The sequence below is a fragment of the Balaenoptera acutorostrata genome, chromosome 2 (genome assembly GCF_949987535.1).
Source record: "Balaenoptera acutorostrata chromosome 2, mBalAcu1.1, whole genome shotgun sequence".
Taxonomy (NCBI): domain Eukaryota; kingdom Metazoa; phylum Chordata; class Mammalia; order Artiodactyla; family Balaenopteridae; genus Balaenoptera; species Balaenoptera acutorostrata.
This window is the reverse complement of record NC_080065.1, coordinates 61012049-61076732: the sequence shown is the minus strand read 5'-3', so window position 1 is coordinate 61076732 and position 64684 is coordinate 61012049. Positions and strand designations below refer to the sequence as shown.

The 64684-nt window shown below is 38.9% G+C and overlaps 2 protein-coding genes across 3 annotated transcripts; one reads left to right on the top strand and one right to left on the bottom strand.

The window, feature by feature from the left end:
* Positions 1 to 4017: 4017 nt before the first annotated feature.
* On the bottom strand, positions 4018 to 22808 carry UTP15 (UTP15 small subunit processome component). Of its 2 annotated transcripts, XM_007175933.2 has the most exons (13): positions 22546 to 22808; positions 18973 to 19141; positions 16952 to 17044; positions 16654 to 16838; positions 15341 to 15519; positions 13959 to 14084; positions 12234 to 12369; positions 10151 to 10235; positions 9163 to 9312; positions 7687 to 7788; positions 6020 to 6153; positions 5790 to 5848; positions 4018 to 5319 (listed from the first exon to the last, which is right to left on the bottom strand). In XM_007175933.2, exons 2-13 carry the CDS (start codon positions 19060 to 19062, stop codon positions 5099 to 5101), a joined length of 1560 nt encoding a protein of 519 aa, XP_007175995.2. In that variant the 5' UTR covers positions 19063 to 19141; positions 22546 to 22808; the 3' UTR covers positions 4018 to 5098. The 2 variants fall into 2 exon arrangements, with proteins under 2 accessions (XP_007175995.2, XP_007175996.1); XM_007175934.2 differs by lacking the exons at positions 15341 to 15519; positions 16952 to 17044; positions 18973 to 19141; positions 22546 to 22808 and having other exon boundaries at positions 16654 to 16759.
* A 22-nt stretch (positions 22809 to 22830) lies between these two features.
* On the top strand, positions 22831 to 33465 carry ANKRA2 (ankyrin repeat family A member 2). The gene is made up of 9 exons (XM_007175931.3): positions 22831 to 23302; positions 25736 to 26128; positions 26759 to 26917; positions 28615 to 28680; positions 30699 to 30796; positions 31303 to 31428; positions 31718 to 31784; positions 32290 to 32370; positions 32944 to 33465. The coding sequence occupies exons 2-9, from the start codon at positions 25840 to 25842 to the stop codon at positions 32997 to 32999; spliced, it is 942 nt and encodes a 313-aa protein (XP_007175993.1). The 5' UTR covers positions 22831 to 23302; positions 25736 to 25839; the 3' UTR covers positions 33000 to 33465.
* Positions 33466 to 64684: the final 31219 nt, after the last annotated feature.

Below are 64684 nucleotides of genomic sequence, written 5' to 3'. Positions count from 1 at the left end.
CAAAAACAGTTAATTTTGATAGAGATAGTACCAAGTCCAGAGTTGTTGTGAAGATTAAATAAATTAGTATATGTATATTGGTGAGAACAGTGACTTAGTAAGTATATTATTAGTATCAACCATTATTATTATTCTTGTCCATAATTTTCCAGTTTTGATCACCCTTATACTTATTGTTAAAGCAGAATTATACAAGGTCCTCTTTAAAAGTTGACCAGAGTTTCCTACCATTAATAATGCACTGACTTGCACTATCTTAAATAACTTGTAATGCACTCACAAGGTAATAAGTAAATAAAACCACTAGGTTACGTGTAAGTTTATGGGTAATAATGTCATGGTAGAAAATCATGTATATGAGCTCATAATATTCTCCTAGAAATTATAGAATAAGGAAGTTCATATATGCTACTATCAACAAATTTCACTGCAACTGGCTGTTTCGTTTTCTCAATTCTTTGTTATCACTTAGACCTCTTCCCACTGAAAGATAAGAATGAGTTAGGCACGTAGACCTCAAAGTCTTTTATTCTAAGGGGACAACAGTAAAGGAAAAAATCTGACTACTGCTTCCCACTTGTTTCCTATGAGGAAACTGCTTTTGACTTGAGTTGTTTCGGTTTTTGGTTTTTTTTTAATTGGTAACACGTTGTCAAGCCTCTATCTGTTAGTGCACCTGAAACTAATATAATGTCAATTATATCTCAGTTAAGAAAAAACCTTGAAAAAAATCTTATATATGAGAGGGACTTCCCTGGTGGCACAGTAGTTAAGAATCCGCCTGCCAATGCAGGGGACACGGGTTTGAGCCCTGGTCTGGGAAGATCCCACGTGCCTTGGAGCAACTAAGCCCATGTGCCACAACTACTGAGCCTGTGCTCTAGAGCCCATGAGCCACAACTACTGAGCCTGTGTGCCACAACTACTGAAGCCCGTGCACTCTAGAGCCCGTGCTCCACAACAAGAGAAGCCACCACAATGAGAAGCCCACAATCCACAATGAAGAGTAACCCCTGCTCGACACAACTAGAGAAAGTCTGCACGCAGCAACGAAGACCCAATGCAACCAAAAATAAATAAAAATAAAAAAATTTTAAAAATCTTATGAGTTCAGTGTTTTATAGTAATGTTTATAGAAAAATTACCAACCCTCATTAAATTAACACAGTTCACATTTTCAACCTTTTGGCCGATACAGCCATCACACAGTCACAGCTAATGTAGTTAATTTGAATAAAGGAAAGTCTGCATTAATATATGTGTTTAAACACATAATTCTGCTTAAAATTTCTACTATAACACTAATGATCCAATGGGCACTCACATCTTGTTTTCATGAATAAGGGGTTACTGTCTTATTTGTACCTAATGCAAATCATACCATTTACTTTCAAAATGCTTGTAAGCAGTCTCTCTCAAATCAGTTACACCCCTTATTTAATAGTGTATGCAATTAATTTATTTTAAAAACATCCTTTATACTAGTATAATAGAAAACTTCAACTCAACCCTTAAATGATCCAAATGATGTTAATAATCAGAGAAGCTAAGAAAAAGTTCCCAAATAGTGCAGGGCAAGTAGATTTTCCATAATCACAAACATGTGAAAAACACAGTAAAGCAGGTAAGACACTTTCGTATATCATTGCATTTATCCTCACAACAATCCTGCAAGGGAAGTGATATTAGCCCCATTTAACAGATATGGAAGCTGAGGCCCAGGGCAGCTGGGACTTACCCAGGAACACATAGCTCATGTTCTTTCCATTATTCTACAATGTTGAAAAGTTTAATCTTTAATTCAAAATGGTCGTTGGTTAGATTTTATTTCCGTATTTCTGGCTAGCATCTAATAATAATTATCAATGACTTTTGAACCCACTGTGTCAACATTAAAATAACCAAATATCTCGGTTGTTTTGTGAGAGCACTCACCTTATGACTTAGCAACACCAAACTGATTCAGAGAAAGGGCTGTGGAAAAAGCGGGTTTCTCATGGTTTTTGAAGTAGTACTGCCACCTCGTGGACTAATGGTGAGCTACAGTCCGCTTTAAGCCCATGGCATTAACCTCATGTGGGCCTTAGTGCTGCTGGTAATGCTACTTCCTTTCCTAGTCCATCCATTCCCCCAACAATAATAGTGAACAGAAATATTCTAGGTTACTTTTACAGGTATTAACTCAATTCTCACAAGCACCTTTTGTGATTTTGTCTGATTAACAGATGAAGAAAATGAAATACAAAATGGTAAAATAACTTGACCAAAGGCACACAGCTAGCGACTGGCTGAGCCAAGATTCAAACCCAGGCAGAGGGCTCCAGAGTGTGAGCCCTTGACCTCCCTAGGAGTATTTATTTTCTGTTCTCTCCTCAAACTTTCTAACCTCTGAACTCCTCCTTCTCCAACCTGTTTCAGTTGGTTGTTTTTTCCCATAAAGGAACTTAGTAAAGAACTTTCACAAACCCCCAGCACCACAGCTATACACCTAATTACATCTGTGCCGTTATCTTCTGCCTTCCCTCTTGAACTATGCCCAAACTATTCATTTGCTGTGTAAGCCAACCATTCCATTTGGGCACTCAGCCCCACGCCCCCTTCCAAGGACACTGCTCCGGCAATTGGCCCCCTCTCTCTACTCTAATCTTCAGTTTCCCCCTCTCTATAGAAGGATTATCCCCACCAGCATACAGTCTGTCATTCCATTCAATAAACTACTATATTTTAATAATCATTTTAAATGGGGCTTTTAATTAATGTTTGATAGTTGATTTAAGTTGAACAGACTAAATTTCTTTAAACAATCCCATTTACAACCCAAAGTCCTTTAAACAGTTTAATAGCATTTATACTTTTAAGATATTTTCTTGTCAATAGCACTTCAAATGCTTGACCCAACAAGCAAAATCTTCCCAAGTACTTAACTCTTATAAATATAATAAATTAAATGTACAGTGACTAAGTTCTCTGACATATTTCAGTATTTCTGCAGGCTTTGTAAGATCTTAAAATACATTTCAACTAAAATTTACAAGTCTAAAAATCTGTTAGGCATCTTAAGTTGGAAATGAAGGCCAGTGTTACATACTGTAATATGCCAATTATGTTCCAATACTACTTCAAATAGCAAATACTACAGTTTTTCCCAATGACTATAAAAGACTATTCGTGAACTTAACACTGAAGTATTGATGGCTATGGGAATTGTTTCCTAACCTTTTTGAAAATTTGTAATCGTTACCTATCTCATCTAAAAACGGCAGCACTCTGTGAAGTTCTGTTAAAGGGAATGAGTGGTTTGGGCCCCAGCAGGCAGGCCAGTTCAGGGTGCTGGCATGAGGAACTCAAGCTTGGGGGTATTCAAGGGTGAATTAACTACTGTAGTAAATTCAATGATAAATGAGAATACCAACCTTGGATGGTTGTGGTGAGAATCAAATAAAATAATGTATGGGAAAACCCTTGTCACATGTGACAGTTGATGGCAGCTAGTTTTTTGGTAGAATTTCAACCTTTCATTCTTACTATTGATAGTATCCAATCTATCAGCATATTTATGAAGTTAAATTTTTTAAACAGCTTTAAATTGATTTAAATAAATTAACCCTTCTTAACATGAAGACACAGTTTCTAACCTTGACTAATCTCATAATTACTCAGGGGAGCAAACTCCTGGTTTCTTATAAGCCACTGGGCTTCATGATTGCTTAAATCAATTCATGAAGGGGAAACCAGACCCTCTGTTTGAGCATATGTCCTTATCAGAACATAGGAATATTTTTTTCTGCTTTAAAAAAATATATCTTAATTCACAGAACTGAAATTTTAAGAGGAGACTGCAATTACAAAATTCCTTTAACTAAGAATTCTTCTGGCCTAAGACATTTCCTTACAGATAATTAACTACTTAAGGAACTGGGGGAAGGTGGAAAAGGTAGCAAGTGTAAAATCAGTGTGCTAGGAATCAGTAGCCAGTGACTATCCATCAGGAATTGATACATCTCAGAAAGCCAAGAAGAAAATATGAATTTCTTTATAAAAAAATGTGATTTACATTGAACTTTTTTTAAAAAACACAAGTATTTTCCAAAACAAGCTACTCTGGTTTGGGGTTCTGAAACACAAAATGATGTTAAGAATAGAGGAAAAAAAAAAAAAACCTAAACACAGATCAAATGGTTTTCAGAGGTAGGTAGCTACAAGATAAGCTCCAAATATATCAATATGTATAAAAAACGCTGAAAGGCTACTAATCACAAGAGACATGGCAAATGTTATCATTCCGCTGACCTGAAGCAAGTTGAAAAGCTGGTAGAAAGGCTGCATATTCGGGGAAGAGGAAAAACATGGTCTGTAAGGCCTACCTGCAGACCTTGTCCTGAGAAGCACAGTCAAGATTACAGAAAGAAAAAGAAACAGGGGCTAGTGAGCACAGTTTTTAGTATTCAAATCTGCCTCATCACACTCTCTGAATACAGGTCAAACTAGGGTCAATTATTCAGAGTTGGCCACTAATTTGCCACACTTGGAACAGATACAGTCCAATCACCAGCTAGGTGGAACATGTGACCTGGGATAAGTGATGACATCAAGGAGAGGGAGGCAAACTCAGCTGGGGCTTGGGAATCCCAAGTGCACCGATTAGACTGAAGAAAGAATTTATTTGTCGTTGCCATTTGTTTTGTTGTTGTTGTTTTTCCAGGATAGAAGGGAAAAATAAAGCCCTGTTCTTTTGGCAGGATTCCTAGTTGAAACTGTCTCCAGAGTTCTGAATGCTTGGAGACGGTTGAAATAGTTGCTGAAACAGAACTCTGCTGTATTAAAATTGTCAACTTGTCCAAGATGGACATACACTATGACCAAAACAACTGAGAAGATCTTCCAGCTGAAGATGCCATGAGATAATTTAAAACAGCACATGGAAAATCATGTTTAAAAACAGGTTCTTATTTTCCAAGCATAGTTATTCCAGTCTCTTCCATAAAATTGCTTCTGTAAATAGTTTTTTTAAATGTATCAAAGAGATTCTCTTCCCAGTAGTTAACAGCATCAAATCTATTCCAAGTTAGGAGTTCTTATGTGTCCTGTTAAGCGCACACTATGATTCAATCTTCTTGTTCTCTAGAAATCCATCAGATGTATTTTGCTGCAACAAAGAAGTGCTTCCTTTCCTTGTCATGGTAGCAAAAAGCATATCCATCATCCCCAAGGTTTCTAGTAGTTCTCTTTGGTAATCAATCTCTTTTTCTACAAGTCCTTGAAGTAACAAAAACTTTTTATCAACTACAGGTGACTGACCAATCACAGGTAGATATATATCTAGAAAGAGAGAGAGGAAACACATTTACTAGAAACATCTTTCTAAACAATACATGAACAGCAATATTTAGAAAAAGTACAAAAATATTAAATATAAAAGACATTGAAAAATCTGTACTTATTTTACATAAAGTAAACAATCCATCTGAAAAACGTATTTCAAAAAGAAATAATTAAAGAAAGTACAGTGTTGAGGTTCTGACTTATTTTCATTTTCCCATTAAAAATTAGTCATGGTCATTGGAGGTATTTAAGGAAAAAACTTTTTAAATTATAATAACCCTGGTGCCAGCAACTGAAAGCCAATCCATTGTAAACATTTTACTCCCACTTTAAAATGCACTGATTTACTACTATTGTTTGTTTTCTCCATGATAAAGACAAGGTATATCAATCTATTTGATTTCATTATTTGACATCTCTACTTCTGCAAGTATGCTACAATTTTTCAGGTTTTAACAACTACTTACCAATAATTATTTCGGCAGCATTAATCAAAACAGGGGCAAATCTTGGCTGGGACAGATTCCTACAAAGCAAAAATTCTGTTTACTGAAACCTGCAAACTTTAAAAAAAAAAATCCTTAAAATAGATTTACTATACTGTTCTGTCAGTTCTTTACAAAGCTCAAACTAAAAGTAAATTTGGAGATAAAATTTCAGATGCAAAATACATGCACTTCATAGACATAAAACATACCTTATCAAAAAATTAAGAACACGACTGATTTCCTTTTCATCTCGACCTGCAAGGGCATTTGCAAGGACTCCTCTTCGATTTAGCTCCTTTATGATGGAAACTGTAATCTCAGGCGTCTTTATTGCACAACTGGGCTAGAAAATTTTTCAGAGTCAACATGAGCAGACAAGACAGTACAAGAAAAAAATCATAGTCTTGGAACTCACTAACAATTACCAAATTTAAACAGGTTTTTCTCTTCCCAGTTTTGAGTCATGGTAATGGACAAGGCAAGAAACAAAATGATTCTTTTAAAAATAAGCTCCTTGTAGATACATCAATTGTAACAAATGCACCACTCTGGTGGGGATGTTGATAAGGGGGGAGGCTATGCATGTGTGAGGCAGGTAGTATATGGGAACTCTCTGTACCTTCCCCTCAACTGTGCTGTGAACCTAGAACTGCTCTAAAAAAAAGTCTTAATAAAAATTACACACACAATCTGTAGTGAGGTGGATGGACCCAGAGTCTGTCATACAGAGTGAAGAAAGTCAGAAAGAGAAAAACAAATACCATATGCTAACACCTATATACGGAATCTAAAAAAAAATGGCTCTGAAGAACCTAGGGGCAGGACAGGAATAAAGACGCAGACATAGAGAATGGACTTGAGGACACAGGTAGGGGGAAGGGTAAGCTGGGACAAAGTGAGAGAGTGGCATGGACATATATACATTACCAAATGTAAAATAGATAGCTAGTGGGAAGCAACCGCATAGCACAGGGAGATCAGCTCAGTGCTTTGTGACCACCTAGAGGGGTGGGACAGGGAGGGTGGGAGGGAGACGCAAGAGGGAGGAGATATGGGGATATATGTATATGTATAGCTGATTCACTTTGTTATAAAGCAGAAACTAACACACCATTGTAAAGCAATTATACTCCAATAAAGATGTTAAAAAAATAAATAAATAAAATAAAATAAAATTGATTACCATCCAGCCCTTATTAAAACTCAGTTGACAAAACTGGTATTTGAGAGAAGAAATCTATGGACCAAGATAACCATCATTGCTCTAAATTGGTTTTTAGCTCTATCCTATTTTAAGTGAATTCTTACTTGAATTGTATTTGGTTACCTATTTGCTGAAATGACACTACAGAAGTTGTGGGCATTTATTATTATGTCTTTGGTTTTTACAGAGGGTTAATACATAATCCTATGCTTGAGAATATTTCTGCATCTTCTAATGACATAAAGACTATCGCATGATTCCTATATTTTCCTTAGTGTTCCAACTAAAAACAACTCATGATAAATTTCTCTGTACTATAGTGTGAAAAAAAACTTTGTGTATTTTTTCTAAAATATAGATATATATGTTTCCTTTATCTGATAATAACAATTATGAAATTCAATCCATTATCCTTTTTACCTTGCTTCTAGGAAATTGGAATATACATTTATGTTCAACTCTAGTATATATTCATAGCCTAAGTTTCTGCATCTTTCTATAGTATGGGTATTCATATTCAATATGATTTTAGCAACCTATTTATATGTGTGTCACAAATTACATCCACTTTTTTGAAGCAGAAAGAGTATAAATAAATTAAAATTAAAATTAAAAACACACACACACACACACACACACACACACACACACACACACACATTCCTCACTCACCTCAAGGACTCTGTCAAGTGCCTTAGAGATCCGGAAGTTTTTCAGATCCCTGTCATACAATTCTAGGTGTTTCTTTGATGGCCTGTTGATCAAAATGTCATCCTGCATTGAAAAGTAAATTTACAGAGAAAAATCAAATATCCATTTAGAGCTTCATTCAAAATAAACTTCTTCATAGTGGTATTTTTTCATAGTTCTGTGGTGTCCTTGAACTGTATCAAAAAAAATGGTCAGAGCTTCCCTGGTGGCGCAGTGGTTGAGAATCTGCCTGCCAATGCAGGGGACACGGGTTCGAGCCCTGGTCTGGGAGGATCCCACATGCCGCGGAGCAACTGGGCCCGTGAGCCACAACTACTGAGCCTGCGCATCTGGGAGCCTGTGCTCCGCAGCAAGAGAGGCCCTGATAGTGAGAGGCCCGCGCACCGCGATGAAGAGTGGCCCCTGCTTGCCGCAACTAGAGAAAGCCCTCGCACAGAAACGAAGACCCAACACAGCTAAAAATAAATAAATAAATTAAAAAAAAAAAAAAAAAAGGTCGTAAGCTCATGTTGTCGATTAAATGAAAATGGAATAATCTGCCACATCACTGTGTTCTTAGTGTCCTATGATCTTAACTTACGATACATACACAATACTTCCGTTCTGGGCAAACATTACTCACTGCAATTCTCTTTAAATAGCAAGCAGTGATTCAGTAGAAAGAGAAAACAAGAATCAGAGAAACTGCCATCTAGTCCCAGTAAAGAAATTCTGGATCAACACAACTTCCTTATATCTCCATCTTCTCCATCTTCAGATGCCAAATGGAGATATTATTGGCTCTACTCTTTTTCAGGGTTGTTTACAAGATCAAATCAGACAGTGTGTGAAAGACACTGTTCTGAGCACCATAGCATTGTTATGATTCAGGGCATTAAGAAGTACAGTTCTGGGGCTTCCCTGGTGGCGCAGTGGTTGGGAGTCTGCCTGCCAGTGCAGGGGACGCGGGTTCGGGCCCTGGTCTGGGAGGATCCCATGTGCCGCGGAGCGGCTGGGCCCGTGAGCCACAATTGCTGAGCATGCGCGTCTGGAGCCTGTGCTCCGCAACAAGAGAGGCCGTGACAGCAAGAGGCCTGCGCACCGCGATGAAGAGTGGCCCCCGCTTGCCACAGCTGGAGAGAGCCCTAGCACAGAAACGAAGACCCAACACAGCCATAGATAAAGAAATAAAATAAATAAATAAAGCATGACACAAATTAAGCAATGTGAATACCATCAAGCTTTAAAAAAAAAAAAAAAAAAAGTACAGTTCTTATTTCCCATTACTTATTAATTTAATGTCCCCAATCTAGCAATGTGGAGATAAATCTGAGGTAGAGAAAAGCAAAATGAAGCTAAATGCCATGTGAACTACACTTTTCAGTAATGTGCAGGGATGAAGTTGGATACTCTAACAAATTTCACCTTTAAAAAAAATTACACAAAATATATAAATACCTGTTGTTTCATATAATTTTTTCCTTTAATAAAAGTTCGATATGCAGGCCTTCTTCTCCTGGGAAGAGAATCCTTCTTTGCTTCAGATTTCCGATGTTTAACACTCAGTATTCCATTGGTCATTCCTACAACTATTGTCTCATCTTCATGCTAACATCAATTAGAAAAATAAGTTAGTATATTCCTAACTCATAATTCATCTTACTTTTTCTTCAAAATACCATTTATAATGTGTTTGCCACTTATCCATACTTTCAACAAGAGTTCCATTCAGATATAGATACTCTAACAAAAAGTTAGAATAAAATCATTTTTTTCCTCCAAGATACTATTATATTGACAGAACTTTTAATTATACTTGGAAATTATCACTGGCAGTTTGTATAATAATACACAGTTAATGGCATCTTAAGAAACTTTCAAAATAATTTTTTTTCCCACATCCTCTTCCTAGAAAAAGAATAATGTGGTAGCATGACTTTCCACAATTTTGTAAAGAAAATATTTTGTAATAACTTTTCCCCTCCCAATTTCTATATAATGTATTCAAATCTATTCCTCCTCAATGGCTCATGAAACTTGACAATGAACATTCCAGAAGGAGCAGTTAACAAAGAAAAGGAGACATTTCATTGTGTTACCCCTATTCTCCTTTTTTTTTTTTTGCTCAGAGAGCCAACTTGACTTTCTGGAGTATTTAACCCTTGGGGTAAATGTACTGAAGAGAGATTTATCTGCTTTCCAGGTCCTGTCCTAGTGTTAACAATGCCTACAATACTGTAGTTGGTTTCAAGCTATGCAGTGAGTGGGACCTAAATCTGAATTCATGCCTAGTTACTGAGACAAGTTACATGTTCTAGCAATTATCTAATGTGGTGAGAAGAAAATAATACTTATTCAAATACAAAGATAAACCCTGATATTCCATTTTAGTTTCATTTAACAGGCAAGGTTAGTGAAAGCTTTAAAAAGAGCTAAAAGTACTTACTGCAAGTGCAAGACTCAAAATTGAAGCTGCATAATCAAAACTGTGGACTACTTTGTAGGAAGTTGTGCTATATACTTTCACCTTCCTAATGAAAAAGAAAGCTTTGTCACAAATCATCTTGGAAATGAGCATAAAAGGTAAAATTTCTATTTTTTGAAACTCAGTATATGAATATTAAAACTTATACAACAATGAAGAAAAAATGATTAATAATATTAGTTACAAACTAATCCATCACTGGATCTCTTTTAAAAATGAACTGTTTATTGTTATGTTTGCATAAAGACTTCAACCAGCCACCAGAAGGCTAGACCACTGTCTCCTGAAAATGAAACTTGAAAGTAAAGAAAAAGCATCATGAATGTTCATCGGAAAGAGCAGGGTTTCTCAACTTCATTCAGCATTATCGACATTTCGGGCAGGATAATTCTTTGTAATGGTGGCTGTTCTGTGCACCGCAAGATGTTTAGCAGAATCCTTGGCCTCTACTCACTGCATACCAACAGCACTCCACCCCCAAGTTGTGACAACAACCAAAAATGTCCGCAGATAGTGCCAAATAGCCCCCTGGAGGACAAAAAACACTCTGGGTTGAGAACTACTATGAATAGAGCCAACTTACACCTAGATTTTGAGGGACACATCTAAAAATCAAGTCCCAAATTGCCTAGTAACACCATTGCAGAGAATTTGCTATATATTTACATAGTAAGTTCCTCTGTATTAGAAATATTTTCTAGCTTTTAAAATATGTATACTTTTTAATAAACATGCTGAAAAACCAAGGTTTTCCATATCAGTGAAAAAGGGAAATATGGAAATAAAATGACCAACAACAGATAAATGTAAGTAAATTCTAGAACTGGGCCATCATTCTAGCCACATATGGCTAATGAGCACTTAAAATGTGGTCAGTGAAAAGGAAGGGAATTTTTTATTTTACTTAATTTTAATCAACTTAAATTTAAATTTTAAAACTGAGGCAGTATAAAATATTTTTCTGTTAAACACAAGTATATTTCACTTTAACTGTAAAGTATTACTACTGTATTAAGGGCATGTATTCGATGCTGAACTTGCTTCTAGTCTATCATTAATAATTTTTACATTGAATACATATTGAAATAATATTTTAGAGTAAATAAAATATATTATTAATTTTACCTAGTACCTTTTAGCTTTTTTTTTTTTTAATTTTGATTTTAGAGTATTTTATATTTTTATTTATTTATTTATTTATTTGGATGGACATAGTGGTTCTTTTATTTATTTATTTATTTATTTATTTTTGGCTGCACTGGGTCTTCGTTTCTGTGCAAGGGCTTTCTCTAGTTGTGGCAAGCGGGGGCCACCCTTCATCGCGGTGCGCGGGCCCCTCACTATCGTGGCCTCTCCTGTTGCAGAGCACAGGCTCCAGACGCGCAGGCTCAGGAGTTGTGGCCCACGGGCCCAGCCGCTCCGCGGCATGTGGGATCCTCCCAGACCAGGGCCCGAACCCGCGTCCCCCGCACTAGCAGGCAGACCCTCAACCACTGCGCCACCAGGGAAGCCCGTACCTTTTAGCTTTTAAACATGACTGGTAAAACACTTAAAATTACATATGTAGCTCACATTATATTTCTATTGTACAGCACTGTTCTAGAACATTAATTAATGAAACACTAATACCTACTGAAAATAGTAATATTTAGAAATATGTATTTCTATACATTACTGTATAGAAATTTTTACATGAAGTTTTAAATTTTAAAGAATACAAGCTAGAATATATATACACATACTCATTATAAATATTTCAAAATATACAAACATACAATGATTTTAAAAGAAAACTACAGAATAATAGAAATTATTTTAAAAGATTAACGTTCACATGGTTCAGTAAATTACCTCAAGGGAGAAAATAAGTTTGCTATATGTAAATGAAATGTCAAAACTATTTTCAACTCAATAGATTTTTTTTCATGGAAATCATTTGGTAGAATATTTATTCTATCACAAATACTGCAGAAATAACTCATTTCCTCAAGCAGTAAACATGTGTACATTAAGAATGATCCAGAAAGAAAATTAAAATGCTAACCTATCCAGTGAGCCAGAAAGTAACCTCTGTCCAGAGCTGCTCAGACATAAGCACGTCACAGTTTTATGATGATTTTTCAAAGACACTAGCAACTGTCCTCCTTTTAGCATGTCCCAGACTTTAACATAACGACCTCCTATAAAAAGAAATAATCATTAGTTTGATTATGAAAAGATCTGAAAAGCACTCTTCACTGGACACTCCACAGCACGGAGTGGAGGGATTCCAGAGCCAGACTGCCTGGATTCAGTGCTGGGTCTACTATTTACCAGGTACGTGGCTGGTAACAGTTCCTACCTCACAAAAACCTGTTATGATGATTAAATAATTTCATATTTGTAAAGTACACAGAACTACCTGGCAAAATAAGAAGTATAATCAAGAAAGATTTTATTTTAACAAAATTAAAATCATTCTTCAAAAGGAATTCTGTATAACCATGGAAAAGAATAACATAGATTTCATTTCCTAAAAATTCTGTGAATCCCAACAAAACTGAAAAACTCTATAACTTTTACTCTAAGAATTGGAACCATCTTTAAAGGCAATTTAATCCAGGGGTTTAGAAAGAATTTTTTTATTACGGCATCTTTTCTTTCAATGAAATATTAAGCAAAAGTCTAGTAGGTAAAATGGAAAAAGAGGCTGGGGGGCTGGGGGTGGGAGGTGACGAAGTTCTTACTTATCCTGACTATGTAAAAGGACCTGGAACCCAATTTACAGTCCCTGTCTCCCCACATGAGAGAGATCACAGTTTGAAACCACTGATCTAGCCCAACCTCTCATTTTCAAGGTCTATATTGGTTAAAGGATTGCCCAAGGCCACACAATTAGCTACTGACATGACGGAGATTAGCATACAGGCATCCACTCTCCCTGTTCAACTTGTATGTACCTCCATTTCTCAAAATAACAGCAAGAAAAATAGGTAACTCTGACAATATTATCAACTTACTTTGAAATCAAATAGGTACTGGGGAAAAGAGTATAAAACAGGATAACCTCTATTTGGATTTTAGAATTAAGCAAAAAACAAAACAAAACAAAGCTACACACTACCTATGTATTCTTCTAATGTCAACAAATTAATTTTGACTTAACAAATGAAAAAAGACAATTTACTTCTTCCATTATAATTTTTTAAATGCACCTCAGTTCCAACTTGATAATAAATGTATCAAGGTCCCTTTGACTCCACATTATCTTCTCTTCCAGCACTATTAGCTATTTGCTGGGTAAGGCCATTTCAATCAAGAGTCACATAAAAAGAGACAAGCCTGATTCTAGATCTCAAAGGACCTGTGTTTTCAAAAGCTGCCACAGATCTCTTACATAAGAACAACAGCAGGAGTACGACCTGGATTTTTAGATTAAGTGCACGATGAAGGCTCTCAAGTTCTGAGATTTCAGATCTGCCACTTACCACTTTGTCTTGGACAAATTACTTAAAACTTTTATTTATTTTCTTTTGCAAAATAGAGGGAAAACTATCTTGTAGGCTCACCTAGGGGACTGGAGATAATACGTTTATAATAGCACAGTGCCTGGCTCATATTAGCTACTCAATAAATGAAAATTGCTTGCCTGTCCCACTTATCAACTGTCTGAGCAAAAACTGAGACATGCATTTCACGTGCACACTGATAAATTATAAAGAGTAACTAATAAAGAAATATCTGACTCAAGACGAACAATATTGGTGAAAGCAATTTTTAGAAGAAATACCTGCTGATACCAGAAGACCTCCAGAGGGAAAAAGCAGGACACTCTCCACTGGCTGCCCATGCTCAACAGAGATAACACTCTGGTTTGTTCGTGCATCAAACATCTTCACAGTGTGATCATATGACCCTAAAATGTCAATTTTTATACTATGTGAGTTTCACTACTCAAAATAACAAAAATTATACGTGTGTGTGTGCATAATCAAACATAAACATAAACTTTAAAGGGAGAAGAAGCATAGATGAAATTTTAAAAAGACATATATATATACTCATGAAGACACAGTACTTCCAAACTCTCTGGTACCACTGACTGTTTCTGAAGCACTAACCTACACAGAATCTTAAATGATTCCTATCTGCAGACTACTGTCACTACTGAGTCGCCTGGGAATCTTTGCACAGGCACCCATTAAGACTGAACTGCATTATCTCTGTTTCTTGGCTGCTGGAGAACCTGTGAAAACCAGAGTACAGATGTTTCCAAACACATCTGGAGGATGATAAGAACAATCCCCAGGGACTTCCCTGGTGGTGCAGTGGTTAAGAATCCGCCTGCCAATGCAGGGGACACGGGTTCAATCTCTGGTCCAGGAAGATCCCACATGCCATGGAGCAACTAAGCCCATGCACCACAACTACTGAGCCTGCACTCTAGAGCCCGCAAGCCACTACTGAGCCTGTGTGCCACAACTACTGAAGCCCGCATGCCTAGTGCCTGTGCTCTGCAACAAGAGAGGCCACCGCAGTGAGAAGCCCGCGCACCGCAACGAAGAGTAGCCCCCGCTCACCACAACTAGAGAAAGCCGGCCCGCAGCAACGAAGACCCAACGCAGCCAAAAAACAAAAAACAAAACAAAAAAAAACCTTGCCTTAAGTCTGAGTCATAAACTTAAAATAAAAAAGCTTATTTCATAAAAAAAAAAAAATCCCCAATAGAAAAAGAAAATAAAACAATTGGATAAACAGAGACATATTTTTTTATACAACTTTTAAAAACTCCTCTATCCCAGGGTAAGCTGGGACGAAGTGAGAGAGTGGCATGGACATATATACACTACCAAATGTAAAACAGCTAGTGGGAAGCAGCTGCATAGCACAGGGAGATCAGCTCGGTGCTTTGTGACCACCTAGAGGGGTGGGATAGGGAGGGTGGCAGGGAGACGCAAGAGGGAGGAGAAATGGGAATATATGAATATGTATAGCTGATTCACTTTGTTATACAGCAGAAGCTAACACACCATTATAGAGCAATTATACTCCAATAAAGATGTTTAAAAAACAAAAAACAAAACTCCTCTATCTCAAAAGAGTTCCAAAGCAATATTAAAGTATATCAATAAAATTACCAACTTCAGGAGGGAAGAAAAAGATTTCACCAACCTGTTACAAAGAGATCTGGGTTCAGTTTGCTAGCACATCCACACCTCACATAATCAAAATGTTCTTTGAATGTCAGAATTTCTTTGGAGTTTGGAATATCCCATAATTTAACTGTATAATCATCAGCCCCAGAGACCACATGATATTTGTCAGCTGTAAAATCTACTGTATGAACTGCTCTGAAAGATCAAGGATCAGTATATTAAAAAGTAAGGAAAAATTATTTCTGGCACCTTCTGACATCAAACACCCCTCTTCCCAAAATAACAAAAAAAGCAGCTCAGTTTCAGTGAGTAATTGTAAGGAGAAATCATGAGAGAATAAGAAAATCTTTAAAACAGGTATTTGTCCCCAAGCCAATTTAAAATTTATATACCCCTAGTACTATGAAGTTAATAAGAATATTAAACAGTAGCCTTAAAATTATATTTTCTAATAAGTTAACATTTCTACTTAGCACCTCAACAGAAAGTAAATGTTCTAAATGTTGGCACAAAGGTACTTCAATTTGAAAAATATCAAAATGGGTAGTTCTTAAAAAATTCTAAGGACACTTGCTACTAAGTAGGATCATATTAAGTGAACTTGTTATATTTAAAATGTTTCACTGATGGACTAAGACCATCCTGATAATATAAAAAACACTTTTGAGATTTAAAATCAAGAGCAAATTTCAACAACGACATTGGTAATCCTGAAAGATATAAAACTGTCCTTGGCCATTTAATTTATAAAGGGGCAAAACACCAAATCCAAGCAGAAAAAATCCACCTTCCAACTTGATTTCAAAATAACAACCTCTAATATAGTCCAAGCCTTTAGAGTTCTCATTCATAGTTGTGAGGTTGCCTTTAGATCAGCAGTTTATAACCTCAATGGGGTCACAGAACTCACTGAGAAGTTAACGAAAGCTACAGGACATCTCCATAGATAACCACACATTTCCTAAAATGTCACATACAATTCTAGGAAATTCATAAGCCCCATCAAACTGGACCATAGGACTGAACCAAGTTAAGCACTGTCTTAGAACAACCAGAAAATAAAGTCCATGACGGTACATAATCTTCACAGAACTCTGTTTTTTTCAAAGCCTGTAAAACCAGTAGAGCTTACAATAATACAAAACAAAAACACATAAAAACCAACTATCTGTAACTGTATGGTGACAGATGTTAACTCAATTTATCATGGTGATCATTCCACAATATATACAAATAGTGAATCATTATGTTGTACACCTGAAACTAATATAACGTATGTTAATTATAGCTCAATAAAAAATAAATTAAAACAAAACAACTGTCTCTTACTTAGTATGGCCTTCAAACTGCCTGAGGGGAGCCCTCCCACTTATATCAAAAAGCTGAATGCCACCATCTTCACTGCCAGCCACAAGCAGTCTACCATCCTGCCGAAAAGTAGCGCAGTAAGCTGTGTCTTTAAATCTTGAAAAGGTTTTTATAGGTTCTTGGGAGTATCGGCCATAAATGTGAATCTACAAGAAGATAAAAAACACAGTATTAAAAAAAACAAACAGTATTTTACTAGATGGCTCAAGACCAGTAGTAAATATAAACTACATAAAAGAAAAACAAAAATTATATTTACCCTTGAAGAAGCTGTGACAGCATAATTATACGGAGGCTGTGGAGAAAAGTCTACTTTTGACACTGCACCAAACTCCTTGATCTGAACAGGGGTCTTAATGAAAAATAATAGTGTATTAACAAAGTTACAACTGGTAAGACATATTTAAGCATATAATTTCTTATTGACAATTTCTTTTTGTTCTTAGTAACTAGGTTGTATTTAATAGAGAAGTATGAAGAAAGCAAAAAAGATCCAAATCCCATCACCTAGGCAATCTCTGTGGCCATTAAAGTAAATAAATATATGGTTGAAAAGCCACACCCCACTTTTTCTCTTTAGCTGTGGAGTTTTCTGTGATTATTACCGGGAAAAAGTTATGCCTAAACCAGCATATATTTAACCATGTATTTTTTTTTTTTAATTTTTTTTTAATTAATTAATTAATTTATTTATGGCTGTGTTGGGTCTTCGTTTCTGTGCGAGGGCTTTCTCTAGTTGTGGCAAGCGGGGGCCACTCTTCATCGCGGTGCGCGGGCCTCTCACTGTCGCGGCCTCTCCCGTTGCAGAGCACAGGCTCCAGACGCGCAGGCTCAGTAGTTGTGGCTCACGGGCCTAGCCGCTCCGCGGCATGTGGGATCTTCCCGGACCGGGGCACGAACCCGTGTCCCCTGCATTGGCAGGCGGACTCCCAACCACTGCGCCACCAGGGAAGCCCCTAACCATGTATTTTTTAACTGGCACAAAGATCATACCACACAGGTTGCTCTGCACTTTGCCTTTTTTTCACTTAACACCTTAGCTAGTAACTTTGCATAAGAGCAACAGCTTTATCATCCATTATAAGATTCATCATCATTTAATTTACCAGTTCACTACTAACAAACAGGTTTTTCTGAGATTTCTTTTTTTTTATAAATTTATTTATTTATTTATTTTTGGCTGCGTTGGGTCTTCGTTGCTGCACGCGGGCTTTCTCTAGTTGCGGCGAGCGGGGGCTACTCTTCGTTGAGGTGCATGGGCTTCTCATTGCGGTGGCCTCTCTTGTTGCGGAGCATGGGCTCTAGGCGTGTGGGCTTCAGTAGTTGTGGCTCATGGGCTCTAGAGCATAGCCTCAGTAGTTGTAGCGCACGGGCTTAGTGCTCCGTGGCATGTGGGATCTTCCCGGACCAGGGCTCGAACCTGTGTCCCCTGCATTGGCAGGCGGATTCTTAACCACTGCGCCACCAGGGAAGTCCCTGAGATTTCTAATATTACAAATAACACTTCAATGAACATCTTTATACACAAATTCTGGAGAGTATATTCATTGAGTAAGTTCCAAGTTGTGGAACTTACAAGATGAAAAGGTATTTTTATCATAATAGGTAATGCCAGAATTGCCCTCCATAAAGTCTGCACCAATTTCCCTCCCTCAAGTAGCAACGATGATCAAAATTTTTCATTTGTGCCAATATAAGATGAAAAAGTATCCAAATTATTATCCAATAATTTTATTATCCAATAAATTATTATCCAAAATCCAATTATTGTTTTAATTTGCACTTCTTCAATTATGAGTGAAGCTGAAGCTCTTTTAATATATTTATTGGTCACTTAAACTTCTTTTTCTATAACCTTCCCAATCCCAATCTTTTTCCATTTTTCTGTTTAGTTGTTCAGCTTTTTAAAAAAAATCATTTGTTAGCCTTTACATATATTCTAGAAGAATTAATTTTGCATCTCTTCTTCCTTAGATTAAGAAAAATGAAAAAAAACCCCTTCTTTCATGAGATTCAAATTCTAAAATTTAATTCATTTGGCATTGATTAATCATCCATTCTGTGCTAGATACTTGTATGATTAAAGTGATTAAGAAATATGGATTTTTATATAACTCCAAGAAAAAAAATCAGATATCAAATTTTCCACCCAAACTATAAGCTGCTGATAGATTATTTTTAGTTATTAGTTCTCTATTAGCATATCCAAAGTATAACATATGCTGAAGAAATTGGCATAAATGTAAAACACCTCCCTCCCTTAATTTTGTCTATACTTACCTTATAGTTGTTCCAGTACAGTGTATCTTGGGTGATTTTTTCACCAAGTACAGGATATGTCTGGATCGCTACAGGCTTATACCCAGCCATACTTTCATATAATTGCACTGTTATCCAAGGGTAAATAGTTTGAAATTGGTGTTAGAAATAAAGCGACTCTGCCTCACGTCTAAAAAAGAAAACATTTTATAAACACATTATTATTCATAAACCTGTATATAGTTATGATTTTCACTCTGCATCTTTTCAGAAAGCTGTGTGGTAGCTTATAGATTAGTGATCAGTAACCACTTAATTTTAATACAGAAGGGACAATCTAAAGGAAGCAGGAAGAATACAGATAGGGCTACCATAGTGTACTATCTCCTCAGCTATAGGCAGAGGCTATACACAAATGTTCCCACACCTAACTGACCAACTTACAACACCTGGGAATAAATCTGGTTCGGCCATCCAGCAGCCAAAGCAGAGAGAAACACACTGGCTTAGAATGTTCACTTATTGACAACAGAAAACGTTAAGGTGAAACTGCAAATACAAATGTTCCCTGAAATTAAACTTAAAACGACATTTAACCTATAAGAACATAATCTAGTGACCTGACTTCCTGAAAGCCTAAAATTGCCAAGAAGAAAAGAAAACAAAGCTAATAGTCTAATGCAGAAGATTAAAATTAAATTTAAAAACTTAAAATAAAAATCTAATATTCTGATGTAGAAGCTTAAAATTAAGTTAATTTTTAAATTACTTTTTTTTTTTTTTTTTTTTAAGGATTTTTTTTTTTTCTTATTTATTTATTTATTTATTTATTTATTTTATTTTTGGTTGTGTTGGGTCTTCGGTTCGTGCGAGGGCTTTCTCCAGTTGCGGCAAGCGGGGGCCACTCTTCATCGCGGTGCGGGGACCGCTCTTCATCGCGGTGCGCGGGCCTTTCTCTATCGCGGCCCCTCCCGTCGCGGGGCACAGGCTCCAGACGCGCAGGCTCAGCAATTGTGGCTCACGGGCCCAGCTGCTCCGTGGCATGTGGGATCTTCCCAGACCAGGGCTCGAACCCGTGTCCCCTGCATTAGCAGGCAGATTCTCAACCACTGCGCCACCAGGGAAGCCCCAAATTAAGTTAATTTTAAAAGGTTTAAACAGTAAGAAAGAAAACAAGAATAAAGCAATTCTGAAATTAAATTCTAAATTAAAGTGACAAAATAAAAATTAATTAGAACTTTAACTGATGTGTAATTAGGCCGAAATGTCTTTCCAGAACCATTCAGTTGCAACAGAGATTCAATTATATCAGAGGAATGATTCAGTGGTGCAACTCATCTTTCCCAAAAGCCTGAAAACACCGTATCAGTAACACCAAAATAAATAGGTGTGACATATTTTAAAGGCTTTGATGAAACATGGCAGTCGATGATTTTAAAAGTTTTCTGTTCACTGAAGTACCTATAATGTGTAGGACACACTGTTTTAGGCACTGGGGTGCAATGGTGAGTGAAATAGACATGGTCAGTGCCTTCATGTACTCCAATATTCTTCATTTCAGCTGGTAACTGGCATCTGGAATCAGCCTTGACTTGTCCTTCCTTCTCACTTCTAACATACAAATAGTTAACAAGAGCTGATTTTACCTCCCAAATCTTTCTGAACTCCATCATGTCCACTCCACCTAGTTCCACTGCTCTAATTCACATCTTCTCATCTAAAGGTCTCCCTGACTCCCTTACCTACCTTCCAAATAGCCATCAGAGTTACCTAACTACCATGCAAATCTGGCTTTTGCTACAAAGCCCAACACTGCCCAGAAAAGAAGGTGCAAGCTCCTTTACATGGTATGTAAGGCCCTCTGTGATCTTGCCCTTGCTTACCTTTCCAGCTTCACCTCGTTATTCCCTTAACACACCATGCTCTTTCTTGTCTCAATGTCGTTCTTCATTTGTCCTCTATGGCAGGAATGACCTCTCTCTACCTACCTCCTATTTATCATTTAAAGTTCAACTCAAGGATCACATCCTCCAAGAAACCTCTCACTTCCTAAGCTGGGTCAGGGGCTTGTCTTCTATAATCCTGCATGACTCTGTATTTCTGTCAATGCACATAATCACACTGCATTTTTAATGACCTCTTTTTCCCATTAAATTGAACATTTCATATCTGAAAGATTAAAAACAAGTGCTCAAAGAATATTTGTGGAAGGAAAGGAAGCATTGTGCTGGGTTATATGGGAAACAAAATTAAAATCACAGGTGGTATCTATTGTAGGAACACTGCTATAGAGCACAAGTCCACGAAGTTTTTCTGTAAAAGGACAAATTATAAATACTTCAGGCTTCGCAGGCCAACAGGCAAAATGGAGGATATTATATAGTTATTTATATAGCATGAAAGAAAAACGTCCCAATTTTTTACTAAGGAAACCGCACCAAATAATTACAAGTTCAATATTTTGTTTATGAATGAAAGGAATGGGACTTTTTGGAGGAGGGGGAAAACATTTCACTTACTCTGGTTCAAAGTTAGTGTTTCCTATCATCAAATAGATTGCAAATATTCATCTATAAAAATCATTCTTGGCTCACTGAATACCCCAAAACAGACACTGGGCCAGATCTAGCCTGTGGGCCAGATCTAGCCTCTTACTACCGCAGAGCTGACCCTTGAACAACATGGGTTTGAACTGCGTGGGTCTGCTTAGAGGCAGATTTTTTTCAATAAATACTACAGTACTACAGAATTTCCGTTTTTCTGAATGCACAAGCAGAACCTAGGATGTGGAGGAACCTGGATAAGGAGGAACCACGCATACGGAGGGCCCACTGTAAGTTATCCTTCAGGGGAAGGTTGGGGCCCCTAAACCTCCCCCTCCCCCGCAATGTTCAAGGGTCAGCTGTATAGGCAAAGGAGTACATAATTCTGCCTTGAAAGAAATCGTTTAAAGCTTTAGAAGGAAAAAGTGAGGCACAGGAACAGTGGTTTGCCAGATTAAAGTGAGGAACAGCATTAGAGGCAGGGGAAGGGAAGCAAGACAGACAAAGCAAAGGCACGGATGCAAGTGATGTGAAAACGAATAGGAAGAAAATGATCAGGGAGAGGTTAGAGGCTGAGAAACTGGGACTACATGAAAAACAGGTACTACTACATCACAATGCAGAATACCAAATGTATGCTATAAGTAACGTACAGAACACGGAGCGCTCAGAAGCGATTTTTAACTCTAACTTGGCGGCTGCCAGAAAGATTCAAAGTGTGCATTTCAGCTGGGCCTTTAAGTATAACATTAAAACGAATTAACCATTTAACATGGGTGGGCACTGCAAACTGAGGGAACCTCATAAGCAAAGACAGAGATGGAGATCAGCCTAAAGGGGTGTGGCTTACTCCGGGAACTAATAACGGTGGACAGTAGGAGTGGACGTGACGTGACTGTAGAGGGGGAAAATCTAGGTCGAAGCTAAATTGCGGGGATCCTGAGTTTAGCTATTCCGCGGAGACTGGGAAACCCCAGAGGAGCATGCTAGATACCAAGGAAGGCCCGATGTTGAGTCCGGGCCACCCCCATTGGGAGCTCCCTTCACCTACCTCCGATGGGTCCGGAGGGTCCGCCGAGGCACCCCGGCCTCAAGGAGAAGTTCTTGGACTCCGCCAGCCCCCTCCCCGGACTGTGCGGTAGAACATGCGGAAGGTCACGCGGATCCTTGAAGGAGCCGCCGAAACACGCCACGAACAGAACGGCGAGTCCCGTCGCACGAAGGTGACGTGTGGCGCAGACTCCCGAGACGCACGCAGCCCTGGTGCGCAGGGGCGAGCCCAGTGGGCGGGACGATGGGGAGGAGGAGGCGTGGCCGGAGGGAGAGACACGAGGCCTGGCGCTAGGGAATCAGAGCTGTAGCCGAAGGGACGCTGTCTCTATAGTACTGGGGCAGTAAGGATCGCGCAGCGGCGGGAAAATACCTGGAAGTCCCTCCCTGCAACAACTTCACCGGTGCGGCACGTTTTTTGGCCGGAAACCGAAAGAAGAAATCGGAAGTGACGTCGCGGTCAAAACAAGCCGGGGCGTGGGGCCCTGCACTGTATCTGGCCGCAGATGGAAAGGCCCGACTCGCTGTGGGCTGTCGAAGGCGGTCGCCAGGCCTTGCGCTCCCACACGGTCGGCCTCCGGCCCCTATCCCCGGGACCAGCCCGCCGCGGTTGAGCCAGAGTTTCCGCCCTCCCTACCGGAGCCGCGCTGGGATTTTTCGGGCAGAGTTGGCGGGAGGAGAGAGAGCGGACTTCCCTCCCTGCAACAGTCTCCCCTCCAGCGGGTTCCTGTCCTGGGACGCCGGGACACCTGTGGCCTGTGAGGCATCATTCATTTTCATAGCACCTTCCTGTCCTTGTAGGACAACTCCAGGATGAGGAAGAACCGGGGGGCTCCTGTTACTAGCACCCACTGTGGATTAACCCAGTTGCCCGTTTTATTTCGTTAGGGTCTCTCTCCTGTTATCCCTGGGCTCTGACAGATTGAGGTGATCCTAGCTCTTCTTGGCCTTACCTCTTTTTCTCACCGCCTCCTCTTCTCGATCTTTTTTTTTTCCCCCTTCTTCTCTTATACTTCAAAATTATGGCTTAACCAGTCAATGTTGCTTCTCCTCGCTGGAGTGGTGCCAAGATAAGCGTTCTGTTTCCACTCCCTCCTCGCCCGAGTACATTTGCTCTTCTTCCCTCAAAGACTGGTAATTCCATTTCTAAACCCTGATTTGTAACATGGAAGATGTTTAGAATTGGAAAGAATATTAGAGATACCTATTTCAACCATCTTCATCTTATCTAATGAGTCTTAGGAAACGTATATGATTTATCTGTCCAGGGTTGCACAGCTAGTTGGTAGTGATGTTGGGAACGGAAAGCCAGATCTAATTAGCAGATGTTTGTTGAGCATCTTGCAGGGTCATTTCAGGATAGAAAAGAATACGAACCTTTGTTAAGGTTCAGATCAGAAAACATTTATGGAGTACGTGATAGAACCAAGCACTGTTTTGTGTGCAAAAATTAGTAAGAGTGGCTCCCCCCCATCCTAGAGGAGTTTTCAATTTATTAGGAGTTTAAATGGAAATTTTCAAGAGAATGATAAATGCTAAAATAAAGATATATGCGGGTGCTGAGCGAGCTCAGGGGAGTTGCACTTCACCCAACTCTGGGTAGGAGTCTGTGGGAGATGGCTCTTCCCTCAGGAAACACAGTTCATATCTTGTAATATACTTTTAAAGACCTCTGCGTTGCCCCTCAACCTCCATTTGAATCACAACTCATTTTCTGTTTTAGTCTCCTTCTTACCGTTTGCTGAAGTGTGTTGACTTTGTTACTTGTTAACTTTCTTTATGATTATTATCGTTTATTATTTCTTTAATTCTTTCTCCCTTGGAAGTTTTGGATTAGTTTAGTGCTGCTTTTTCTTTTAAGGAACAGTGTGATGGAGTCGTGAGCTCCTCTTTACTCTTCTCTGTAGTGAACATAATGATTACTTGCCCTGACTACAAAGGATTGTTATAAAGATCAATCTTGGAAGATGTTTTAAAACTGTAAAAGTGATTATCTATAAATGTATGATTTGCCAACCTTTGCTCCACTGTGGTCCTAATGCACTTTTCTCTTTTAGTTCCAATTAATTACAATTTTAAAACACCCTGCACCCTCAAAGTTTCTGAGGCAGTAAGCCCGAACATGACAAAATTTACTGGATGCTATTAATTTTCCTCCTGTCTCAGTGACTATATGTGTAAGACAATTATATGCCTTGGAGTTCTTCCTTTTTTTAGAAGCACTTTTAGGTACAATAATGAAATTTCTCTTGAAATTATATTAAGGTCCATAGGAAAGTGCCAGTGATTACCTTACTGAAAACTCATTTTAAAACAATAGTAAATGATTCAGTAACAGGTGTGCTTCTAACCTCTGTTTTGAGAGTTCGCATTTATTGAGTTCATGTCTTGACAATCTATATTTGGAAAAAAATCAATAATTCTAATTTCTTAATACTTATTACAAATATTGGGACCAAAAATTATACTTAGATTATAATGTCCTAGAGGAGCTAAAGCAAAGGAAGCCAATCCATAATCTGTACACTTTATTTTTCATAAAAACCTGTATTAAGTTGCTAACACTTGATCTGAACAAAAACTGATTAATAAGTATGTCTTCAGTTCATCATAACCAAAACTTTGTAAAGCCTTTCACTATCCAGGAATCATGGATAGTGTAGATGCTGATAGACTTGGGTACAACATGAGTTCTATCTTTTCTTAAATTCAAATTTTAACAGCATGTTAAAAAATGAACCTCAGATTAGACGTTAAAGTTCTTACATGAAAGCTTATTTTTGTTGTTAGCCTGATTTTTTAAAAATCCATTTGGCAATATTCAGGAATAGGAAAGGGGAGAAAAGGATAAGTAAAATTTGTTGGAAAAAAAAAAAATTTGTTGGGACCTAGTGATGGTGGTGAGAATGTTACCGTATTTCATTTGGTCTTTGCCAGGGTCCTGTGAGGTTACTGGTGTATACCCATTTTACAAGTGAGACTGAGGCTTAGAGAGATTGAGGAACTTGTACAGATTCACACAGCTAATAAATGGTGAAGCTTGGATTCAGACCCAGGTTTTTCTACCTCTGGAGATTGTATGCTTTCTATTATGTATAGGTGCTAATAAGAGCACTGTTTGCGTACGTGATTGAAAATGATTATTTTGTATACATTAAGTTGATATAATACTTTTAATTTTTTTCTTTCAGACGTTTTAATACCCAAATTTGAAGAATACTCTGTATGCCATTCTTATAAAACCAAGGGGAAATCATGAAGAAATGTTTTAATTATTGAAACTACAGTTGAAATCATGGCTACATCAGCAAATCTGGATATTGGAGCCCAGCTGATAGTAGAAGAGTGCCCCAGCAGTTACAGTCTAACTGGCATGCCAGACATTAAAATAGAACATCAGCTGGACTCAAATGCAGAAGAAGGATCAGCTCAGGGTGTTGCCATGGGGATGAAATTCATACTGCCTAACAGATTTGATATGAATGTCTGTTCTCGGTTTGTGAAGTCCTTAAATGAAGAAGATAGTAAAAATATTCAAGATCAAGTTAACTCTGACCTGGAGGTGGCATCTGTCCTATTTAAAGGTTGAAAGTTATGGTATAAATATCTGCATTTGTTTTGTTTTTGTTTATTTATTTTTTTATTTTTTATTTTTTTCCCTTTCTGATCATGAGATTTTGAGTTTGCGAAGAGTTTGGAAGTCATCTTTAATTATGATTTTCTAGAATCTCATAGAAACCAAAATGAAATAATTTCATGTTATATAATGTCCATAAGTACATGTTGATTTTTACTTCTTCCTTGACCTTTGTTTATTTACAAATTCTCTAATAAAGTTTATTATCATACCTTTTAAAATTATAGGAGAAAAAAATTTTGTGCCTTTTGTAAATGAATTAACTCCATGAATATGTGATTGGCATTAACTTCCAATGCTTTAATACAGTGAAATCTGTCATCATATTGTAGATTTACTTTTATAACAATCTATCGAATAAAAAAACTAATCTCTGGATAAAATTGCTCAAGATTAATATTGATTTTTTTTCTGGAACTTGTACAGATTTTTTATGGCAAAAAATAGTATCACTTGAGAACCAGTTGAAGATATTATACATCTTGTATTTCTTTTTTAATGTAAACATTGACATAGAACTTTGAAATGCTTTGTTGTTAAAATATTGTTTTAATGTGTTTAAATTAATTTTACTTAGCTGAATGCAGTATCCATACATCTCCTTCTCCGGGAATTCAAGTAAGGCATGTCTACACTCCCTCTACAACAAAGCACTTCTCACCCATAAAACAGTCAACTACTTTAACCAACAAACACAGAGGAAATGAGGTCTCAACCACACCTCTGTTAGCAAATTGTAAGTATTTCCCACTGATGTATTAAAATATTGTTATTACTAATGTAATGGTTTCAAGAGTTTGGCTTTGAAACATTATTTTCATTAAATGCATATTCTATTTTGGAAAGCTTAAGTGATGTCCTGATAGTTTTAGTAATTTAAAACTCACGTATTATTGCATATTCAAATATTTCATGTTTTATGTTTCTCTGTTGAGAACAAATACAGATTGAAATATTAATTCTTAAAACCTTCATAATTTTACTATAAAAACTGAGTTATTCTGAACTTTGTGCAAAGCAAGACACTGTGAGTGTTTTTGTGTTCTTGGAGTGCATTTTATAAACTAGATCACTGATCAACAAATGATTTGTAGTAAAAGCTGAGCAATGTCTACTATAATTTCGAATTTGAATATAATAATATGAATATGAAATCACCTCTATAAAAACTTTGAATTTACAATTTTTTTAATGTAGAATTATTCTAGAAGAAATAAAATGAAGGGTTTTCTCTGTAAACTAGAAAATATTCTATATAGTACGGGTTTCTTAATGAGAGGAAACCAGTTAGCAATTTGATGTTAGGAATTATATTTGAGAATATAACATAAATGCATCTGTATTCTAAAGCATGGTGAAATACATGTTTTTACTTTGGAAACACTGTGTCCCTCCTGATTTTGAATTGTATGCTGTAGCAGGTAAGCCAGAAAGAGTTCATGACTCTCACTCCACCTAAGAGCCACTTCTGTTTTATTTATGTAAATTTGCATATGCCTCCCAATTGCTTTCCTTTCTGTATTAAGGCCACCCAGTCATATCATCCTAAATCAAGGATCAAGTGATACTGATTTTTAAGATGAACTGTCATACAGTACCTGTTTGGCTTTGTTTTAAAATAAAGAGATTGTCTTAAAATATTCCAACCATAGAATTTTTTTTTTTTTTTTTTTTTTTTTTTTTGGCCACGCCGAGAGTCTTAATGGGATCCTAGTTCCCTGACCAGGGACTGAACCCGGGGCCCCGCAGTCAGAGCGCCGAGTCCTAACCACTGGACCACCAGTGAATTCCCCAACCATAGAATTTTTGAAAAAAACAACTAGGGATCATGTGGTTCACATACCTCATGTTAGACAAAAATCTTTAATCAGGTCTCCATGGTCACACAGCTAATTAGCCACAAATAGGTCTGTACTCAAGAATTTCCTCTCAGCTAGTTTTTAATTTACTATCTTAGTCCTCCTAAAGTTAAGGAATACCCATGGCCTCTTGAAATAATGATATTTGGGACTTAAATGAATACAGTCAATTAAAAAACAAGAGTCTTTTAGACCCAACTTCCTTATATTTCTTTATAAGTTTGGATAAAGAGATACCATTGTTAAAAATTAAGTACCTAAACCATTTCTTTAATTGATAAGATCAGTAACAATTTGCATTGTTAATAATCAAACAATTTGCATATTCACTGATAATAACACTTTGCAGATGTCAGAATTGCCTTAAACATATATGAGTCAATTCTCAGACTCTTAGATATTTAAGGTAATTCTGACATCTGCAAATGTTAGGCTATATTTTAAGTTAGATTTTTTTAAACAATAAAATGATAGTTTGTGTTTTGGAAAGGAAAATTGCTACACAGATATGAACAATGAGATGATGAAAGTGTACCTACAGATATACATGAAACTTTTTATGGTATTGTTTCAGCTTTGTCTGTTCACCAGTTGGCTGCTCAGGGAGAGATGCTCTACCTGGCTACTCGTATTGAACAAGGTACCAGCCTATTTTTTTAGATGTATTTAAAACAAATTTAATAGGATTTATCAGATTTGTTATTGTTTTCTTTTTATACAAGAAAGTATAAAGACAAAAAAAAATAGTTGCATAATCTCACCAGGCAGATAACCCAATAGATACTTTAAAAAAAATAGTAATATAAGGTATAGAAGTTAAAGCTTCCCTTGCCACCCTCGCCTTTTCTGCAGAAGCAAACATTATAAGTTTCTTATATTTTCAGAAGACTTTTCTGGAAAATATTTATACTTGGGGCTATATGTGAGAGTATAGTATGTATGTGCTTTTTTTTATTTACACAAGAGGGAAAATATACACACTGCATTGCACTTTACTTTTTTCACTTAAATTTTGAGATCTTTCCATATAAGCACATAAAGATCTATTTCATTCTTTTTAATAGGTCTGTGATTTTGCATTGTATTGTATATGCGTATACTATGTTTTTTATTTTTTAACTAGTTCCTCTGGTGGTAGTTGATTCCAGTTTGTTTCTATTAAATAACAATATTGTTGGCATTCTTTTAAAGTATATCCATAGGGTAAATTCCTACAAGTATATTTGCTGGGTCAAAAGGTATATGAATTTTTATTTTTATATACATTGCCAGATGTTTGCCCTGTCCTCACACCAGAGTTAGAGTTTCTACTTCCCCATACCCTCACTGACACAGAATATTATCAGACTTTAATCTTCGCTAATCTTATGGGTGAAAAATGGTATTTCATACTGGTTTTGTTTGCCTTTTTAAAATTATGATGTATTTGAATTTCTTTTTGTGTGAACTGCCTGTTTTATATTGATTTATATGAACTCTTACCTAAATTAAAGAAGTTCACTTTTTGTTTATGTTGAATCTAGTTTTTTCCCAGTTTGCCATTTTTCCTTTGACTTTATGATGTTTTCAAACACAGGCTTAACATTTTTAAGAGGTAAATTTATTTTTTTCCTTGTGACTTCTGAGTTTTATATCTTGCTTAGAAAAGATTTCCTATTCCAAGATTATAAATAAATTCACTCATACATTATTCTAGAAATTCTGTGGTTTCTTTTTTACATTTCAATCTTTGACCCATGTGGAATATGTTTTGGTGTAATGAGGTAAAGGTGGAGCTTTACTTTTATTTTCATTTTTCAAAAAGTTAGCCAATTGTCCCAACATTATCAGTTGAATGCAGGGCATATGATTAAAGAGTGTTTTTTTTTTTTTTAAAGAGTGTTTTTTTTTAATCATGTCATTCTTTTATAAGAAAGACTTCATATTATATTCCTATTTGTTTATAAACATTTGAAGGTTTTATTCTCAATCTACTAAATAAATTAGGGAAAAAACTGTGGACTTTATACCTGGTAGACTGAATCTAGGGAACAAAATGGGTTTTGAGGTAGAATTGCATAGAAATGTGTTTCAGATTATTCAGTCTTCATTCATATTATATTATGTTAGCAAACCACCGAAAATTTTAAGAAACTCAAAGGCAGCAGTATTGGCTAGAGAGTAAAAATAGCTTTACTAATTTGGGGCTTTTTATAATATGTATTTATGTAATGCTAAGGGCTATCGTATAACCTCATTTTTATTGTGATCCTCCCAGCTAACATACTGAGATAAGCAAGGTATTATTCTGGATATTAGAGGAATTAAATGACATGCCCAGAATCACCCTGCTAGAAAGTGACAGTCAGGATTCAAACTCTGGTCTCCTGATTCTGAGTCCAGCGTTCTGTGGACTGCCCTGTACCTAGCATTTGTTGTGTCTGGTAGTTTATACTTTAAATAATATGCTATTTGAGCTCAGCTATGTACATTGAGGCACAGTTTAATACTTTGAGACTGCAAATTGCAAAAACACACAGCACTTCAGTGAACACAAGTCAGCACAACGTGAACCTCATTGGGTAATATAGTCACCTTTTTAGAATGCCAGTATTTTCATAGCGATATTAATATGTGGTTGTTAAATTAGATCACAAAAATTGCTTTTCTTTTAAATAGAAAATGTTATCAATCACACGGACGAAGAAGGATTTACTCCTCTGATGTGGGCTGCAGCACACGGGCAAATAGCTGTGGTAGAGTTTCTACTTCAGAATGTAAGGAAAATGCCTCAGAAAATGTGTATGTACAGTTACTTAAGTTCAGTTAAGTATTTAGTAAAGTTTTTACATCTCCAGCCAGCTAGATGTAATGGTAGAGGATCCAAAAACTGTTTACATGCTCTTCATATTCTTGTGGAACTTGCATCTGATTGAGCAGGCAAGTCTAGTCGTCCATGAAGCATGGAGAGAGAAGTGAATGCCCAGGCCCCGCTAAGCACAATGGGAACAAAAGTCCTGTCAGCCCTGTAGGAGAAGCTTCTTGGAGAAGATATAATTTGGCTCCAAAGTGACAAGATAGTTAGGATTGAGGTAGAGGGAGGAAGGCAGGCCTTCAGACAACCTTGATAACAGAACGTCCAGGAGTAGAAGTTTGTGCTCTTTCTTTATTAACCTCAGAACATTACCTGACCGAAGTGTTGAACTGTAATTATATTGACAGAAGTAACAATATTCTTGTTTTCATAAACTGAAAAGTCTTTTATCTCTGTTTCCCACTGCAGGGTGCTGATCCCCAGCTTTTAGGAAAAGGTCGAGAAAGTGCACTGTCATTAGCCTGTAGTAAGGGCTACACGGATATTGTCAAAATGCTGCTGGATTGTGGAGTTGATGTAAATGAGTATGACTGGGTGAGTCTGTAATACTGATTTTTACATTACTGGAACAAACTCTAGGATTTATTTGGTTTGGGGAGACATAATAAGCTTTATTAAACCCTTGGAAGAATAATTAATTACATTAGTTAATTAAACAGCTGGGAGAAAAAGTTAATGTCCTAAACTCAATTATTCTGATTTAAGTATTCTTCACAAAATATTAAAATTACCTTAAACTACTTTTACATGCCCAATTCACAGGAGCATTAAATTATTTGAATCTTGCTCACCTTGAAAAACTAAATCACCTTTCCTTTTGCAGAATGGAGGGACGCCTTTGCTTTACGCTGTACATGGAAATCATGTGAAATGTGTAAAAATGCTCTTAGGTAAGCAGATAAAAGTGGAAATATTTAGAAAACGCCACACGAAGACATTATTTTTTACAAGCTAGCCTCAGGAGAATCCTGAACTGTTATTAAATACGTTATTCACCCCTGGAGCACCTGCTGCCCTAAGGTTGCCGTGTAAGCCGTAGCTCCATCACACAGCACGCCTGCAATCGCAGTATCTGCCCTTGTTGCTTTCCTTTTAGGGATCACATGTGAATCCTCGGCTCTCTTCTCTGTCCACAGTGTCTTTAAGCCTGAGTGCTGTCTGTAGTGGTGTATTAGTTTCAGTTGCTCTAGAGGATGCCTCTGTGTTTGAAGTGTCTTCCCTCTGACCCACCAGAGTGAATTCTATGCACTCTGTGTACTCTGTACTTTGTCAGACCATCCTGAAAATCTTCCAAATTTGCTGAAAATCTGTCCTGCTATTTGCACATGAGCCAGTGATAGACAAACATATCCATATTTTCATTTTATTTATGTAGATTTTTCTGTTTTGGTACAGAAAATGGAGCTGACCCAACAATTGAAACCGACTCTGGATACAATTCTATGGATCTAGCTGTAGCCTTGGGCTATAGAAGTGGTAAGTGGTTTAGAACTCTCAGGTTTCATTTTAGTAAAGTCCTATAATAATACAAACCAGTGGTCCAAACTGTTCTCATCACTTGCAGTTATAGAACATGCATGGTATCCTAACTCCTGACATATACTTTCAGCTGTGGGCAAAATCAATAGATTCCTACAAAGTCTAGAAATGAGTTTGTTACTATTACTTTTCACCAACCCAAATAATTAGTTGCTGGAGGATACGTGTACACCTATTTACAAGATGTGTTTAACATTTCATAGCAAACTATTTATGAAACGCTTTATAGTTGCCCTTTCTCTGTTCCTTAGAACAACCTTGTATTCTGGACTCTCCTTCAGTTTCAAAATTTAGAAACCAAGAACAGAAAACCCAGTAACTTGGACAATTACTAAAGTCAGTGACAGACTAAGTTTGAAGTATTGCATTGTAATCTTATTGCCCTCAGACTATGATTATATCCTAATTAGAAATTATTTTAGGAAAAAGTTGGTGATGTTAAGTTGAATTTGATAGTTTTTAAAATTTTGTAATCAACATGCTGTTGTCTTGATCACCTGTGTGTTCTAGTTCAACAGGTTATTGAGTCACATTTACTGAAACTGCTTCAGAACATCAAGGAGTAGACATAGTCATCAGAAAGTGTTGTCTGCCCTTCCATTTACTTTTGGCCCTTATAAATGATAGTTTTGTTTACTTATAAATTTTTACCTCAGTTGCAATATTTACTGATTTTTAGTAAGTTTTAATAAATATTCCTCTGAGTAATTCACTGGTTTATAATAAAATTAACGTTGATGCTTTTTTGTAAATGTGTTTTACTGCATATTTAAAATTATAAATGAGTGTTTTGTGGCATGTAAATTTTTATGGTACAGATAGTTATCTGTGTTTGTATCAAGTGCTGTAATTTAACATTTTCGGAAATTATTCTGCCCTATTCATCTTCACTCTTGTATTAACTCATTGACTTTATATAGAGTTTGCTATAAATCCATAGGAAAAAAGTTTGTTATTATTAAATTTAAAAATGCACAGTGTGGTTGTTTACAAAATGATATTATAAATGAATAAAGTACTTTTCTTCTGTTAGTTTGCATGCAGGTTGTTCTTTTTACATTGCATAAGATTATTAAGGTATCTCTTTGGGATTTTTAGTTTAACCCTTCTGTCCTGCCAGGATACTCCATTAGATCAAACAATATAATTAAAATAAGTTGAATGTTAATTAGTCAACAAAGACTTATTGATTGTCATTTCTAGAAGTATATTGAGAATATTTTTCCCTTGTGAATAAGTTTTCAGTAGGAAAAGCCCTCTGTGACAGAGAACTCATTTCTTCGATAAAAGTCAGATGCTCTTTAATTCCACTAAAGGAGCACTATAAACTCGTGCTACACCAACATCTGGAAGAGAGAGCCATGAGCTAGAAGTTGACATGACCACTGAGCGTGGGACTTGGGTTATTAAATCACTTCATCTGGAAAACAGGTGTGATATCAGTTATGACAGTTGGGTTGTAAGCCGCATAAACTTGATCTAGCTAATTTAAGCAAAAAGGAATTAATGGAAAGACACAGAATGGAAGGAAAAGCTGAAGAAGCAGGCAATACCAAAGGGATGAAACTAGGCCAGGGATCTCAATCAGGAAGTCATGGCCAGTCATTTTGGATGCCGCTTTGGTAATGCTTGGATCCCCTTGTTTATCATTCTGCTCGGGATTAAATTTTCCAGGAGGCAGAAATCTATTTAGCATGGGATAGAAATGCACCACTGTATGGAGTTGAGTGGAGAAGGGGATGACTGGTTAACAACCCACCGTTGCCCCCAGGCCACCTGGAAAGCAGGAGGCCTAAAGGAAAACCAAGGGAAGAAGAACACGATAGATGTTCACTCCAAAGGCAAGCTAAATCATACGTGAAAATAGTACTAATGCTTCCCCCCTTGTAAGGCATATGCTTTAAACCGATTTTACCTAAAACCATTCACCCTTCCATTTGGTTCCTTTTCTTATTGATGGCACATTATCCATGAAGTGTTTGTTACTTCCTGTTCATATTATAAAGTAACAAAATCCAATGATCCCTTTGGGCACATCACTCAGTATTGTTTGCAAGTGCTCTCCGCAACTGAACGGCAACCAAACAACCTATGCTGGGATTGACTCTAAAATAACCACTCCTAATCAGACTCAGGTCAACAACCAACAGATCTCAGAGAATATCTTGAACAAAATTCCCCTTTCCTATTCTATCAATCACCTTTTAGCCTCGGGGTCCCTGATAACAAACCCCAGAAAAATCCCTTAAGAAACAGACAAAGTTAATTAAAACAACAGGAATTATACTAATGGGCCAGTTCTGAAATTCCTGTTTTAAAAATCAAGTACCTTGGACTTCCCTACTGGTGCAGTAGTTAAAGAATCCACCTGCCAATGCAGGGGACATGGGTTTGAGCCCTGGTCTGGGAAGATCCCACATGCCATGGAGCAGCTAAGCCCGTGCGCCACTACTACTAAGCCTGCGCTCTAGAGCCTGCGAGCCATGACTAGGGAAGCCCGCTCACCTAGAGCCCGTGCTCCGCAACAAGAGAAGCCACTGCAATGAGAAGCCCTCGCACCACAACAGAAGAGTAGCCCCTGCTCACCACAACTAGAGAAAGCCCATGCGCAGCAACGAAGACCCAACGCAGCCAAAAATAAATAAATTATTTTTTAAAAAATCAAATACCTTTTAGGTAGAGTTTATTGACTGCACAAAAACTTATTTAGAGCTTATGTACCAGACACTGTGCTTGATGTGAGGATAAAATACTGAGCAAAACCAGACACAGTCCTGCTGTCAAGGCACTCACTGCCTAGTACAGTACTAGGGCTCATTACCGCCACAGAGTGAAATACACTAACAATAATTTTCAAAAAGTTTAAAAACATTATTCTATGTAAATATAAATTGAACACTTGTCAAAGATTTTATTCAACTAATTAATTGGTAAGGAAACCAGTTAGATGTTAAAACTAATTCCAAGAGTATATATTTTAGGCAATGTTAGTATAAGCTTGCTGAGTTAGACACAAATCTGATGAACATCCAACAAGGTCATAAACCGTAACCTCTGAGGCTATCTTTTCCACTGGACAGAAATTACTGGCATCTCTATAGTATAGAAATCTACAAACTAACATGTGACTTCACTAAATCCGGTACTTTTAGTCAATAGTAAGCAGTGAGTTGAACTAAGTAGTTTTCCCCAGATTAGTGGTTCTCAAATTTTAGTGTATATCAGAACGATCTGAGGGCTTGTTGAAAATACAGATTGCTGAGTCCCACCCACAGAGTTTCTGATTCAGTAAGTCTGGATTGGGACTCAAGAATTTTAATTTCTAACAAGTTTCCAGGTGATGCTGGAAATGGACTATCCTTATGTGAACTTGAATTCTTAAAATGTTTCCTAGCTAATGATTTCTGTAAGAAAAATATTTTTCTTAATACTCTAGCACACAAAATACCAGAGGAGGTTCAGTTTCTTTATCTTCTGGGATTTGAGGGAATATTTGATTCATGTAAGTGACTATCTTTATAAACCAATCTAGTTTTTTAATACCCTCCAGTGTTAGGAAGATATTTCTCTTACACAACAAGAGGTAAAGGTTCTTAATTATAGACATGCAGACACACAAACAGAGGGAGAGCTTCTAGCTTTGTCTATTAGCTACGAATCAGAAGTGAACCAGAAACAAAAACTTAGAGTTATTTTTCTTCCAGTGAGCATGTAGTTCTTAATTGATTTAAGGTTGCAAATAGACAAATGGATTTTTTTAAAAAGAGCAAAAACAAAAAAGAAAGAAGACTACTAAGTGGATTCTCTGTCATCTTCCACCCCACAGAGAACAGGTCTTCATTATACACCCATCAGAGATCACCAAATAGACCATAAGAGCAAATCCCCAATCATTGCTGACACCAATTCAGACTAACTTATTGAAGGTGTACAAGCCAGACATAAAACCAAATACGTAATATCAGTAGAAAAAGAAAAAAAAAACTAGAGAGTCAGAAAATTTAAAGTTCTGTTGCCACCCAGGATTTACTTCAGAAGCCAAGAAAAGATGTGCAGGCAAATAGATTTAATTTGTCTCCGTTGGGTTAATCCCCTCAGACATCTCAGTGGATGACCTTCAAAACTGATCAAATATAATTTTCAAAAGGTTACATGACTCATGCGAATAAAATGAACACATGACAAAGATTTAATTCAATTTATTAACCGATGATGTAACCGAAAGTGGGGTCCAGCTGCTCACCGCTCAAAAACCAATAAAGAGGCAAGGCAAGGTTGGTGGAAAGGAAAGTGTGCTTTATTTTGGATGTCGGCCTCCGGGGTGGGGGGTGGGGGTGCAGACTCCTGTCCAAAGGCAGAATCCCACCACCTACCACCAGGGGGCAAGAGCTTTTATAGACGGAGGGAGGGAGGGGGCTACATGCAGAAAGAGCCCCGACAGCTCTGACAGGCATCTTGAAATTGGTCATCGGTGGTCTGACCAGCGTCATCTTAAGTACAATTAATCTTCAGTTCCGGGGTCGGTTTGTTCCCATTTTCTTGAGGCCAATTCTTGGAATTGTGGCAGCTTATGTCATGGCTACAGTCTGGTCATCATGTAGTTGACTTCTTCCACCTGATGGGGGTTTCAGTCTCTATAAGACAGCTCACAGGATATGGCTCAGAATATTATCTATAGCCCTTGAGGAGGAAGTAAAGTCCTTGACTATGCTTAATGACTAAACTATTATTATTGGTCTCTTTTTTTTTTAACATCTTTATTGGAGTATAATTGCTTCACAATGGTGTGTTAGTTTCTGCTTTATAACAAAGTGAATCAGCTATACATATTATTGGTCTCCTTTGACTGTTTTCCTTTGTTTCTGCATTTTCTCACTTCTCTGATTAAACTTATTCTTTGGCTAAAGTTTTTTCACAGACAAAAGGCAGGCTGAGGACACGGGGTGGCGGGGGTGGGGCCGGGGAGGGGGGGGAAGGACCATAGGGTTCTGTCCCGTTTCAATGAGGAAACCAGTAAGATATGAAAACTGGCTCTAAGAGCATTTGAGAAGCTGAGCATTTTTAGCAATGTTAAGATAAGATTGCTGGATTATATACAAATCTGACTGTTGTCCAACAGGGACAGAAATTGTCATTTGGGGGATTTTTTCCACAAGACAGAAATTATTTGCTTCTCTACCAGACAGAAATATCCAAATTAACATGTAACTTCACTAAGTCTGGGACCTTGAATAAATAGTAAATGGTGAATCAAATTACATTTTCTAGGTAATCCTTGGGTGGACTTCATCTCACATGACATTGAAAAAGGATGTGTGGCCATGACCCTTTTTAGTACTTCAGTGAAAGCCAGCCTGGGAGTAAGGTAATCACCTTTGTAATGGCTCTTCTGTCATCAGCTGAGCGTAAACTAATATAAGCCTCCTAGTGTTGGTGACAACGCCTCTCTCACTTCCTCCTCCTGACTAGACCATATAATTCACTTTTCACTTTCACTTTCACTTTTTCCATGGTGAAAGAAGCTGTGAACCAGAGAGCTCAATGAAAAAGGTTAATCATTTTAATATTCTTGAACTTTCAAAAAATATTGTCAATAGCTTGAAAAAAATGTTTGTTTTTATGGAGGATGTAATGGAGGATGTTAATCACTAAACTATAAAGATTTTTAAGGTTTATAGCTTTGAATTTTCTCTAAAATCCAGTTAGCCTACTGATTTTTAGAAAACACTATGATTTCATTACCATTTCCTGTCTCTTTATCCATACCTAAAGTTGAAACTTTAAATTCTTTTGTTAGAACAAACTGGTTGTATATTAATACACTATATATTTACGTTTCATACAAGTTATATCATTGAATATTTATATTTCCAGTAGGTGGCATTGAATGCACTTCTATCTGTTAGGTGATTTCCTATGTGATAGATAAAATGTTTACAAATCTGATAGTTGTAAAGAGAATAAAAATAGAATGAAAGGCAGGACAAACTCTGGCTATTATAAAATCCTTAAAGTAAGTGTCCTTTCTCTTTAATATTCAGATTTTTTTCTGTGACAGTCCTTTTCAGATTTACATACCTTACAAGAGCTTCAAAAGTTCACCACCTTACTCCTTTGTAGTGGATACTCTTGATAAAACTCGGGATGGCAAGAGTAAGTTTTCACATTTTTTTGTTGCTTAGAAATTTTTACAATACATATAGATTGGTTTTAAAATAATAAAGATATGAAAAAGGACTGTAACATGATTGAAACTTTTTTAGGTATGTGTTTAGACAGGAGATGCAACCATTTAAGAAAAGGGGTACAGCCCACAGATATTTGTGTAAATGTTTTTTGATTAAAGTAAACTTCAAAGGTTTATGGCCTGCTGTGTAGATTTTCCTCTTCAGACAGTAAAGCCTTTTCTGAGCTGTGTAATAGGAGCTGGTGCACAAAAACGCGATCCACCTGCATTATTATCATGTCAGTGACGGGAAGCATGAAATTATTATTGGTGATCTTATGCTCTGTGGGATTGAAACTACGATTGGATACGTAATTATTACACTGAGAACAGACCCTCCCAAACTCACTGCCTGCTGAATTTTCCTCTCTGTGAAATGGAGTACAGATCACTATGATACATTTGCCCCACGTTTTATTTTTTATTCATAAATTCAGTGAAATTGTTCATTCAGATTCACTCATGTTAGTTTATGAACCTGGGAAGTATCTTAAACTTGTAGATGTTTCTGTTATTTTCCTTCTTCATATTCCCTGAGAATAGTTGGATATATTACATATCCCAGCATCACTTTGTGGAAAGTATGTTGAATACCTTCTTGGTGCTTAATTGATTTTATGTTCACCATCTCTCCTCCAAAGGGTTAAATGTTTGAAACAAGAAGTTTCCTCTAACAGTTATTCAATCCTTCGACACACATTTATTGAGCCCACACTCTGTCTGATTTGGACTGGGCCCCGGGGATGCAGTGGAGACCCACACAGACCCAGTGTCCTGCCCTGCCCTGCCCTACAGATCTTACATAGTGAATCTGCATACCGAGCGAGTGTGGCTCTGCTAAAAATCATCTCCCCTCATCCCATACATCCTGAGGACAAGTTAAAAATGTCATGTACTCAGATGAATGGATAAAGAAGATGTGGTACATATAGACAATGGGATACTACTCAGCCACAGAAAATAATGAAATAATGTCATTTGCAGCAACATGGATGCAACTAGAGATTATCATACTTAGTGAAGTAAGTCAAAAAGAGAAAGACAAACACCATATGATATCACTTATATGTGGAATCTAAAATATGACACAAATGAACCTATCTGTGAAACAGAAACAGAATCATGGCCATAGAGAACAGACTTGTGTTTGCCAAGGGGGAGAGGGTTGGGGGAGGGGTGGAGTGGGAGTTTGGAATTAGCGGATGCAAACTATTATATATAGAATGGATAAACAACAAGGTCCTAATATACAGCACAGGGAACTATATTCAATATCGTATGATAAACCATAATGGAAAAGAATATAAAGAATGTATACATATGTATAACTGAATCACTTTGCTGTACAGCAGAAATTAACACAACATTCTGAATCAACTATGCTTCAATTTAAAAAAATGTCATGTACTAACTGAAGTATGTTCAAGGCTCAAGTATGTCTATTACGGGGTTTCCCATATGCCACTTGTTCTGCTGTGTCGAAACATCAGTGCTTCTATTGACACAACAGAAACTCCTATGTCCTGAGGGGAACCAGAGGACCCAGCAATTTAGAGTGATGGAATAAAGGTCCATTCCAAGGGCAGCTGGTTCTCAATTGCCACGGTGGAATTATCTGGAGAGGTTTAGAAAACACTGAGGCTTGGGCTTCCCTGGTGGCACAGTGGTTAAGAATCCGCCTGCCAATGCAGGGGACACAAGTTTGATCCCTGGCCCGGGAAGATCCGACATGCCTCAGAGCAACTAAGCCCATGCGCCACAACTACTGAGCCTGTGCTCTAGAGCCCGTGAGCCACAGCTACTGAGCCCGCGTGCCTAGAGCCCGTGCTCCTCAGCAAGAGAAGCCACTGCAATGAGAAGCTCGTGCACCGCAATGAAGAGTAACCCCCGCTCGCCACAGCTAGAGAAAAGCCTAGCTGCAGCAACGAAGACCCAATGCAGCCAAAAATAAAAATAATTAATTAATTAAAAAAAAAAAAGAAAACACTGAGGCCTGCCCTCTGCCCCCCACCCCAGAGAGTCTGATTTATCAATCTAGGATGCCATATGAGGACATATAATAGTTTTCCAGGTGATTCTAATGTACAGTCAAGGCTGAGAACCCCTGCTCTAGGGGCGATTAGCTCCTGGCTGGTGGAACCAGCATATTCCAAACCACATCCTAACATTTGCCTCTCACATTGCCATCTTGTCTACAAAGAACCTTATGAAAGAACCTAGTTTATCCTTTCTCTCTGGCCTGTTGGTACCTGCTCTGATTTTTTTGGTAAAGATAAACATGTACCCTTTTAAGCCTATATGACAAAATAAAGAATTTTGAAACCCTAGTCTTACCTTTTGTAATTCACCTTGTTGTTCAGCAAGTTGTTAGCTGTGACTCAACATCCTTTATTAACCTGCATTTCTTAAAGACAGAGCCCACATTTGATGCCGTGTGACTATTTACTTATCTTGCTTACCTTTTGGATAAAAAGGAGTCCTGAACATCCAGGACAGCACTTTTCACCCACAAATACCAAAGAGCTTATCTTGTTATTCCTTTGTTCTAGGATTTCCTTGGAGACACGGGCGTTGACTGAAGCACTGGCCTCCAGAACCCATGCCAGCTCACAGGGGTCACAAGGCCAGGTAACGCCTCCTCCATCATGCATGCCTGTTATGAAAACCTTTTCCTCTTAGTTGGCTGTCCTGGTGTTTGCCCCTCTTCCAAGGAGACTGTCAACAAGAATTAAGTCAATTGCATGTACCCCTGTCTCAGTGAGCCCCTTCCTCAGAGGCCCCCTCAGCTGAGTCAGGAATTTAAGGAATTTAATTTAATTTAATGTCAGTATTTAAGGAAGAGCCCATCCACCTAACCAAGCCAGAGTTTGGCCTGTTCAGAAGATAAACCACTCTCTCTGCGCCATTCCAGATTCTTCTTTTAAAGATAATGTCTCCTTGCCTATGTTGATGAGATGTTATAGGGCCCTCCCCGAGAGAGCATTGTGTACTTGGTCAGTGAATTTCACGTAGCCTCCTACTTGGGGAGAAATCAAACATATCAACCACTATTGTCTTACGAGAAAGAGCCTAGCACAAATGTCAAGCTTTGTGCTGGCTGCTGGGGTCACGGTCACTGTGCCTCAATGCAATACAGATTAACTAACCACAAAGCACTGTGAGATAATAGATAACAAAAGCCATTGTCAAGCAGGAATGAACTGGAGGAAGAAAATTATTTCTGTGGCTTTAGGAAGTAAATGTCAAATCCCTAATACTTAGGCATTTTAAAACATTGATCTTTATTACTTTTCTGAATATAAAAGTAATGTATACTTCTTGTATCTGTTGTTAGGATGCTTTTAGCTATCAAATAAGACCCACCTAAGATGGCTTAAATAAATAAGTGAATGTATTTGTTCACATGAAGAGTTAGGTACACTTCAAGGTTGGTTCATAGATAGCAGCTTAACAATGCCAAGTAAGACCCAGATTCCTTCAGGCTCTGCACTCTGCTGGCCACAATTCAGCTTCATCCTAAGTCTGGTTGCCCTGGGGGTCATAGTGTGACTTCCAATAGCAGGGGCCATATGCTTCCTCGTTTCTGTCCAGTCCACTGAGAGAAAGAGGTGTCCCATACCCCCTTCCAATACAGTGAGGAAGAACTTCCCCAGAAGCTTCCAGAAAATCTCTCTTCTAGTTTTATTTCCTGCAATTGGGTCACATGCTCATTTCTGAACCAGTCATGGAGATTGAGATTACCCTAGTACCCACCAGTCATGCCCATTCAACTGAGAGTCAGAAGCTTGTGTAGCACCTGGGCTGAGTGGGGAGAAGCACTGGCCTTCCATTAAGAAGGAGAGGGCTTCCCTGGTGGCGCAGTGGTTGAGAATCCACCTGCCAATGCAGGGGACACGGGTTCGAGCCCTGGTCTGGGAGGATCCCACATGCCGCGGAGCAACTAGGCCCGTGAGCCACAATTACTGAGCCTGCGCATCTGGAGCCTGTGCTCCGCAACAAGAGAGGCCACGATAGTGAGAGGCCCGCGCACCGCGATGAAGAGTGGCCCCCGCTTGCCACAACTAGGGAAAGCCCTCGCACAGAAACGAAGACCCAACACAGCCATAAATAAATAAATAAATATTTTAAAAAAAAGAAGGAGAAAGAGGAACAAATACAATCCATATGAAATTCACTTTGGAGAGCCCTGACCAGTCACCTTAAGTAGGTAAGCAAAAGAATAATACAGAACTGAAAAGCTAACATAGAAGATAAAATGGAATGATAAAAAAAAAAATTTGATTGATTCAAAAGAGGGCAGGAAATGAGAAATATGGGAACAAAGAATAGATGGTAGACTTAAATTCAACATTAAATGTACGAGGACTAGACATTCCAAGAGACTGGACTAAGGAAACCAAGCAAGAATCACCTATTACTATTTTAAAGAAACATACTTTAAGTATAAAGATGCAGATAGATTGAAAGTAAAAAGATAGGAAAAGACACCATCAAACATCAACCAGGGCTTCCCTGGTGGCACAGTGGTTGAGAATCTGCCTGCCAATGCAGGGAACACGGGTTCGAGCCCTGGTCTGGGAAGATCCCACATGCCACAGAGCAACTAAGCCCGCGAGCCACAACTACTGAGCCCGCCTGCCTAGAGCCCGTGCTCCACAACAAGAGAGGCCACTGCAATGAGAAGCCGGTGCACCGCAACAAAGAGTAGTCCCCGCTCACCGCAACTAGAGGAAGCCCGCACGCAGCAACGAAGACCCAACGCAGCCAAAAATAAATAAATAAATAAATAAATAAATAAATAAATAAATAAATAAATAAATAAAAAATAAAATGGCTCTGCAAAACAAGAATCATTCGGTCATGTCCCAGGAGCCATTCAGTGATACCTTCTCTGTGTTTCAGCCAACGGCTTCAAGGCACCTAAAGTAGCAGTAGGTGTTTCCCAGACTCTGGCTCCTAGGAAACTTTACCTGGAGGGTGGTTGCAGGTATATTCTGAGTAACCAAGCTGGTTGGGGTTAAATCCCACTTAGTCCCTCGGGGTTCCCAGGGACTAAAGATTATGCACAAGAATGGCTCAGATACATCCACTGCCAGTCACTTGCAGTAACCAACTTTCCATAAACGTCAATACGCGGGCTTCCCTGATGGCTCAGGGGTTAAGAATCCGCCTGCCAGTGCAGGGGACACGGGTTCAAGCCCTGGTCCAGGAAGATCCCACATGCCGCGGAGCAACTAAGCCCGTGCGCCACAACTACTGAGCCTGCGCTCTGCAGCCCACAAGCCACAACTACTGAGCCTGCGCTACTGAAGCCCACTGCGCCTAGAGCCCGTGCTCCGCAACAAGAGAAGCCACCGCAGTGAGAAGCCCGTGCACCGCAAAGAAGAGTAGCCCCCGCTCGCAACAACTAGAGGAAGCCTGTACACAGCATGAAGACCAAACACAGCCAAAAATAAAATAAATAAAATATAAATTTTTTAAAAAAGTCAATATGCTTATATTGACATATGAATGACACACATATAATAGTTTCATTATAAAGGCATATTTTAATAAAGTTAACTATATACATAAACACACATAGTCTCAATTAAAATAAATATATAGGTTAAGTTTTTTGCCCTAAAAGATATAAGCAGACTAAATTATTTACAAAATAATAAAAAACCAGCCATAATTTTCATCCTGCTGAAGACGACTTTCCATGATCATGACCTAAGCAGATTTTTCACAGGCCACAGGACGCGGAGGTCAGATTTTCTGCATCTCCAGGTGCCAGGGGCACACACACTTATAATCCTCTGTCAGAGACTTAGTCAGGACCTGGGAAGGATTATTCCAAATCAGGGCCATCAAGAGGAGAAGGAGAGGGGAATCCCCAAGTGACAAAGCCACAGAAGAGTTCAGGAAAGCCTCTGTCTTCACCTGCTTTGAGGAGGGCTGGCTCTGCTCCCCACACTGTCCCTAAGTCACAAGCTTCCCTACCGCCTCAAGGGCTCATTTTGGAAACTATCTTTGGCTGCCTAAAGAGAGGGGTTCATGCTCCAGCTCAGGAAGTCCCCACATACCTGCCACATAAACGTACACCTGGGAGAAAGTTGAGGCTGCTCTTGGGTGGGCTTCCCAGCAACCTGTGCACCAAACTCGTGTCCCCCCACTGAGTAGGACTTGAATGCCATTGCCAATGGCTTAATGGCCATCCCATAAGATAATAATTTGTCATCGTTTTTAAACCTTAAAATTGGCCAAATTCTTTACAGCACACAGACTTAGATCCAATACTTTGATTTTGTTCCAAATTATTTTAAAAGTCAAAAAAATTTTAAATTGAAAAGTTTTGTTTTGACTACCTCGGGCACTTGCCAAAACACTCTCCAAGTATTTTTTTCAGCGATTCTCATTATACATTTGCAGAAAGCTTTTAATAGTTACCAAAATGCATCTGCCCATTGCCTCATTGGATTCACTCAGGAGTCCCTAGGAGCTGGAAGGATTGGTGAGTGTATCCATTTGACAATCAAGGAAACCGACACCCAAAGAGGCATGAGACTTGCACAGCTAGCAAATAGTAAAGAAGCCAGACCTCCCAAGATTGTGCTCTGTACATGCTCACAATAGAAATACACAGAGGACTGTCCCTTGGCATTTTCCAGGCTGAAACACTGAGGCACAAAAAAACCCCCAAGAAACCCACTACCTATCTTATGAGGTCTGTTATTAACTTTTTTATTTAAAAGAGAAGAAGTTGACTGTGAATAATTTTCTATCTATATTTTCCAAAAGCAAAGAGAGAGAGAGAAAATAAAGGAAGATGATCAGGACTAATGATGTACTGATGTAGGAGCCTTTTCTCTCAGCAGGTGAAAGGCAGGCAACAAGCACAGGTTCTGTGAGGCTGCACTGCCGGCTGTCACCTCCTCTGTGCAATAGTGACATTTCATCAACATTGTGTATGAATGCTGGGATTTAGTAAATCAAACTGTATTTTTTTAAAAACCAGAGTCATTATTTAAGGAGCTAATATGAACATTTTATGTAAAATGAAGAATTAGTCCTTAATATTTTTATGCAAATATACCCTATTCAACGATTCTAAAGTGCACTCTATTTTTTTCTCATTTTAACCTCTAAAATCAGCACGCCATCTGTGAAAGTAGGATGCAGTCAATGTGTCATACAATAACTGTCCACCAGGTGGCAGTCATGATGTAGTAATAGGAAATTTTCCATTGACGCACTCCAATAGGATGGAGAAATCGTCAATCTCAAAAGCACCTTAGATTTGATGAAATACGTAATGGCTTCTTTGGAGCAAGATACAACTACAACAAGTGTTTCTTTTAAATAATACTAGGACCTAGGTTATATTCTAATCCTAGTTTTAGAATTCACCAACAGAGTGAACCCATGAAACCCTAAGCACTCCAACTTCCACCCCAATAAAGGCAGAACCCTGGGTTCTGTCGACCCACACCACAACCTCTCTGTGTGACCTCAGGTGTGCTATGCACCCTCTAGGACTTTTGAGTAATAAACCTTGTCTTTTCAAAGTTCTCTGATACAACCAGTTGTTGTTGAGGTACGATTTGCAACTATAATAGGAACCGCAAGGGCAGGTCCAGCCACGACATTGGTTGGGGAATATCTGTGGGGGCCCTCACCACAAGTAGTACCTGCTGGGGTGAGTACCCCCAGGCATTCCTCCCTGATGGCATCACTCTCCACAGGCTGAGACCAGACACAAAACAACTGTGTTCTCTTAAACAGCTCACACCACTATTATAGTTGGTGGCTTCCATAGAAAATTTCAAGTACATATTTTGCACTAGGCAGATAATTATTTCCTTCTTCTCCACTCCAGCCTTCTGTCAATCTGTCCTCACTATACATTTCATAAGCACACCAGTCAGTATGATTAAAATGTCCCTAAAAAGGCAGCCAATCTTCAAAGAAGCCAATGAGACATGACCCATTTCAGGAAAAGAAAGAAAAAAAAGTTGGTTCAGAAACAACTAAAATGTCAACATGGTTTGAAAGAAACCAATCAGTAATACAGACATAAAGATGCTACGCTTGTGATTAGCTTGATTAACAAAATAATAAAGCCTGTTAGAAAAATATTAATAAAACATTCTGGTGATGAAAGCTTATCTCTGATGAGTTGGAAAAACAAAGAAAAATAACCCCGAGCCATTTCCCAATTTAGAAAGATTTTGTTTATCCTTTTTTGCTGGAGTTGGAGCCAACCATTCTGATGGTTTGGATTAGCTCTTAATATTTCTAGCCATTTGAGTATTCACATCAACGGTGCATTTCTGGGAACAGGCTATATCACCACAGAGAGCAGGCTGTGGAATGAAGCTTCTCCACACCTAGGTCACAAGCCTCCTCTCTCCTTTCACCACTTTGACCAGTGGCCTTTAGTCGAAAATGGGCAAGGAGAAGTCAGTGACCCCAGGACATCAATGCACCCAGGCGGTCCGCGCGGTGCCCATTGGTCCTCCTCCATCCCCAGGGTTTCCAAGAGCTCAGCTGCCCACTAAGTATCCAGGCTTGCAGCCAACTAACCCTCCCTGTTAGGCATCTTAGTCACTTGTTTTTTTAACTACATTGTCGAAGTTGAGGCAGTGAAACCATGACAGAGGGAGAGGAGAAGTTAGTATAAGTAAGAGGCTCGTACAATTCTTGAGACTTGCGAGAGATGAGTTCTTTTATCAGGAAACCTATTTTAGGCTTGAATAGAATTGATGTGTTCATTTATTCATTCACTTTACAAATCCATTCTCTCTCCAAACGGCTATATATAAGATTCATGCCATGGTGGAAATAATTAGAGTTTTAGAATCAAAGGGACCTGGATTCAACTCCTGACTTAACATTTTTTCTGAGCCTGTTTCCTAACCTGTAAAGTTAAAATAATCATACCATCTTTGAGGGTTTTTCTAAGGATTTCAAATAATGTATATAACATTACTGGCACATAGTAAATAATAAATCAGAGCTATAGTTATTACTATTTTATTATTATTAACGTTGCTTCTGCTAAGCAATACAAACCCCCAGTTCAATCCTCCATATTTACCTGAGGATGATTCTTCCTCTCAGTCAACTTCTTCAACCTGACAGAGAGAATTTCAGATTCCCACCAGCTTTTTGTTAACTCAGCTCAGCCATGGCAGTTCTCAGCCTCTAACAAAGACTTCTTCCCTGACCAAACCTTAATCAGGCTCCTCCTGTTACTGAGCAAGGGCTCATTGCCTGACGCACATAGAAGCCAATACCACGGCACCGGCTTTTGAGAAAAGAAAAAGCTTTATTGTGAGGTCAACTGACAAGGAGGCTGAAAGCCTAACTCAAATCCGCCTCTCTGACCCAGGGTTCGGGAGAAATTTAAGGGGTCAGGGGAATTTCAAACTTGGAAGCTGATTGGCTAGTCTCAAATCAGTCCTCATAAGCTACTGGTGCTGCTGGAAGCCAGATTTTCTCTACTGAAGGACTTCTCACGTCACATAAAGGGCTCCGGTGGAAACATTTCTATTCTTTGGTCCTGGGGTCATCCTGGAGACCTGGCTTCCTGTCTTGCACAGGTGCCATGCTGTGTCTAAAATAACTCGTCTGATTAGTCAATCAACCTATTTCAGGAGGCAAAGCCAGTTTAAGCTGGTCAATATTTTACATGCTGTTTCACTCTCAGCCCTCTTCTTAACTTGACCTTGGCCTGCTTCCTTTGACCTTGGCCTGCTGCCCTTGACCTTGGCCTGCTGGGCCCAGTCTTGGCACAATTCTTCCTAAGCCAATTTATTGAGAATCCCCCACCCTTGATAGGTAATCACCGTGGCCTGCTTTAGCAAGAGTCCCGTTCATCAAGAATCCCCCTACGCTTGATGTCTGGTTAAGTTCCTCCTGGTGACTTCTGTCCACTGGCCCCCCCTCACTCTGCTTGTTGGCCATAAATCTCCAGTTTGCCTTTGCTGTATCTGGAGTTAAGTTTAGTCTTCCCCTGTTGCAACGGTCTCAAAAGAAGTCTTCCTACCATTCTGACAAGTGTTAGAATAATTTTTCTTTCACACCCCTCATCGCTGCATGTCATTTCTGACTAGATGGTGTCACTGCCCATTGAGACAGAAAATGGCACTTGGCCTCCTCTAGAGTCAGGACGTGTCACCAGGGGGCCCAGCTGATTCCTCTGACATGGGGCCACCACTCATCCACATGCCATGGTGGACACTCATCCGCTGAAACAGAACCACAGAGCTGGTTCCACTCAGAGCCCTGGAGGAAGTGAGATGGCTCCGCTCCAGGCTCAGGCCTCCCCAGTGTGTCGAACCCCAGACCCCCGGAGAACCACACTGTTGCTCTCCACAATTGCCTTTGCCTCCCCTTGAAGGCCTGCCCTTGCCCTCTCTCAGCTAATTTCTCATTAAAATTCACGCATCCTGTTTCCCCAGTCCCTCAGAGCCTTACTGAGTGACTCACTGACAATACTATTAGGAGTGAACCGCTGATACTGATTCCAGGTTCTTCCTCTCAGAGTCACGCTTGCAGCGTATCCAGGACCTTTGATGACTCAGAATTTAAGAGCTGGCAGAGGCCTCAGCGCTCAGCAAGTCCTGTGTTTTCCTGATGATAGCATTGAGCTGAGGCCCTTGTTAAATACAAGTTACCGGGCATCTGCCCCTGGATATTCCAAATCTGGGTTGGGGCCCAGGAATGTGGGTTTTTAAGAAACACTCCAAGGAGTTCTCATCTTCAGGGAAGACTGGGAGACACTGAAATTCTACCATAACCCTGATTATTTTACAGAAGGGGAGGCTGAGGCCTGTATAGGGGTAAAGGCTCACCCAAGGCTGCCTGCTCCTCCTTGGCAGATCCAAGTTCAGGGTCAGGTTGCTGACTCCCGGTGCAATGACTGTGCCCTTCAGTCTGTAGCCTTGGCTCAGGGAAGCAGGAGGCTCAGGCTGGGAGTCTGGGCACCATGTTGGCCAGTGGGTGAGGAGTCCACTGCACCCATAATAACCCCTCTCCTAATGCCCTGTGTCATGCCTGCGGTCGAGTCTGCCTCCCATTTAAAACAGGAAATGAGCAGGCCTGTGCGAATAATGACTGCTGCTCCCTGCCCTCTTTCTGTGGATCTGTTACCTGTGCTAAGGGTCAGGAGAGCCGACTACAGTCTCTAGTGACCTTGAATTAGAGACAAGGCCCCAGTTTCTTCATATATAAAATAAGGTAACTGAACGAGATTAGGTTCTCAAAACTTTTCCCAAAAAGGAGAGTCCCCTGATGGGCCCAGGAGCTCAGTGTGGAGTTACAGTAAGAGTTGGGGCTGATGTTAGGGAAGAAGAAAGAGGAAGAAATGGAATCTGTGGGCAGTGCTCAGAGGTGAGCTGTCCTGGAGTGGGAAGGGGATAAGAGAGCTTCTTCTGGTGTAAGTTCCTCAAACCAGGTAAAGAATGGACCCCTTCACATTCTTGGGAAATTATTGCAGACCCCCAACTATCGTTTTAATTTTTATTATAATGTTATTTCCATATGTACAGCCATAAAAATGTATAAACTCCATGTTTATAGGTTACTATATCATTGCAGAACAAAAGTGAAATCAAATACCATAAAGCTAATGAAATTCAAATTTGTGATATTAATTTAATGTGATAGGTAAGTGGATGATATTGTCTTGCAGAAACTAAATTGCCAATTTGCAGTTAATAGTAGAAAAATGTTAGCTCAGATCTGGTCATATATTTGGTCTTTTTCTATATTGTGAGTTTGAAAATACAACTCCCAGGAACATCTGTTTGCACACAAAACAGAAGTATTAATGCATCCCAGCCTTTGTTTGTAATTCAGGAGGAGGAAACCTTCCACTTAACCAACATGCTGTAAGTGAGCAATGCAGATGTCACTTGATAACTCTGTAAAGTTTTCTCTTTGATTTGAAGATATTCGTCTGCATTCAATGGGCAACTAATCCAATTATTGTTGCCCTCCAGAACAGACCATTCTTCAAGACATACTGACTACTAAAATTATTGTTAATTGAATGGTTGAAAATTGATATTTTCAAAGACTGAGACCACAGTGCACATCTACTGAAAACGTAAACACGGACGTTGTGAGGTAAGTTCCTTTTTAGTCTGACATGCCCGTATTTTGTGTGTCCTGAGATGATTCAATTCTCCCACATTTCTGTGTTCAGCCTGCTGCAAAAAATCTCAGTGATAGAGTATACCAAGAAGGCAATTGGATTGCACTTGGTATAAACTCAAAGATAAACACAAATCAAAAGAGAAAAACAAGGATTCTGATGATACATGCCACTACTCAAGTGTGGTCATCCATATGATTCAGAATCTGCTTATAATAACTGTTACAGATGATCATCACTATGAAAACAAAAATTTAAATTTCTCATAGAGAATTTACAGATCCTTGAGAAATTGACGAACTCTGGGAAAAGAGAGTTTAGCGGGAAAAGTCAAACAGCTTGCCTTTGGGAGACTAAAGTCCAAGTCCAACTCTGTCAATAACTGACTCTGGAAAGTTGGGCAAGTGTTTACATCTTTAGGCATCTGCTTCCTCATCTATGAAACAGTCCTATAATCCCCCTTGCGTCACAGGTCCACTCTGAAGGTGAATGAGACAGCTTACGTGCAGGTGCTTAAACAACCCTCATCCTGCTTACAAATGGAAAACACAATCACAGTGGCAGGGCCAAGTGGCTAGAGGTTGACTTCTAAACGCTTTGAAATGCCCTGGCCAGTTATCCCTGAGTAGCAGGGGACAGATGTGAATATCTCCTGGCCCTTCTGGTCCAGGCCTCTCCTGAGCAAGTAAGGGTGGTGGTTATTGGTTAGCTTTCTGAAAGCATCTAAGAGGAGTGAGGGCCCATTCCTTGCTCTCTGCTGCCCTCTTCAGTATGAAAATTGGCCTTGCATCGGATGGGGTCTCCACAGCAAGTCAGGAAGTACCGTGCAAGCCCAAGCTTTATTGCCCTCTGGGCACCTCAGCTCAACAGTCCAGCTCCAACCCCTACTCAGGATCCCACAGCTCCAGGCTGGCCCTGGTTCACTGCAGGCTTCAGGCCCTAGGACTTGTGCAAGTTCCTCTGTTCATTTTAAATTCTGCACAATTCCTTCGCCCACCTTCTTTGTTGTTAGGGCTTAGTTAAGATGATTTTAGGGCCCAGAGACCCTATAAAGTTTCCTCATGTCTGTTGACCTGCAATGAAATGATTTCCAATTACACATGAGGCCCTGAGGTAAAAAGATATGCTCTGTTGTTCTAATTCCATTTTAATGTTTGAGGTCTATTTGAATGTCTAATTCTATTTTAATGATAAGTATTTGCATTAGCCTTTTGAACACTCTTGAGGCATGGCTCTAAATAAGCAATGAGTTCTTAAAAGCAGCTTTTTTGTTTGCCACTCACAGCCCCATTATTCTTTAGACTAAGGAAGTAATTTCCAAATGAACCACACGGGACTCACAAGAGGCTCCAATGGGTTCAGGGAAGAAAATATTAGAACTTTTATTTTTATATAGTATATTTAATTTCATTATTCTAAAGTTTCAGTCTTGGACAATATTTTACAATATACATGATATACTAGTGGACTAGTGCAGGCATAGAACTTATACATAATTTTTTTTGAGAATATTATTTTGTTTTCTTAATTTTTTTATTGAAGTATAGTTGATTTACAATGTTAGTTTCTGCTATACAGCAAAGTGATTCAGTTATACATATATATATATATACATTTTTTATATATTCTTTTCCATTACAGTTTATCATAGGATATTGAATATAGTTCTCTGTGCTATACAGTAGGACCTTGTTGTTTATATACATAAATATTTATATATTGTAGGGAAGTGCTAATTTTATTTGATTTATTTGTTTTGTTCCTGAAGGGATATACAATGATAAAAGGTTGGAGACCTCTATTCTAGAAGAGTATTTATCATCCTGGCTGGGTTTCAGAATCACTAAGGGAGCTTTTTAAAAACGTATATTATGCTCTAACCCCATCCCAGATTCAAAACCACCATCTTCAGGAGTGAAGCTTGTGATATAAGAATTTTTTTTTTAATTTTAAAATTTTATTTATTTTTTTATACAGCAGGTTCTTATTAGTCATCAATTTTATACACATCAGTGTATACATGTCAATCCCAATCTCCCAATTCAACATACCACCATCCCCACCGCCCCCCCCCCCCACAGCTTTCCCCCCTTGGTGTCCATACGTTTGTTCTCTACATCTGTGTCTCAACTTCTGCCCTGCAAACCAGTTCATCTGTACCATTTTTCTAGGTTCCACATACATGCGTTAATATACGATATTTGTTTTCCTCTTTCTGACTTACTTCACTCTGTATGACAGTCTCTAGATCCATCCACGTCTCAACAAATGACCCAACTTCGTTCCTTTTTATGGCTAAGTAATATTCCATTGTATATATGTACCACATCTTCTTTATCCATTCGTCTGTCGATGGGCATTTAGGTTGCTTCCATGACCTGGCTATTGTAAATAGTGCTGCAATGAACATTGGGGTGCGTGCGTCTATTTGAATTATGGTTTTCTCTGGTATATGCCCAGTAATGGGATTGCTGGATCATATAGTAATTCTATTTTTTAGTTTTTTAAGGAACCTCCATACTGTTCTCCATAGTGGCAGTATCAATTTACATTCCCACCAACAGTGCAAGAGTGTTCCCTTTTCTCTGCACCTTCTCCAGCATTTGTTGTTTGTAGATTTTCTGATGATGCCCATTCTAACTGGTGTGAGGTGATACCTCATTGTAGTTTTGATTTGCATTTCTCTAATACTTAGTGATGTTGAGCATCTTTTCATGTGCTTCTTGGCCATCTGTATGTCTTCTTTGGAGAAATGTCTATTTAGGTCTTCTGCCCATTTTTTGGGTTGGGTTGTTTGTTTCTTTAATAGTGAGCTGCATGAGCTGTTTATATATTTTGGAGATTAATCCTTTGTCCATTGATTCGTTTGCAAATATTTTCTCCCATTCTGAGGGTTGTCTTTTCGTCTTGTTTGTAGTTTCCTTTGCTTTGCAAAAGCTTTTAAGTTTCATTAGGTCCCATTTGTTTATTTTTGTTTTTATTTCCATTACTCTAGGAGGTGGATCAGAAAAGATCTTGCTGTGATTTATGTCAAAGAGTGTTCTTCCTACGTTTTCCTCTAAGAGTTTTATAGTGTCTGGTCTTACATTTAGGTCTCAAATCCATTTTGAGTTTATTTTTGTGTATGGTGTTAGGGAGTGTTCTAATTTCATTCTTTTACATGTAGCTGTCCAATTTTACCAGCACCACTTATTGAAGAGACTGTCTTTTCTCCATTGTATATCCTTGCCTCCTTTGTCATACATTAGTTGACCATAGGTGCGTGGGTTTACCTCTGGGCTTTCTATCCTGTTCCATTGATCTATATTTCTGTTTTTGTGCCAGTACCATATTGTCTTGATTACTATAACTTTGTAGTATAGTCTGAAATCAGGGAGTCTGATTCCTCTAGCTCCGTATTTTTCCCTCAAGACTGCTTTGGCTATTCGGGGTCTTTTGTGTCTCCATACAAATTTTAAGATTTTTGGCTCTAGTTCTGTAAAAAATGCCATTGGTAATTTGATAGGGACTGCACTGAATCTGTAAATTGCTTTGGGTAGTATAGTCATTTTCACAATATTGATTCTTCCAATCTAAGAACATGGTATATCTCTCCATCTGTTGGTATCATCTTTAATTTCTTTCATCAGTGTCTTATAGTTTTCTGCATACAGGTCTTCTGTCTCCCTAGGTAGGTTTATTCCTAGGTATTTTATTCTTTTTGTTGCAGTGGTAAATGGGAGTGTTTCCTTAATTTCTCTTTCAGATTTTTCATCATTAGTGTATAGGAATGCAAGAGATTTCTGTGCATTAATTTTGTATCCTGCAACTTTACCAAATTCATTGATTAGCTCTAGTAGTTTTCTGGTGGCATTTTTAGGATTCTCTATGTATAGTATCATGTCATCTGCAAACAGTGACAGTTTTACTTCTTCTTTTCCAATTTGTATTCCTTTTATTTCTTTTTCTTCTCTGATTGCCGTGGCTAGGACTTCCAAAACTATGTTGAATAATAGTGGTGAGAGTGGACATCCTTGTCTTGTTCCTGATCTTAGAGGAAATGCTTTCAGTTTTTCACCATTGAGAATGATGTTTGCTGTGGGTTTGTCATATATGGCCTTTTTATGTTGAAGTAGGTTCCCTCTATGCCCACTTTCTGGAGAGTTTTTGACATAAATGGGTGTTGAATTTTGTCAAAAGCTTTTTCTGCATCTATTGAGGTGATCATATGGTTTTTCTTCTTCAATTTGTTAATATGGTGTATCACATTGATTGATTTGCATATATTGAAGAATCCTTGCACCCCTGGGATAAATCCCACTTGATCATGGTGTATGATCCTTTTAATGTGTTGTTGGATTCTGTTTGCTAGTATTTTGTTGAGGATTTTTGCATCTATATTCATCAGTGATATTGGTCTGTGTGATATCTTCGTCTGGTTTTGGTATTAGGGTGATGGTGGCCTCATAGAATGAGTTTGGAATTGTTCCTTCCTCTGCAAATTTTGGAAGAATTTGAGGAGGATAGGTGTTAGCTCTTCTCTAAATGTTTGATAGAGTTCACCTGTGAAGCCATCTGGTCCTGGACTTTTGTTTGTTGGAAGATTTTTAATCACAGTTTCAATTTCATTACTTGTGATTGATCTGTTCATATTTTCTATTTCTTCCTGGTTCAGTCTTGGAAGGTTATACCTTTCTAAGAATTTGTCCATTTCTTCCAGGTTGTCCATTTTATTGGCATAGAGTTGCTTGTAGTAGTCTCTTAGGATGCTTTGTATTTCTGCAGTGTCCATTGTAACTTCTCCTTTTTCATTTCTAATTTTATTGATTTAAGTCCTCTCCCTCTTTTTCTTGATGAGTCTGGCTGATGGTTTATCAATTTTGTTTATCTTCTCAAGGAACCAGCTTTTAGTTTTATTGATCTTTGCTATTGTTTTCTTGGTTTCTATTTCATTTATTTCTGCTCTGATCTTTATGATTTCTTTCCTTCTGCTAACTTTGGGTTTTGTTTGTTCTTCTTTCTCTGGTTCCTTTAGGGGTCGGTTAGATTGTTTATTTGAGATTTTTCTTGTTTCTTGAGGTAGGCTTGTATAGCTATAAACTTCCCTCTTAGAATTGCTTTTGCTGCATCCCATAGGTTTTGGATCGTCGTGTTTTCATTGTCATTTGTCTCTAGGTATTTTTTGATTTCCTCTTTGATTTCTTCAGTGATCTCTTGGCTATTTAGTAACGTATTGTTTAGCCTCCATGTGTTTGTGTTTTTTATGTTTTTTTCCCTGTAATTCATTTCTAATCTCATAGCATTGTGGTCAGAAAAGATGCTTGATATGAGTTCAATTTTCTTAAATTTACTGAGGCTTGATTTGGGACCCAAGATGTGATCTATCCTGGAGAATGTTCCGTGCGCACTTGAGAAGAACGTGTAATCTGCTGTGTTTGGATGGAATGTCCTATAAATATCAATTAAATCTATCTGGTCTCTTGTGTCATTTAAAGCTTCTGTTTCCTTATTTATTTTCATTTTGGATGATCTGTCCATTGGTGTAAGTGAGGTGTTAAAGTCCCCCACTATTATTGTGTTACTGTTGATTTCCTCTTTTATAGCTGTTAGCAGTTGCCTTATGTATTGAGGTGCTCCTATGTTGGATGCATATATATTTATAATTGTTATGTCTTCTTCTTGGATTGATCCCTTGATCATTATGTATTGTCCTTCCTTGTCTCTTGTAACATTCTTTATTTTAAAGTCTTTTTTATCTGATATGAGTATTGCTACTCCAGCTTTCTTTTGATTTCCATTTGCATGGAATATCTTTTTCCATCCCTTCACTTTCAGTCTGTATGTGTCCCTAGGTTTGAAGGGGGTCTCCAGTAGACAGCATATATATGGGTCTTGTTTTTGTATCCATTTAGTGAGCCTGTGTCTTTTGGCTGGAGCATTTAATCCATTCACGTTTAAGGTAATTATCAATATGTATGTTCCTATGACCATCTTCTTAATTGTTTTGGGTTTGTTTTTGTAGGTCCTTTTCTTCTCTTGTGTTTCCCACTTAGAGAAGTTCCTTTAGCATTTGTTGTAGAGCTGGTTTGGTGGTGCTGAATTCTCTTAGCTTTTGCTTGTCTGTAAAGCTTTTGATTTCTCCATTGAATCTGAATGAGATCCTTGCTGGGTAGAGTAATCTTGGTTGTATGTTCTTCCCTTTCATCACTTTAAGTATATCATGCCACTCCCTTCTGGCTTGTAGAGTTTCCGCTGAGAAATCAGCTGTTAACCTTATGGGAGTTCCCTTGTATGTTATTTGTCGTTTTTCCCTTGCTGCTTTCAATAATTTTTCTTTGTCTTTGATTTTTGCCAATTTGATTACTATGTGTCTCAGCGTGTTTCTCCTTGGGTTTATCCTGTATGGGACTTGCTGCGCTTCCTGGACTTGGGTGGCTATTTCCTTTCCCATATTAGGGAAGTTTTCGACTATAATCTCTTCAAATATTTTCTCTGGTCCTTTCTCTCTCTCTTCTCCTTCTGGGACCCCTAATGCGAATGTTGTTGCCTTTAATGTTGTCCCAGAAGTCTCTTAGGCTGCCTTCATTTCTTTTCATTCTTTTTTCTTTATTCTGTTTCACAGCACTGAATTGCACCATTCTGTCTTCCAGGTCACTTATCCATTCTTCTGCCTCATTTATTCTGCTATTGAGTCCTTCTAGTGTAGTTTTCATTTCAGTTATTGTATTGTTCATCTCTGTTTGTTTGTTCTTTAATTCTTCTAGGTCTTTGTTAAACATTTCTTGCATCTTCTTGATCTTTCCTCCATTCTTTTTCTGAGGTCCTGGATCATCTTCACTATCATTATTCTGAATTCTTTTTCTGGAAGGTTGCCTATCTCCACTTCATTTAGTTGTTTATCTGGGGTTTTATCTTGTTCCTTCATCTGGTACATAGCCCTCTGCCTTTTCATCTTGTCTGTCTTTCTGTGAATGTGGTTTTTGTTCCACAGGCTGTAGGATTGTAGTTCTTCTTGCTTCTCTTTTACAGTCTTTTTGGTTTTGTATCTTTTGAGGAAAGGGATTGCGCGACAAGATGTTTGAAAACCACTTGGGCAGGAGATCTCTGAAGTGCTTTCAGCTCTAAAATTCTAAGTCCTAGGGCAGACAGCTTCTTCTGTATCAGTTCTTCATTTGAAGAATGGTATTCAGCATATATTTCAGAGAACTGTGAGTGTTGGAGGGTCTCCTGCAGAGGTGGGGGGTGGCTGTGGCTCACCGTGGGGACAAGGACACTGGCAGCAGAAGTTCTGGGAAGTACTCCTTGGCGTGAGCCCTCCCAGAGTCTGTCACTAGCCCCATCAAAGAGCCCAGGTCGGCTCCAGTGTTGGGTTACCTCAGGCCAAACAACTGATATATGAATTTTTAAAAAGCACCCCCTGGTGATTCTGACGCAAACCCTCTCTGCTAAAAATCACATAGTACTCTAGACTGTCAGCTCACTGAGGGCAGACGACATCCACTGTCTTGTTCACCATTGTATCTATGGAGCCTAGCACACTGCCTTACACAGATGTTCCATAAATATTTGCTGAAGGAATGAATGATGAACCAATGAACCACAATCCAGAGACAGCCACTGGTAGCTCCCCTGGCCTTTGTTTTAATGCTTAGTGTTTCTATATGACTGTTTTGCACAGTCAAGAACCAATCACGGGCTTCCCTGGTGGCGCAGTGGTTGAGAATCTGCCTGCTAATGCAGGGGACACGGGTTCGAGCCCTGGTCTGGGAAGATCCCACATGCCGCGGAGCAGCTGGGCCCGTGAGCCACAATTGCTGAGCCTGCGCGTCTGGAGCCTGTGCCCCGCGACGGGAGGGGCCGCGATAGAGAAAGGCCCGCGCACCGCGATGAAGAGCGGTCCCCGCACCGCGATGAAGAGTGGCCCCCGCTTGCCGCAACTGGAGAAAGCCCTCGCACGAACCGAAGACCCAACACAGCCAAAAATAAAAAAAAATAAAAAAAAAAAAAAGAACCAATCACATATAAAAGTGAGTAGCTTATTTGATCACTTTTAGTAAACAGATTTGTTGTTGTTTTTGTTGGCCGCGCCATATGTGGGATCTTGATTCCCAGACCAGGGATCGAACCTGTGCCCCCTGCAGTAGACATACGGAGTCTTAACCACTGGACCATCAAGGAAGTCCAGTAAACGGATGTTTAAATATTGAAAGTGACTGAAGTGTTTTAGCATTGTTTAGCATTTAGCATCTCCTATTACAAATTTGACTATGTAAAAAATGTTTTTTACATAAAGCTTTCTCCTATATACCCAATTATAGGCAGAGGATAGAGTCCCAGAGGGGGATTTTCAGAGAGTGAGAGCATTTTAAACATTTTTTTTCCCAATTATTAATTTATTTATTTATGGCTGTGTTGGGTCTTCATTTCTGTGCTAGGGCTTTCTCTAGTTGTGGCAAGCGGGGGCCACTCTTTATCGTGGTGCGTGGGCCTCTCACTATCGCAGCCTCTCTTGTTGCGGAGCACAGGCTCCAGATGCGCAGGCTCAGTAATTGTGGCTCATGGGCCCAGCTGCTCCACGGCACGTGGGATCTTCCCAGACCAGGGCTCGAACCCGTGTCCCCTGCATTGGCAGGCAGATTCTCAACCACTGTGCCACCAGGGAAGCCCCCTAAGATTTTTTAAGCCTAAATTTCTTCACCAGTAATGTGAATGTTCACAGCTACATGATAGGGCTGTTGACTCTGAAGCACTATTAGGTGTTGGAGATAAAATAATGTTTATCCTCGTCAGAGGAACAAAAAAAGCCTTGGAGTCTAGGACTGGTTCCCATGAAAAGATGCCATCCTGTCTCTCTTCTATTACAATGTACTGTTTACACACAAGGGGGTTTGACTGCAGACTCAGGCCCCAGAAGAAGGTTCAGAGATATCAGGAACTCTGGCCAATGGGTCACCACAGAAATATCAAGGGTGAGTCTCACTGTTTGCAAAAAGCAGTGCTGCCGAACTCTGAGGAAAGATCGAGCGTAGTCTGCACAGTTTTTCTCTTCGTGGCGTGCCAGTAAAACCAGTCAGGCAGCTGCCTCTCCTGTTCTTCCAGGACTGCTCACTCCAGAACCAGCAAGCAACGTCCTTTGGAATGCTCGGAACCCAAGACCAAGGTCTGCATTTCATCTTTGGCACAGGGCTGTAGTTCCCAAACTGTGGTGTGTGTAAGAGTGACCTGAGGTGCTCAAAAAATATTCAGACCCCCCTGCCCCACCCCCTAGAGATTCTGTATGTCTGGGGGGAGCCCAGGAATCTGTATTTCCTTCCGTGATTCTCAGGTAGGTAGCCTGAAAGCCAGGTTTGGGGAAACACTGGCACAGTAGCCACAGCCCTGGATAGGGAACCAGGAGACCTGAGAGTGAGGTGAGACAGTTCCCCTTACCTCAGCATAAACCTCAGAAGTCACTCCATCTCACTGGCCCTGTTCCTTCATTTCAAAGCTTCATTTACAACCGAGGGACCAACACCCATTCATCAAAAGGCCTGTTGCTCGGAGACTGAATTAGATACTAGACAGGAAAAGCACCACTACAACTCGAAGCACACATTTAAGGTCCTGAATGTTGTCTCCTGCCTTTCACACTGAGATAAACACGGACAACAGCTGGCTAATTTACACCATACCCCCAACCCGAGCCTCTGCCCCAAGATAACTTGTTCTCCTCTGTGTCTGTGTGTTCTGTTGTGATAAGAGCAATGCTGGCCTCCCACGAAGCAGTGTCTCTGGATTTCCTGCATGGCATTTCTTGTGCTCGGAGTGATGGCTGCTGTGATCAGTCTTGGGATTACCTTTGGGATACCTGTAAAACCTGCAAGTATGTCTCTTCCCTAGGTGATGGATCTGTCAATAATTCACTCCACCAGCAAGAGTATATTTATCCCCCATGTATTTCCAAAATGAGTGAGTCTCCTGATATGGGTGATATGGAGTGAGTCCACTGATAATTGATGGTTGGCACGTGCTATGTGCCAACCATTGCTCTGGACACCTAACACATCTCATCTTTACTCCATTCTTTTCAACAACCTTGAGAGGTGGTTGTTGTTATAACCATTAAGAACAGAGACTCAGGGAAGTTAGGTGACTTGCCCAGGATCACACAGCTGGTAAATCGACAAGCCAGGGGTTCCATTCCAGGTCTGCCCAACTCTGAAGCTTACACAGGACATGGTTTCTATCTGCAAGGAGTTTCTGCCGTATTTAGGGAGACCAGGGATACAGTGGTGAACAATACAGGAGAGCGTATCGTTCAGTGTTAAATGAGGTTGGGTGGGGTAATAAATATTGTTAGCAATTTGAGTGAAACCAGCCACAAGCACAGTCCAAGCACCTCATGGATTAAGGGATACACACAGCAGTGTTACCTGCTTCTTAATTATTAACCTAGTCCAACTATAAAACTTTCAAGATGCAAAATGCACCTTCCCCAAGCCCTCACCAACTCTAACCCAGGTATTTAAAATATTTCCTGTTTACCACTACACACACCAAACGAGAATTTTCTGGCAATACGTTATTTCAGGTGTAAATGTTTGAGATATGCGTTATCTATCTGCTATTTACCTCTTAACTTCCATCAAAATTTTACAGTACTTAAATTTCTTTAAAAAATATGATCACATTATTCTGATAAACTCCCACACATTTTTTAGTAGATTCATTGCATTTAAACAATGATCTCAATTTAGCCCACAGTATCCCCTTGAGGTTGGTGTAGCAATTTATATTTGCTCTCATTTCTAGCTAAGAAAAGCAGAGGGAAAATCACAGATACACAGAAACGATGTGTGGAGAAGCTCAAAGCAGATACCAGGCTCGATGCCCCCTCCTGGTCACCTTCCTTCTCAGGCAGGAGTGAGTACATACTTGTTTACCCAAAGGCCACTGGCATTGCAAGAAATGCAAGCTAAGTCGGCCTAGAGAGTTTGGGAGCATGGGGGAGAAAAAGAAAGAAAGGGAGGAGAGGAAATCATGGGAAAAAGAACAATAGAAAGAAGCAAAAGGGGGAAGAAGAAAGCGGATTATTAAAGGCAGGTTATTCTATTATTAGAGCTTGATGTTCATGGTCACAGGTGCATATGTCAACATCCAGTACTTGTCTTATAAATCTTCCAGATTTGTTGTATTGACCATGTAAAACAGCTTCACAGCGACTGGGCTTCTTGTGTGAGGACCTCTCTACTTGCTTGCCCCCCTCCCTGCTCTGTAACGGCAGGCTGGACTGCAGTCACGGTGAAGATGAGTCTGCCACATATTGTGGTGAGGTGGACAAACAATCCAAATTAAAAAGCAGTCACCAGCAACTAATATCTAAAATTCAGAATTATAATTAAAACATTATCAATGAACGAATGTTTCTATGAGAAATAATGCTGTTGTCTATACAGGCCAAATGCCCAGCAGTCTCTCATAAAACTTGATATTCAAGTGTCCCAACCAGAAGACTTGGACATACGTGGACAAGGTGTGTGACACAAGAAACGACTGTGGGGATTGTTCACATGAATCAGGTAAAGATGAAAATATGTAATTAAGGTTTTAATGGGTTCTTGGAGTTGCTACCCTTACATTTCAGCCACATAAATTAACTCATGCTCAGAAACCTTCCTAAGGATATTTACATTCACAGTTAAGCAGTTCTATCACTTCCAATAGTTTGCATATTTAAGGTAGGTGAGTTCTCCAGCTAAGAAGCAAATAAAGCCAGATTTGCAAAGATTAACAAAGATTAAGATTAACCTTGACGGACAATTCTTGTCTGTTACCAAAATTCTGTTTGATTTCTTTGGAAATTTTAGTAAAGATCAAAGAAAAGTCTGTTGAATGCTTTGACTTTCAAAGATTTTTTGTTGTTGTTGTTTATTTAACCTTTTGCCCTTCCTCCTCCACTCTCCTCTCTGCCTTCCACAGTGTTCTCTATGGTGGTTTAACACTGTGCAGCACCCCTGATCACTTTACAGTCTGGTAAACTGGATTATTCTAAAACCACGGTGGTAGATACGCTTCCAATACCACATGGCCCCAATCAGCAATGTAAAAGACTCATCGGAAATAAAGTACACTAAATAGATCATATCCTGCCTTTTGTCTAGTCCTCATGGAAGGCAGAAATAGAAATGCTTCCTAGGAGTTGCATGTTATCTAACAATGTGTTGACAACAAAAGACTAGAAGTATAAACAGATCTTTCTTGCTAGCTGCCAATTACCAAATACTGATTCTCTTCCTTGCTTACTGAACGTATAAACTCATATGGACCTTCCCTTGTTTACGTAGTGTGTCAGTATGTTTATTCTCAGGCTGATAGAGAGAAATAGTACTCTTCTTGGTTTTTCAGAGTACAAATTCTTTCACCCAAATATGTAGAATCTTTAATAAACATCTGCAATATTCCTCTTGGACAGTCTTCCCTAATATTTTAAAAATCCAAATGGCTATTTTTTTCCAATAGTATCTTTTCCAGTTCACCTTGACATTTTAACAGTTATGGTTTTAAAAATAAATAAAATTGTCTAGTTTCACAGTGCCCAAAGTGTTCAGGCTACAGATGTGATACTGTTTTCTTTGCCGACTGTGCCTGCATTCCCAGAACTCGCTGCAATGATGGCAGTCAAAACTGTGCTGATTGGAGTCATGAAAATTTATGTGAATAGAAGACTTCTCTAACTATTGTTTTGGAAAGGCTAAAAACTGTTATTAGTCCCCTTAAGATTTCTCTCCCCACAGCATATGTATCTTAAAGGGGTGGGGTGGGGAGAGCTACCAAAGCACAAATCCAGTGTTATGGAATAAAGAAAAAAATGATTGGTAGAAATCAACCGAAGCACAAATCCAGTGTTATGGAATAGAGAAAAAAATGATTGGTAGAAATCAGACCCAACCGTCAGTGACCTTTGACCCATATTTTTAAAAACTTGTTTCCAAATTTTAGAATGTAGCTTTCTGCCCTTACAACACAGGGTTATAATGGGGATGACACAAGTGTACTCTAGGTCGGTTAGTTCAACAAATAAAGAGTATTAATCCTAAGAATCCTCAGTTCATAATCAATGTCTATCTATCTCTTCATTAGTGTAGCCCTGGTTCAGATCCAGCTGAAAGTAAGTTTGGCTCAGGGCTAGTCTTAAAAGCAGTGGACAACAGCCAGCAAATTGGGACAACAGCCAAAAGATCAACCAGACTAGAATCATCTGCCCCTCCAGCCTGCCAGGACCTGAAATTCTTTCCAGTAGGTACTGAGGTCAAAAGAGCAGACCTGGGTTTCAATCTCGCTCTACCACTTAAGGGGTATGTTTTAAGGGTTTCCTTATCCGAATAATGTGGCTCTTTGGGGGAGATTGTTATGACAATCAGTAAGATGATATAAAATGAGTTATACAGTGCTTAACATAATAGCCACAGGAATTGTGGGCAATTTAAGAAAAATTATAAGGATATGGTAGATTGTATTATTGTTTTAAAAAAAATCTGCTATCTTGCTCTGGGGGAGGATTATACTTCCCCAATCCTCATGGCCATCAGACTTGACTACGTATGTGACTTGCTCTGGCTGCCGAAATTTAATGATGTTTATCACTTCCCAACGTCTAAGTCTGAAGAGCCAGCTGATTGTTTGCCATCTCTTTTCCTTGTCCTGAGACTGGAAATGTTCTGATTAGAGGCTGTTCTTGAAGTAAAGTGGAGCCCAGCCACAGGCAAACCACAAACATCAAGCCTGACGAACAAATCTTTGTAGCAACTAAAGTTTCTAGTCATTTCTAACTGTAGCATAACCCTGCCTATCTTGATACTGAAAATGTTACAAGAAAAACCTTTCTTACCTGTCTATAGCCACCAACACACACCACCAGATCC

Excerpts from the sequence above, each read along its gene's own strand:
- UTP15 (XM_007175933.2), bottom strand. The coding sequence starts at position 19,062 with ATGGCTGGGTATAAGCCTGTAGCGATCCAGACATATCCTGTACTTGGT. Across the intron at positions 16,839-16,951 it reads CTGTCACAGCTTCTTCAAGG|ATTCACATTTATGGCCGATA; the intron begins GTAAATATAATT and ends ATCTTCTTGTAG. Across the intron at positions 10,236-12,233 it reads CTTTCTGGCTCACTGGATAG|GAAGGTGAAAGTATATAGCA; the intron begins GTTAGCATTTTA and ends CTTTTTCATTAG.
- ANKRA2 (XM_007175931.3), top strand. The coding sequence starts at position 25,840 with ATGGCTACATCAGCAAATCTGGATATTGGAGCCCAGCTGATAGTAGAA. Across the intron at positions 26,918-28,614 it reads CACACCTCTGTTAGCAAATT|CTTTGTCTGTTCACCAGTTG; the intron begins GTAAGTATTTCC and ends GTATTGTTTCAG. Across the intron at positions 31,785-32,289 it reads ATGTGTAAAAATGCTCTTAG|AAAATGGAGCTGACCCAACA; the intron begins GTAAGCAGATAA and ends GTTTTGGTACAG.